Source organism: Patiria miniata, unplaced genomic scaffold, assembly GCF_015706575.1.
Source record: "Patiria miniata isolate m_02_andy unplaced genomic scaffold, ASM1570657v1 HiC_scaffold_16, whole genome shotgun sequence".
Taxonomy (NCBI): Eukaryota; Metazoa; Echinodermata; class Asteroidea; order Valvatida; family Asterinidae; genus Patiria; species Patiria miniata.
In genome coordinates, this window is record NW_024037054.1 from 14,157,044 (window position 1) to 14,229,132 (window position 72,089).

At 41.6% G+C, this 72,089-nt stretch overlaps 1 protein-coding gene and 3 long non-coding RNA genes across 4 annotated transcripts in view; 3 read left to right on the plus strand and 1 right to left on the minus strand.

The window, feature by feature from the left end:
• Positions 1-9, minus strand: part of LOC119722580 (adiponectin-like) — an 819-nt gene extending 810 nt beyond the window's left edge. The window contains exon 1 of the mRNA XM_038192761.1: positions 1-9. This exon is cut by the window's left edge and continues 193 nt beyond it. The gene's annotated coding sequence lies outside the window, so the exon portion shown is untranslated.
• A 14,416-nt stretch (positions 10-14,425) lies between these two features.
• LOC119722581 lies at positions 14,426-17,324 on the plus strand. Its single transcript, XR_005270454.1, has 3 exons — positions 14,426-14,534; positions 15,796-15,863; positions 17,287-17,324. It is a non-coding gene; the product is annotated as an uncharacterized LOC119722581 (long non-coding RNA).
• Positions 17,325-24,050: 6,726 nt separating this feature from the next.
• Positions 24,051-41,458, plus strand: LOC119723075. The gene is made up of 3 exons (XR_005270515.1): positions 24,051-24,117; positions 40,455-40,625; positions 41,287-41,458. It is a non-coding gene; the product is annotated as an uncharacterized LOC119723075 (long non-coding RNA).
• LOC119723074 lies at positions 31,215-32,057 on the plus strand. Its single transcript, XR_005270514.1, has 2 exons — positions 31,215-31,589; positions 32,019-32,057. It is a non-coding gene; the product is annotated as an uncharacterized LOC119723074 (long non-coding RNA).
• Positions 41,459-72,089: the final 30,631 nt, after the last annotated feature.

Sequence of the window (72,089 nt, forward strand, 5' to 3'; positions counted from 1 at the left end):
GGCAACCGGCCCAGTAACGGAAGCTCGGAGGTTGACGGAGTTACCCAGAAGGAGGGCGATTGAAAGAACGGTTGCCACGCAGATCTTCATTCTGTACAGAAACAAAGCATGAAACTGAAACAAATCAGGTGAGAATTTATTTTTCAATAAAATAGTTTTTAAAAACGGGAAGAGTAGAGAAAAATATTGAGGTTTGATAAACAGGAGAACTATAGTCTAAAATTCATGACAATCCGCCGTCAGATTTGAAGGGAAAAAAAACAAAAAAACATGAGATTGGAGGAATCATTGTTCAAAGAATGTTTTCTTTATTATATAACAGTGGCGTATGAGGGGTCAAGGGGCAACCCATCGAATCGATTTTCTTTTTATTTCGCCCGCCAAGAAAAGTTAGGAAAGGTCACTAAATTGCATTCCGATAGGGCGAAGCGTTCCGGAGCTGTAGTATTTTTAGGGGGGGGGGGGGGGTGGGCACACATCTTGCCCCTTCCTCGGTCCTGATAGAATCATTAAGGTGATAAACAATCACAAACGAATTACAACGTGACTCAAGAAAGAATTAGGACATTCCGATTTAAAAAATAAATAAAAGAAGACAAATTCCAAAGAATCTGATTACACAGCAACTAAATATTGGTGTGATCAATATTTGTTTTCATCTTAGTTACCTTTTTTGACAAACTGATGTACGTCCATAAAAAAATGTGTTTCCGCTATTAGTTGGAGGCACTCTGATGATTTAACGAGGAATTTGCAAAGACTGCAGGCCAAAATGTCTGGCATAGTTCTTCGGTGGGTGTTATAGGGAGGGAATATCACTCTAGGGATGTTTTCTGTTAAAATTCTGACCAAAAGGTGTATAAATATCGAGAAAAAAATACAGTCTCCCACCAAAATCACTGCTCTGTTCTGATGATTGAGTGAGGAAAATGTCAAATAACAGACACTCACCTCGATGTAACGTTCTTGAATTCTATCACGAAGGGAATCCTCAGCACTCAGCAGATTGCGAGCTGGAAATAATACCAACGAAAATGAGTCATTGAAAATCCGCTGGGAGATATCTTGGGGGCTGTTGGGGGAGGCATAGCTGAATTTCACAAGTAAAACACCCCTAGATCAAAATCTCTGTCGGGCGAAATGTGATCTGGAAATTTTTTTAAGCGGAATGCGTCCTGCATGCACCGCCCAGAACAGACCCACGCACGAGCAACAATATTCATGTCTTCTTTGAAGGATTTAATATTTTCGAATCAAACGCAGTAACTACCAAAACAAATGCCCAGATTTTCTGAGAGAAATCTGTATGCAAAAAGAATTTAAGGCCACGTAGGATCATTTGCAATTGCAATGCTGAGAGTGAAGATAAGACTGGTATCAAATACCCGGTGAAAGTATTTCGCCTGATATATCGGTTGAAAACTTTGCAGGTGTTTTTAAAATTTAAAAAAAAAATACTTAAGGTGTTATAAAGCAACGGAATCAAGTTACGAGATCCAACAAAATAATGCATACGTTTTCTCTGCTTTTTCTCAATGATAGTATCCACTGAGCTGAAACTTCAACAGTTTAGTTGCGAGCTTCTTAAGTTTTTAAGCCATTTAAGACCAACTTCCCCATAACTCTTCATCCTGAATTAGTTTGAGTGATTGCCGGAATACGCTGCGAGTACATCGCATCAGGATTTCATGTTTAAAAATTAAAATGATAAATTAAACAGGGAAAAAACGAGGCAGAAAATAAGGGGGTGGTTGATCATACCTATATGCTGTTTAGGTTAAAAAACTTTCGCAAGATTGTTTTCTTTAAACCAAAATGTTAACGCAGTATTTTTTTACCTGAACTATTACAAGTTCGTGAATTATTTTGAAGTAGTACGAATCCCGATGAATTTCAACTACTCTGAATCGCAGCAGGGAACTTGATGTTATGAGCTCTTGAAAAAAATGCATCCAAAATTTGATTCAAAACCAGTCGACTTTTTGACACTGAATTATTTGTGAATGTATAGTGTTAAATCAGACAAGATATATCGTCTTAAAAAAACTGAAGACGTTTTCGAAATAGTGTGCCGATGGGCAGACTATTAACGTGTGTTAGCAACGAAATTCAGTGAGAAGAACCAACAAAATAATCGCTTTAATTTATTTGTTTTGGTCAAATGTATAGCATCAACTAAGCTAAAAGTTCAAAAGTTAGTTGTGCTGCATCATACTTAAGATTGTGAGCAATTGATCATATGTTCCTCTAACTGGTTCAAGGTTGCTTTGACTTGTAGTTATAGGAATCACAATGAGCATACAGTTTCTGCATTTGTGGGGGAAATCGATCTCATACCAAGGAAGTAGGGGCGCAAACACTACAGCTGGACTACCGCAGTCAAGTAACAGTCATTCAATAAAGATTTATTTTCCGGATAGGAAATCAGCGCACCGGTTTGGCTCTACATGTAGTAAGCCACCATCTGTTTGTCACTTGAAATTTGTCTTGTAAAAATCTGTACCAATCACCAAAAACTTTCGAAAAATAAGCCAAAAATCAATATCGCTGTTTGTCCAAATATCCAACAGAATCTCAGTGGCATGCTGAGTGGAACCCTACATGCAAATACATGAGTGAATTCATCGAGAGCTTTTGCTTCAATCTCTTCAGGCGAACAGAAAGCCTGAGCAATTTGTACAAACACCAACTCTACACATGATTTCTACAAATTCACCCAGTTAAATAAAGCAATTTGAACTGGTCTAAAACTGTGTGCATCATATCACGATCCGGTCCGTTTGTATTTGTGCCCTCTATATTCATGACTCGTTCATCCTGCTGAATGTAACTTGATGATCAAAGCGCACTGTGAACTCTAGCGAAATGGCAAAGTTGAAAGGGTACTGCTTGAGCAATAACACACAATAAGACAAGCATGTTTTTGATGTCCGGATTTCCTGAAAAACGTTCTTCCGTGACCAACTTCCCCATAACTGTTGATCCTGAATTACTGATTGTCGGGAAACAATGTGAGTACATCGCATGTTTTCAAATCAAAGTGATAAAATTAAAATGGCAAAATGAGGAAGAAAATAAGGGGTGGTTGATCATACTGATTTTATGGGTGAGGTTATTTATAAAGGATGGAGCTTTCACAATATGTCTTCTTTAAACAAAAGAAAAACACTTATTTAAAGTATTAATAGTGCGTGAATTTGTTGAAGCATTAATCACAATCAGTTGAAACTATTCTGAAATCAGCAGAGAACTTGATGTTTTTTTTAAACTCTTCTAAAAACTGCAATCAGATATGACTAGAAAAAGTCCTACCTGGTAGCCTTTGTTTTGACAATACAACTTTCCGTGAATGTACAGTGTGCTATCCATTATAGTGACAAGATTTCAACTTTATCAAAATCTAAACCAGTCAGTATGTGAACAATAATTTAGTTTTAAGCGTGCGAAATTAAAATATATCAAGAAATATATTACTTTCTTCCTTTCTTTCTTGTTTTTTTCCCGGACAATAATTATCTGCGACTTTTCTTCTGAACCGTACAGAACATGGTATAAACTTGAAACTTTGAATGAACATCAAGACTCCGAGGTGTACCTTTTTTATACTCTGACGTCATAATGACGTCATCAGGTATTTAATTACAAGCAATTTCACTGCAAAACCTCATAAACAAAATGAACAATCATGTTCACACTTTGAAATCTGATTGACTATAGATTGATAAACATTTTTGATATTCGAAGGTAAAGTCGTCTGACCTTTCCTTCCGGGGTTACTGGTAGGTCAAATTTAGGTGAATTTAAAATGCAAAAAGAAGTTGCAGAAAGACGAAACCTGATATGAGCATGAACCTTAGTGTGAAGATGTGGATAGTTTAGTGACGTCGTCATGACGTCATCATACATCAAATTACAATCATTTCAGGTCAAAATTTAACAAAATAGTTTGACAGGCGCGGATCCAGAGGGTGGGGAGGGGGCCGACCCCCCCCCCCCAGCCCCCGCTGTGAAACATGCACACAAAATATTACCCGTTCGCCTGTCACAACATTTCTATATATTTTTTTAGGAGCCTCCCCTGCAAAAAATTCCAGGATCCGCCCCTGTTTGAGCAATGTCTGTTGTCCTAATAAACCTGAGTGTTCAGTGTTTTGTGAAGCGGCAGATTGTGCCTTGGGCGATAGGCTACAGGACTACAGGGTCATCATCTTTGGATGGAATTTTTGTTCCAAAAGGTCATCGGATTATACCGCAAAAATTGAACAGACAATGAAAGATGATGAAATAAGCTGTAATTTGATTGGGTGTCTCAAACACCTAGGAGAGTTGTGAGTATTTGTCCTGATCTTTACAAGTGGGGGGTATTTATCACTGAGGTCCATGGCAGTTTATTTGCTGGTCTGCAGCCATAAATATTCTTTGAATTACCATAAACGTCTTTGCGACAATTCAGCATTGTGACGTCATCGAACGGAAGCAAGTTATAATAGGGAGAATTTGAAACTGAATCGCATGTTGATTCAAAGACCACGAACAGCATTTTGCTAGTGCATTTATTTAATTTTTTTATGGAATTTTTTTTGGGGGGCTAGACAAAATTTGGGGGGCAAGCCCCCCCCCCCCCCCCCCCCGTAGAACCGCGCCTGGACTGTGTTCATAGCAGCGATTGGCCAAAATGTGAGGCACAGTTGTACAGTGAGTGTAGATTTGCACACTTCTTTTGTTCGAATGACGTTTTCTGTTTATAACTGTGACCAAAAACTTTTTACATGTAAATGAACAGAAAAAAAGATACAGTTTCCCACCAAATCACCGCTTTATTACGATGCTTGAATAAAGGAAATGTCAAACAGACACTCACCTAAGCACAGCTCTTGAATTCTATCGCGAAAGCACTTCTCAACACTCGAGCGGATTGCTGGCTGAAAACAAATACCAACAAAATATGAGTCATTAAAAATCCTCCAGGAGATAACTTGGGGGATGGTGGGGAGGCATAACTGAATTTCAAATAAATTATATAATTGCCGGGAAAAAATACCTATACCGATTTAATGACAGAAACTTTGCGATGCTCAAAGTGAAGAGACCGGTATCACATATACACTGTGAATTGTTCAGCCTGATATATCATCTGAAAAAAAATGAAGATGTTTTCGACTTAGTGCCAGTGGGCAGACTATGAACGTGTGCTACAATCCTGGCCAAATCTCGCTGGGCCCCCAACTCCCCGGCCCCCGTTCAGTGTTGTCGCTCATTGCGCGGTGTGTGCTCCATCAGCTGGAGAGAACAACATTGACCGGGGGAGCGGGGGAGTGGGTGACCGTGGCAGGCTCAGGAAGTGTCCCAACCATTTTGGCCGGGATTGTAGCAACGATATCAAGTGACAAGAACTAAAAAAAAATAATCCCTTTAATTGATCTGTTTTTGTCAAATGTATAGCATCAACTAAGCTTAAAGTTCAAAAAGTGAGTTGTACTGCATCATACCTAAGATTGTGAGCAATTGATCCTATGTTCCTCTAACTGGTTCAAGGTTGCTTGAACTTGTAGTTATAGGAATCACAATAGCATACAGTTTCTGCATTAGTGACGGAAATCGATCTCATACCAAGGAAGTAGGCGCAAACATTACAGCTGGACTACCGCAGTCAAGTTACAGTCGTTACATAAAGATTTATTTTCCGGATGGGAAATCAGCGCACCGGTTTGGCTCTAATAAGCCACCATCTGTTTGCCAACTAAAACGTGACTCTAAACATTTGGGATTTGTGAAAATCTGTACCAATAACGCAACCAAAAACACTCACCGAGCACAATCTTGTTCTTGCAATCAGTTCTCTCTCTGGTTGTCGTCCGAAGGAGCTAGGTTACGAGCTGTGAGGGGAGAAGCGGCCCGCATCTGCCTTAAATCTTGGAATCGATTTCCTGAGCAGTGACTGAGGGACTGTCAATCACACATCACCGACTCGCTTCATATTAATGAGACGAAAGTCATGTTAATATCGTTGAGGCTATTAAAGTCACCCATACAAACTTGTGTCACCGACACTGAAATAGCCACATCCTATTGGTTGATACTGTATTGATGTCGGTGACAAATCCAAAACACGTGATTTGTGATTGACACGCAAAACTACATCCCGGCACTTGTGGTCACCGCTAGTCACCGAGTAACTGTGATTGGTGGATAGAATAATGACGTACACCGGCCGTGATTTACTCGGTGATCAGTTTGCGCTGTACGAATAACTCTATGGTTTGAGTCTCAGGGTAGTAGAAGTATATGTTCCGTGTGTTTTTTGTTTTGTATGTAGTCACCATCAAATTGATTCAGTACATGAAAATCAATTATGTGTAATGGGCAATTAAGGTTACACACATTGTTAAAATGGGCTTCATTTTAGAACAAACCAACATAGAACTATAGCACACTATAAATTGTCCAGCTATTGTCTAGTTATTGTGTAAGGTCTAATGTTGAGTTATGACTTTTTTATTTAACAAGGCTGGCTGACGGGGAGGGGTGGGGTCACGGCAGCAAAATCAGTAGTTGGAATAACTAAATCAGAAGTGGAGAGAAGACAACTGGTTTTAAATCGATGCTTCTCATCCGGCCTTCCCTCGATTGATTCATGAAATCTATAGAGAGAAGGGGGTGCCGGGATGGGAGCGCCCCCATAGCGCCAAATGAGGTTCAGCCCCCCCCCCCCCCCCTCCACACACATCCACACAATCAACCCCAGACAAATAGTGTACTGTACACTTGCATCTTCTCTACAATACAGAGTCAAGATTGTTTGCAAAAACAACAAGTTTTAGCAGGAAATCAGTGGTTAGGCGTAATGACCGCTTTGACAGGGACTTTGAGGAAATACACAATGCATGGGAATGAATCCACCTGGACAAAACAACATGACCTTCGGTGAACTATGCGCATCCTATCCTGTCCCTGCATATCCAGGGCACTCCAATGGTGACTGCACGCATACAATCAGATCAGTTTTGGCAGTAGTTAAAGATTACATTTTATATTTAAAAAAAAATCGTCCAATGAGGGCGCTGTTCAAACCAGACGACCATGGACACTATCGGACAATAGGTGGCGCCACGCTGCGTGGCTAAAATAAATACACAACAACCAGACATGCCAGATGGAGCAAAATTGTTGTTCACAAACATGACAAAGTGGAAGGGACTGGAGGTGATATTCGATAAGGAAATAGCCGCAGCTGTGGAGAATGAAGCGATTTTGGCAGAAGGAATCCCTCGGTTGGACTGGGGTTATCGTGATGATTCTCTTGCTAGATAGAGTGTTCGAGATAGGTCAGCAAATTATGTCGGGTGTAAGGTTCAGCGCGGCATACCGACGGCCACACTAGTGGGGCTATGTTGGGTGTAGCTTGAGAAGTTGAGTAACTCCAGCTGACATGCTCCATATTCATTCACATAACATGTGAATGAATATGGAGCATGTCAGCTGGAGTTACTCAAGCTACATGTATGTCGGGTGGGATTTGAGTGTTCAAAATCATGGTCATCATGGTCATGGTGTTTGAAGGTTCAAGTGTAGTCCGCGGACCGTAGCCTAACTTGGAGTTGGACCCTAGCCGGCATAAATGTGGCCAATTTACTGGACTACCTCCGCAATAAAGGCCACACTTCCACCATGTCCATCATGTACAAAAACATGTCGAACTTTGTCAAATTTTGATATTCACATTTAGGCCTAGTTTGTACTTTATTTTTGGTTTAGAAGTTACTCACCATGCTCACTTTTGTCATGTTTGTGCTGCCTTTTTCAGATGTCTAATTTTCGTGAAATTTCATGTTGAAATTTTGATACGCGAACATGTGCAAACGAATCTGGAAATTTCACGAAAAAGAGACATCTGAAAAAGGCAGCACTTTCTGATTAGGCTATAAAGAGGGTGAGTAGGCTTCTAAAGCAAAAATAAACTACAAATTAAGTCTAAATGTGCAAATCAAAATTTGACAAAGTTTGACATGTTTTTGGGAAAGATTTTCATATAGGCCCTACGAAGTTCATTCAACACCCTGTGAACAAACCCTATGAGATTGGACTGAAAAATTCTAAGTGTTTTCTAAGAAAATGCTTGTATAATTTTCTCACTGCTCAAATTGACTTTGATGACATGAAATTGCTATCTGGGGGCTTGTTAGTCAATACAGAGGAAAATTAGTGAACTTCGTATATTGAATGGACCCAACTTATCGCCTTTGTAACATTCGGACATCATCCAAGCTAATCCCCGTATATGCCGAGCAACACAATTTTGTCTTTTGACCCAAAAACCCAACATTGCCCAACAAAAACATCAGATTTCAGTGGGTAACCCTCAAAACGGCCTCCAAATTACTAGATACGCCACCTGAGGTTCAAGTAGACATCAATAATTAAGATGGTTGTACTGAAGTTTACTTACAATCTGGATGAAAAGTGAAATTTCCCATTCAATCCCGAGAGCTCCCCTTGCGATCGTGAACACGTTCATTTTCAGACTCATGTTAATGTTTGAACGATGCGATGTGGTCTTCATGCCCAGCGTACATTGTACATTCGATGTCCCCATATCCCGAGTGCGATTCCGTTACCGAGCGCAATGCATCGATTATGATAATGAGTAGTCTGGATCTCGTTTGTAAACACAAGTACATTTCAAACGATAATAGAGAGTCGGGAACTAGGACAGCTTTTATGGGCGGAAACCAGTTCAAGCTAGTTCCCGATTGTCTTTTACCATTTGAAATCCACTTGTGTTCACAAGCGAGATCCAGTCTACTCATTATCATAATCGATACTTCGCGCTCGGTAACGGAATCGCACTCAGGATATGAGGACCATTGAATGTACGCTGGGCATGAAGACTACATCACGTCGTTCAAACATTAACACGAGTCGGAAATTTAACGTGTTCATGATCGCGAGGGGAGCTCTCAGAATTGAACGGGAAATTTCACTTTTCTTCCGGATCGTAAATAAACTTCAGTACAACCATCTTAATCATCGATGTCTATTTGTACCTCAGGTGGCCTATCTAGTAATTGGGAGGCCATTTTGAGGGTGAAATCTGAATGTTAAAAAGACGATAAGTTGGGTCCAAGCATGGTCCAAGTTACTCGGACTACTGTAAGTGTAGTGTAGTCCGAAAATTTGGGACTCTCAATACTGTGTATGAGAGTCCTAAAACTTATGGTATTGAAAACATGCAAAGCAAGAAAATAGACTGGCACCTGAAACAACCAGTCCAACACAGCTTCAGTACTGCATCAATCAACCATGCCAAAAGAATTTAAGAAACGTGTGGCATGAAGCGAGAACTAGTCTCAATTTACTACACATTTCTCCGTAGTCAAGCCACCAGACTATTGACACCGAATGAAGAGGTCATGTCTTTTCAAATAGTTGGACCATATGGTCATGATGGTTGGACATGTACCAGTCTAGTATTTAGTCCCATTTTGAAATCACTTGACTTCCCTCTCATGTGCAAAACATTGAAGAAAAATCTCCTTTGAAAATTGAACTGAGTCTCCAAACTTGGTTGGTGAAATACTGAGGACATTTTCTTTGCCCGTTTTGTTTTGCATGTTTCAGAGCACTCCAGAGCCCTGTCTGCTGTAAGTGTAACTTAGCCCTAGTCCTAGCCCAGGTTGGACTCTGTTGTGTACATGCAACGGAGTCCAGGGTATGAATCTCTCCTGCCATAGCGAAAAAAGTTTTAACACATTTAGTATTAGTAAATATTGCTTGACATTATTTATGCTGATTGAATTCTTCTCATTGTCTTTGGGTAATGTATTTTTTTTTTCATTAGAAAATTGACGTGGCAGGACACACAGTGGATGATTTGGTGAACAAGACAATAGAATACCTTCAGCCCAATCCAGGTAAGAACCAAAATTGAAACATCATTGACGCTAACCTTCCCAAATCCTCCAAAATCCTATTTGCAAAATGTAGGCTTTTGCAGGATTGAGGCTATATGGCAAAAATGTGTGCCTGATTTATGAGGATGCACTGTGTCAAGGTCTTGGGCCGGATCTTGTGTTGTTCCCTGAGCTCAGGGAACCAGACTAGCTGGCTTGCATCCATTCACGGATGTGTAACCGCTTGCAAACAAAATGTGGACTAAATAAATTGGGTAAATTGGGGCACTATTTGGACAAATCAGTTTCTTCCAACGATGGTCGGCCGACCACTCTTTTGAAATCAATACGAAAATTCCACTTTTCTTAAAAATGACAGCACACCAGAAGCCATGATTTCACAGGATGTCTGAGACTGTCATTCACCTACAGTCAAGTAAAGTATTTCATAATAATTTGGTAGTTTTGTTTGTTGATGTTTGCAAATGTCGTATATTACCTTTAATTGTAACCTTTGGAATAATTACGTTTGGGGTGACTATAGAACACCGGTTTGAATCGGGTCTAAGTATGCACTTCAAACAAACCAAATAGAGATAGATCTTCTATTTGTTTTCTGACCCTTATCAATCGTGTTGTCTTTCCTGAACAGTCTCCAGAGCCACGAGTAAAGTCCGTGGTCAGAACAAGGGAGGAACCAAGCCTCAACAACCCGTAGGATTCCTGGGAGAAGTCATGCTGAAGAACGGCAGAGAATTAGGAGAAGATTCAACGTTTGGTGAGCAAGCTTCAAGATGTATTCTCTTTCCTTCTGTGGTAGACTGATCAAAAAGCTCGCAAAAAGGTGCTCTAATCAGTGTTGCAATCCACCAACATAGTACCATGAGTATTGTGTAATTTATGTAGTGCCCAGCACTTCAGATATGCAAGGCTAAGTAAAGAAATAAACCAGTTTCTCGTAGCTGCCCACTGCCTTTTTTGCACCCACTTTGTATTTTTTTATTTTTTTTATTTATAAATGCATGCATTTGCAATATACAGGTGAGTCAAAAAAGACAAAACTCAAATGGCAGGACCAATTTTTGAATAAAGTTTTGCCTGTAGCACTTTCCAAATCTAGGATATGAAAGCCCAATCAATGGGCTTTGTATTAACACAAGAAACATTCACATCACTCATTTGTTTTTCAAGTTACGGAATTTTGAACACAAACGCCATTTTAAAGTTCTGTCCATGGATCACAAAGAAATGTACGTGTTATTTCAGCACAACGAAAACAATTCACATGCATCCCTATGAGAATTGTTTTCGTTTTGCTGAAAGAACACTTACTTTTTTACCTAGCCCAACTGGTCTCATTTTGATGGAAACAACAGGATAATAAAATCTTTCCTGTTATAGGTATTATAAAAAGATGGATTTTGTTATGTTTTTGTTTTTGTTTGGATACAGGTACGGCGATGGTCGAGATGGAAGAATTGCTGAGGCAACTTTCTGAAGTCAAGGACGCCTTCGATCTGAACGTCAGACAGAACTTCCTGGATCCCCTGGATCATCTCAAGAACAAAGATCTGAAGGAGATCAACGTGAGTTCCATCTTACAAAATCTAACATCACCCATTATCTGGTTGATTCTGATAGAATCAGGACTGTGTTGCATAGCCACGTTCGGGGAAATTCAAGCACAAATTGGGGAAAATGGAAAAGCATAAAGCCACGTCAGAATGAAGTGGTTACGGCTAATACATTAGTTGCACCTATGGAAGCAGATGAAGCCACTTCCCATGTGGGCTAGTGTTAGTCGTAGCCATGTCATTCAGACATGGCTAATGCTCACTAACAGAAGGGTTAACCAGGGTTACTGGAAATTACATTCTCATATAGCGTAATCCGGCAAACAAAATTAGAAGCCATTTTTGAGGTCGCGCCACGACTACGTGCACACGTTCTTAAAGACGAGGCTCGCAAATGTTTTGGTCGAATGAGTCCGGAGTGCGCGATTCACGTGAGTCTAGTGCCTCCGCATTTATCCTGAGTTATCCTGTTCCCAGACAAACCAAGGCCGATGAAAACATATACCTCACCTCATGGTGGAGGAAAAAAAAGCAGACGGGAAACCGTTTTTTTTTTTACTCTGTCTAATAATGCATTTCATAGACCATGCATTTCATAGACAATCTCAGCTCCCAGGGTATACTTAGTTTTGGTGGAAACAACAGAACAATAAAATGTTGTTTTTTATAGGTATCATTAAAAAAAAAAAAAATTGTTTTGGTTATTTTTTGGATACAGCTACGGCGATGGTCGAGATGGGAGAATCACTGAGGCAACTTTCTGAAGTCAAGGGCGCCTTCGATCTAAACGTCAGACAGAACTTCCTGGATCCCCTGGATCATCTCAAGAACAAAGATCTGAAAGAGATCAACGTGAGTTCCATCTTACAGAATCTGACAGAATTTGGTTGATTTTGATAGAAGCAGGACTGTGTTGCACAGCCACCTGCGGGGAAATTCAAGCACAAATTGTGGCCCATCTGGAAAAAAATTGATAGAAGACCAGTGATCGATTACTGGTTGATTTGAGTTGTAACTTATGCCTGTGTACTTTGGGTCATTCGATAAATTTGGGGTCCACTTTTTTCCTGTCCCTGTTACATCTGACATCTGTGATTTTATCATTCTGATGCACTCCTTAATGCAGTCGTCCTCCAAGGGTGATTATGAATAGCAAACTACCTACACGACGAATACAAAATTGTTTAAAGTCACTCTTAACCCTAACTCCCTGGGAATTTTTGCGATGATGCTGCAAAATCCTCCAACTGCCTCCATGTCAAAATTGCATGCAGCCTCAATCCTGCAAAATCCTCCATTATTTCTTGAATGTGATCCGTGGAAGAATGATCACTGCCTCAATCCTACAAAATCCTCCAGCAATCACTGTCAATATTTTGAGGCAGAGCCAGTGACATCCTGGAGCAGTGCGGAGGACTTCAAGTATAATTTATGCACAGCTGAGCATAAACAAACACAAGGCCCGGCCCAAGACCTTGACACACTGCATCCTGCAAAATCAGCCACACATTTTTGCCAATTAAACAGCCTCAATCCTGCAAAATCCTCCATTTTGCAAAGAGGATTTGGGAGGATTTGGGAAGGTTAGGGTTAATGCAGTCGTCCGCCAAGAGTGATTATGTGAAGCAGACAACCTACCCAACAAATTGTTGAAGTCATTCTTAATGATACTTGAACAGCAAATGACAATGCTCAGAGATAACAGGAACTCGAAAATTGTCACACTTTGACCCATAATTTATATAAGGAGCCTTACAGCAATGTGCAAATGTCTCTTGTCAAACAGTACATTAACTTTCTTCCCAATGTTCGATTTCTACAGCACCATCGGAAGAAGTTACAGGGGCGACGTCTAGACTTTGACTACAAAAAGAAGAAGCAAGCAAAAGGTAGGCGACAGATTATCTCAACTCCATCATATCAAATCATCTTACATTACTAAAATCATAACTAAAACAAAAATAAACCATTAGACTTCCAAAGTGTTATCGTTAACCTGACACTAAATTTATCATTATTAATTGTCATAGAGTATGTCCCAAAAAAGTGTCTGTGAAAAAAAGGCTGATGTGGTTTGGGATTGGAATCATTTGCCCTTGAGCATTAAACTGAGGTCTTACCGTGATGACTGATAGCCAGGCAAATGATTCCAATCCCAATTGCAGCTCTTTTTACAACATGCAGGATTTTACACAGCTTACTTAACACAGCACTGAAATTCATTAAGGCAAGGAACTTGGTCGCAGTGTCCCAAAATGTTGTTGTGATCAATTGACAATTGTGCAGTGATGCGTGACTGAAATTAAATGAAACTCATCGGAGTTGAGGCCAAGATAGGGAGTGTTTGCACAATCAAACTTTTTCAAATTGGACTTCATGGTTTTGTAGTTATTTCAAAAATAGTCAGACGGACATTTCTTTTGGACATACTGTATAATGTGTATAATATTTGTTTGCACTAAAAGAAACTCGAAAATTGCATTTAAAATATACGAACACTGTACACACTTTCCATAACGCGCACACAGTTGTTGTTTGCTATGCTTCCGAGGATTAATTGGCTTTGTGTTTTCCTTTGTTCCCTGATCTAAACCTTTCCCCTAGACTTAGTGCACAAACCGGCGTTGGAGGACAAAAGGCACTGTCGTTCGAGTACCGTATTTTGAGTACCGAAATGTGTACTCACAGTTGAGTACTTGAAGAAGACTTTGCGGAATGAATTTTGATGAACAGTTTGAGTAAAATGCAAGCAGGTCTTTAAAAAATTAAGTCAAAGTGGCAAAATGTATAACAAGATCATTAAACCAGATTTGTCCAGGTTTTTGGCTTTTTGCAGTACTAACGTTGGTCTTTTCCAAGACCTGGACACGATTTATTTAGAGCAAATGCATTCAAATTTTCCTTCCTGATTGGTTTCCGTCTAGATTGGTGGGTTCGGTAAGATCAAGACCAACACAATCATCAAGGAGCTCTCCAAACCCTGGATGCTGGATGAGGAAGCAGCCTGGAGACCACGGAGAAGTTTCCTTGGAAGATCATCAAGGAACAAGTCACCACTCTCAAAGAGAAGGTAGAATCTCCTCCTTGCACTCAAGCACCCCCCCCCCCCCAGGGAAAACTATCAACGTTATATTTATTTTTGTGCAAGTTGGTCAGAAGTGCAGAATGTTTCACATGTTAACTAATGCATGCAAAATAGAGAAAAAAAGTTCAATGACTATCATCCCACCCTATATTTTCAGGCTATAGAAATGTCAAACCCCCCAAAACAGATTTTTATACCTACCCTACCACCCAGTTGTTATTTATATGTAATAGAAAACACCACGCTTTTTGTTCTTGGTTGGCCTTATTATTTTAATATATGTTTCAGTGTCCAATTCATTTTATAAAGCCTTTCAGAGACCTCTCAGGTTACTGGATAGCTGCATATCTAAGGAAACACGTGCTTTATGTCAAAGGGAGATAATGTTCTGTATAATTTTTGTTTGTGACCCCCCCCCCCCCCCCCCCCCACCTATGCCCCCACCTCCCACCACCCCCCAGGCTTGACCCTACTCATCCCTCACCTCATCTCCATGAAATCCAACTGGGAGAAATGCAGGCTGCGCGTCTTTGCCACCACGGGCAAAAAGGAACAAATGGACAGGGAGAAGATGAACACGGCCAACATGCTCAGCAAGTTCCGCATCAACTGCTCGGACGTGGAGGTCATCCCGGACCCGAACAAGAAGCCCAAGGAGTAGAGCCTGAGACGGTTCAAGGAGCTGTCCAAACCCTGGGTGCTGGATGAGGAAGCAGGGGAGACCACGGAGACGTTTCCTTGGAAAATCAGCAAGGAAGATGTCACTACGCTCAACAAGAAGGCAGAATCTCCTTCTTGCGCTCAAGCAACCCCCCTCCCCCCTTCCACAGAGAAAACTATAAACGAGGGTCATTTGGGCACCATTGTGCCTTATAAATGCTGGTACCAAATACACGATAACCAGCATGAGTGAACCAGTGAAGTGTCCCTCATTCCGGCTAATTCTGCTTGTTTGACTATAAAGCGCCCTCTTTTGTCCATGCATGGATACAATACACTTAAAGCTTTCCCAGTATCCACTTTACGTCCCTGGGTTTTGTGATTTTAAGTCCAGTCTTGCAACATCTGTTAATTGTGTCCAACCTTGGACATTCTGGTGGGTGATTTTTAATAATGAGATTGATCACTTTCAATCCATTTTTCGTACAACTCTCAGTTCATTTGATTTGCCAAGTGCATGGAACTCGACATTATTAAAAAATAAATAAATCACTCCATTTTTTGCATGAATTTTTTTTTCTTTCAGACCAACAGAGAGATGCAGATCCGTGAATTGCTCCTCCAACATTCCCAGGAGTCTCAGCTCATTGTCATGTAAGTACGCAAAGCCACTACTAACTCAATAGACTCAATTTCATGGTTTAAGCATACAATTCTGTGCTTATGATCCTCATTCTGTGCTTACAGCACGCTAGCACAGAAATCCTGCGCTATCCCTGTAAGCACAGAAGTAATCCTCTCTGATTGTTTAGGCTTTTTTCAAAAGCCGTAATTTCTAAGTGTCATGCAAAAATGTCTGTTGTAGTGTTGGCAATTCCCATGAAAATAATGAGTGGCTAATCTAAGGTCACTTACTTCACAATTACACAAACCTACACACTATAGCAGAAACTAGCGTGAAATCCTAAACAGGGGTGGATCTAGCTTTGGCTGGGGGGTGCGATGTCAGGTATGGGGGGTGGGTCTGGATAATGTTTTGATTATTTGCGGGGGGGGTGACCACCTATAGATCCACCACTGTAAAACCACACGCTCGCTATTTGAGAGCTGTGAAAATTACTTTTAATGTATAGAGATTGCACGATTTTAAGCCAGGTTGTTTTTATTGGGGGGGGGGGGGTCGTTAAGACATGAAAAGGGCACTCGCCAATTCATGCTGAAGGTACATGTATATAGGTTTTTTTTCACTAGTCCCCCGGCCTCCGTAAAATCAAAAAGCGGGGCGTAGGGGGACGGGGCTGGGTACCATCTTCCTATGGGGTGCTTTTCAAACCGGCGATAATGGGCACAATCGGACAATTAACCTATCACGGTGGAATTGCGTCAACGCAGCTTGTGAAATATTGTCTAAACATGATATACAAATGGACGCAGAATGCCAAAATCTGAGACAAACAAAAATTAACGTACAAAATTCCATGAGCCGTTTCGCGGATACCGCCATCTTTGAAATGGGGGGGGGGCATTACAATGAAAAGTCATCCCATCATTCTCAGCTACAGTTGCATGATGAGACGTATTTTCACTGAAATGCCTCCCCCCTCGAAAAAAATAATTCAAAGATGACGGTATCCGCGAAACGGCTTATAGAGTTGTCTAAGGGGCGTGGTTAATTCGCAAACGGCGGTAGGTCAATGGGTGGCGCTTTTCATGGCGGCACAATTGCTGACGTTTACACGAAATACCAAAAATTCTTTACAAGCCGCTGGCGAAACAAGAAACTTTCTAAACAAAACTAAAGACACTTGTGTAAAAATATAAAAGTTACTTGTGTAAAAAGGCCACTCTTTACAGAACACTCGGGGGGGGGGGGGGGGGGGGGGGGGGGGGGGGGGGTGTTAACCGCTGGTGCAAAAAATGGGGGCGGGCTGAGCAATAGATCTAACAGTGCTTGTGAACCAGTCTGACTGAGCTACTGTGGTCACCTGATCAAAAGTGGTGATCTGATTGGCCAATGTGCACTGTTGATTGACATGCAGGAAGGGTCCATTATAAACTTTTCTTTGATTTCTTGCAGGAGTCTACCTATTCCCAGGAAGCGTACTTGTTCAGCCTACATGTACATGTGCTGGCTGGAGACATTATCCAAGGATATGCTGTCAGCAGGGGACTTAATTGCATCACCTGACCAAATATGGCATCCAAATAAAAGTCAATACAAAGAAATTCACTTGAAATGATAAAGTGCCAAAGGACAATTCCAACCAGTTGAAAGACCCTCCTCACTTGAATGGAATTTGTACTTTGTTGTGATTGATTTCGTTGAGATTGTTTCTTTACCATCCAACGGGCTCACACTTTCACTGATGTTTTCAAAGTGAGTTTCTTGAATGCAATCAAGTAATACTGATTCAGAACAATAAAAGTCTTCAAATAATTTGGAGTCTTTTAATCAAGAAACACTTGTCACACTTTTACGGGCTTTAAAAACAACAGCCAACTCCACTTTTCTCATTACTGTGGGCACGATTCTGTTTCAACTGAAAGTAATTAAAATCATGTGGGTTTTTTTTCATAACGAAGCCAAGCGAAAAAAAGAGAGTATTTATCAACAGTGGTGGTGCTTTTGGTAATCCTCAGAATGAGGTTTTATGCATACTGTTTTCATAGCCAGTAAATTGTTACTTTTACATAATTTTCACATATTATAACGTTTAAAATAATGCAATCATTTAATAAAAACCAGTGTATTCTAATTGCTGTGAATAGCATTAGGATATTTCAAAAAATTGTTAATCCAAATGCCAAGCTTAAAGTCTATACGAAAATCAGGTTTAATCACTCGAGACTTTTTTCGTAACATGAAATAAAAATTGATACATACATGGGATTTACTTAATTGACATTACCTGTGCTGGGCATACAGGGAACATAAGGCGAAGAAAATAACATGTTACAGTAAACGCCCTAAAATTATCCAGGTAGGTAGCAAAATATTTTGTTTGTTTGTCTGTATGTCTTTTATACTTTGTTTGCTTTAAGATACAGTTATTGTGTTTAATTATTCTGTTTTAAATACCCAATACTACAAATAAGTTGCATTTATTTTCGGGAAAAAAAAACATTTTATTGTATATGTTGACCAAATGTTGCAATAAAAAAATGGCGGTCAGAAACATGGCCTAAAAAATCCAGATTGGTCGAGATAACACCATAAACACAATTTGTTTTAGTTGCTAACATTTCTGGAGCTGGATACATGGTGGCACTGCTTTATTGCAAACCTTTTGTTTCTAAAAAAAAATAATGATGACCCAGCTTGCTTTGAAAAAATATATTCCATCAAAATACTTCTCGATAGGTCTACAATAATGGGTACAAAAAATCGTCGTCAAAAAACTTAACGCATACTTTTCACTATATCTCAATACTCATGCATATAAAGCTAATTATTTTGTTTTGCAAAAAGTCAAAAAAACCAAATGGCAAATCCATTGAAGCATGCGCAATGCAAAAACATTAATAATAATATTTTGTGACATTGTCATAAGTTGAACATTATTTGTTTTAATTCATTGGTTATTGTTTCGGCAAATATGGAAAGCGATTTTAAAAAATCAGCAACACGATGCTCGTGTATCTTTATGTGTTGGATTGTTTTGTTTATTCGGGGTAAAGGAGGAAGCCACTGAATGAGGTGTAGTGATTGGAACCACCAACCGCCCTACCCAGCATGGTGAGATACATCGTATCTCCACGCTGCAGAACCACCACCGCGCTCCCAGACACCTGCTCATTGTGACTTGAATCATTGCTATCGCCAGTGACAACCACGTCGCCGTTCCTCCGGAGATAAACGCGCAGGTGGCTGCTGGAAGAATATTTGCACACAGAAAACATGAACACGTAGGTGCCCGGCACACCACACGTGAACGTGCCGGTCTCGAGATCGAAGCTGGTACCCGGCAGAAGCGTTTCGGTCTCCTGGAACGGCAAACGGTCGTTGCTAAGCGTATCCGAGCTGCTCGTCCTCACCACGGTGAATGCTACCCGCTGGTTGGAGTCGTCTGGTGTCTCCCCTGGCTCACCCTTTTGACCTTTGACACCAGTCAGGCCGGTTTGCCCGACTGAACCTTTAGGCCCAGTGTCACCTTGAGGGCCAATCGGCCCGATCTGACCGTGACCATCGATGCCTACATCACCCTTTAGTCCCCTCTGACCTTTGACACCCGGTGCTCCTCGTACACCCGGAGGCCCAAACGGTCCTGGCTCACCTGCATCACCCTTTGACCCTTGTAAAATTCCTACAATTGCAGCTGTTTTCTGGCAGCACGTTTGGCCCGCCTGAGACGCACCATCGCCGTCCGAGACAACCGGCCCAGTAACGGAAGCTCGGAGGTTGACGGAGTTACCCAGAAGGAGGGCGATTGAAAGAACGGTTGCCACGAAGATCTTCATTCTGTACAGAATAACAATGATTAAACTGAAACAAATCAGGTGAGAATTTCTTTTAAATAAAATAGTTAAAAAAAATAGCGACGAGTACAGAAAAAGGAAAAAATATTGTAACTTGACGTCACTTTTTTCTTTATTATATCATCTCAATGAAGGTCATTCATTGCAAAAATGATGATCAGACATGAATCTGGGACTGAGAAACATTTCCATTTTTGTTAGGAAATACTTTTCTTGATCCTCCATAAACTTTGTACACAATCGCGGAAGTGGCGTCAGGTTGCAACCGTTTTTTTCGAGAAAAATATTGATGTCAGATAAACTGCAGAGTTAGTCTAACTCATGACAATCGGATTTGAAAACAAAACAAAACATGAGATTGAAGAAATCGCTGTTCAGAGAATGTGTTCTTCGTGATAACAGTGACGTATCAGGGGGCTGGAATTGATGAAAAGCTTAATTTTTAAAATTGGTTGCCATGGCAACCCATTGAATTGTTTAATAAAGATCTCCAAATTGCATGCCGATAGGATAAAGCGCATTGGAGCTGTAGTATTTTTTGGGGGGGGGGGGGGGGGGGGGAGGCGGAGCACATTTTGCCCCTCTCCAGGTCCTTATAGAATAATTAATTAAACATCACCACACCCACCTCGATGGTTCGTTCTTGAAGATCAGGTCCAAGAAGAGATCACAAGGAGTTCAGTGAAGGCTGAAAAACATACGAAGGAACACTGATTACCTTTTATACTTTAGTAAGAAATAATATTTTATTATTCAATTTAGATAAACTCGTGAGTTTTTTTCTCATTTAATTTTGATGGCACAAATTGTTTTTATGGCACATTGTCCGGGATTTCTCACGACATTGACTGATACTTGAAATTAGTCCAATATTTCTATTGAAACGTTTATTCAAATCGCCTGCATCTTTTTTAGCACGAAAAATGCTGTCCACACGCCTTTTGTTGTTGTAAATATCCCAAAAAATCGAACGCTCTAACTGCGACCATTTGAAGAGTAAACATTGCGACTTCATGAGTAAGTTGCGAAATTGGATGGGAAAACTATATTATGATTCACTGACGTTATAAACAATCACAAACGAATAACATCGTGATCAACGAACAACAAAGAATTAGAACGGTAATTGCGGACACAATTTAGTAAATCATGAGAACATGATTAAGAATATAACATTACATGTATATACATGCTAACTAATCCGCTTAAACAATAACTAGCAATTGATGCAATCAATACTTATTTTCATTAAGTTATTTTTTTACTTTTGCGAATCTAAGGCCAAAAAAAAAAAAAATCGGTCTCTGGTCAGACCAAAGTTCCGGAATTGACGCGGCCACGCGGCTTTTTTTTTTTTTTTGCTTTTTTTTTTTTCTTCAAGCTTGGATTGTACAGACAAGGTGGGTACTATTTTGCTTTTTTGGTGTCCTCATGTACATTGGTGTCCTCCATGATTTGCCTTGGTGCAATTTCCCATTCCTTGGTGCTCTTTGGTTAAAAACACATTGAGGAGGTGCGGAAATAGAGGGCGCTGTTGGAGCTACCGCGGAACATTTTGGAAAAAAAAAAGATCGACGCGCATGATTAAAATCGACGCGCGCGCTGACCAGAGACCGACTTATTATTTTTTGGGGCCTAATTGTGAATAGATAAAACAAAATGACAATTAAACTTAGCGTGTTTCGCCATTAGTTCGAGGCACCCTGGTGAATTTGACGAGGAATCTGATTGTCTGAGAATGAAATCTAAATTGATGGTGTTGCTATACAAAAAATGGCATGTCTAGCAACGGTTTGAGTGTCTGTATTATCAACATTGCTTTAGTTTAAAGATGCAGTTCCCGTACTATCTTCGAGTTTTACCTCCACAATTTGATTTCAATTGCTATTTTTCTGAAAATATATAATATATTTACTTTTGAATTAGTAATGGAACGGAAAAAAATCCGACAAAGTTTAGTTACTGAATTATTGCTTCACAAACTTTAAATTATTGGCTGTCAGATAATAATTCGCTTCTCGCAGGGCGGGTTCAATTGTGCGCAAAAAATGAAAATTCCTTTGGCATGCAGACGCCCAAAATCGGATCAAAGTAGTTGTTTTTACCTTAATAAACAAAACACATATACACATCGACAATTCGTAAGAGAAACAAATCTATTTTGAATAGTAAGGGGTATGCAATCCTTACTTTGAATAAAGGAAATTGAATTTGAATGCACATTGGACAAATTCGATCGGGAAACCTATATTAATGATAAATTTCCTTCAAGGACGTTCTCTGTTACAGTTTTGACAACAACGTTTATCGATGCACACAAAAAGATAAAGTCTGCCATTAAATAAACGCTCAATTCTGACAGTTGTGTGAGGATATGTCAAATAGCAGATACTCACCTGAATCAGTGTAACGTTCTTGAATTCTCTCACGAAAGGAATCCTCAGCACTCGAGCAGATTGCTGGCTGAAAATAATATCAACAAAAACGAGTCATTGAAAGTCAGATGGGAGATAACTTGGGGGGTGGTGGGGGAGGCATAGCTGAATTGTATCAGTAAAACGCCGCAAAAAATCTCTGTCGGGTGAAATGTGATTTGGATTGATTATTTATTCCGGTAGGAATTCGTTCATCAACGGCCCTGACTAGACTCACGTACGGGCGGTGGTTTTTTTTTTTGAGAAACATCTATACAGAAAAAAACAAGTTAAAATTAGTTAAGATCACTTGCACATGTACAGAAAGTGTACTTCACAATAGAACTGGTTTCAAACAACCTGTAAAATTATTCCGCCTGATTAAGCGTAAAATAAAATAAGTAAAATGAAGGCTTTGCTGTTTTTAAAATAGTGTGCCGGCTGGCACACTCTTTTGCGTGTGTAAGCAACGGCATCCAGTTGTGCATACGTTTACTCTTAAATGAGACTTGTATGTTTGCATGGTAAACATGTAAAAAAGAATATAAGGTTTGCGGTAACACCATGTGAATAATTTTGAGTTGTGTGGTTCTGAGAAGAATCAGTTGTTTACAATCATATTATTCCTTTATTTCTTTGGAATTTCATTTCTAAAGTTGTATTTTAAAGATCGGACTTGGAAGTATCTTTTGTTATAAACTTAGTTTGGATTCAATGTTTAAGACTTTGTGTTTCTTAAATTTGATTGAAGAAGTGTATATTAATCGATTGTATTTTTTGTTGTTTTATTTAACAGGTTTGAAAGACATTTTGATTTTAATCTGTAACTTTCTTTGGCACTGTGTTTTTAATTGTTTCAATTCTGGGTTTCGTTAAATAGTTTTACTGTGTGTTGGTCTTGGTTAAGGTTACACTGGTTTGGCTTTTGGTCATTGCTTTAGTATCAATAAAGTTATTTTTCTTATTTTTGTTTATTGAGGAAACCTACATTTTGAGTCACTGTCCCACTTCTTGCATTTCCTCGCGTCTTTACCCTATTCGATCATTAGATTAATTAGGTTTTCTTAAGTGAGTTCCCCCAGCATTTAGTTTTATTTAGTTTAGTCGAGCGGTCCATTTTTCCCGATTACATTTCCGCAAACCTTCGAAACTGCGTTTTCTCTTTTCTCAAAAGTATAGAATGCGCTGAAATTGCAACAGGTTACTAGATATACACCCTATACTTCAGATTTTGATCAATTTTGTTGCTTTTAACAAAAAAAAACACCAAGGGCAAAAGATCCTATGTTCCTCTTAATTGTTCAACATTGCTCGAATTTGAAGTTGCAGGAGTCACAATTAAGGAGCATACATATTCTGCTTTAATTAATCGATCTCATGTCAAAAAATGTCCAAAAGACTCTCATTGCCGGAAAAAGTGTGAGTACATCGAACCAGGATTTCATGTTTGACAATTAAAATAATAAAGTAACATCGCAGCGGGGAACCTGATGTAAATCACAAGTGCGTAAAGTATTTGGAATCAGTACGAATCACGATCAATTTCAACTGTTCTGAATCACAGCAGGGAACCTGATGTACTGTACCCTTGACAAAAAAATGCAGCCAAAATGTGATCAAAACCAGTCGAACCTGAACAACCGTGTTGTTGACAATAACATATTCCAAAAATTTAGTTCGCTATCCATAGCGACAAGAATCCAAATGAGTTTGCGAAGAAGTAAAGAAAACAGTCATTATTTCGACAATTTCGTTTTGAGAGTCCAAAATGGAAGTAGTAGCGGAAATATTGTCAGACAGGAATTCCTCATTCCAAACAACAAAAACCTGATATGTTTGTGTGATCGTGTACGACCCGATCACGGTTTTGAAATGGTAAGAATTATTTTATCCCTTTCTTTCCTTTTTTTTTCTTCCTTCTTTTTTATTCCAGGCAATAATTCTGTACGATTTTTTTCCTCAACGGTACATATGGTATAAACTGGAAACCTTGAACAAACACCAACCCTGAATCCGAAGTGAGTATATAACTCTGACGTCATAATGACGCCACCAGGTATCAAATTACAAACGATTTCAATGCCACAAGCTTATTGACAAAAAGAACAATCATGTTTACACTTTATAATCTGATAGATGATACCTTGATAAACATTTCTGATTTTCGAAAACAAAGTCGTCTGACCTTTCCTTCCGGGGTTATCCCGGTTAAATTAAAGATTTATGCAAACAATTAACCTTTAATTAAAAACAAATCTAATTCCTTCGAAACGGATCAAGGAAAAAGGATGAACTTGAACCCTGGTCCAAAATATTAAGGAAAAAGTTGTGACGGCATCATGACGTCATCGGTTATTTCAAACGATTCATCACGGTCAAATTTACTTCGAATTATAACTTTACAAAGAAATGGGGGCGTTCCCACTTTTTGTAATGTTGTGGACATTGCCTCAGGCAAAAGCTTTTGTTCCCAGACATACCATCTGTTTGTCAAGTGTCAATCGAATGTGTCTCAGAAACTCAAAATATTCATCAGAGAGCATTTTGTTTTAGAAGGGATAATTGAGGCGACTAATCATCATGGCCAGGAGGATATTTTCATAAGGGATAATTAAGGAGACTAGCCATCACGTCTTGGAGGATATTTTTGAAGAGATAATTGAAGATACTAACCATCATTGCTTGGAAGATATTTTTAGAAGGGATAATTGAGGAGACAAACACTCATGACAAGGAGGTATTTTTGAGAAGGGATAATTGAGGAGTCTAACCATCTGGCCAGGAGGATATTTTAAGAAGGGATTATCGAGGAGACTAATCATCACGGCTAGGAGGCTATTTTTTTTAGAAAGGACAATTGAGGAGACTAACCATCATGGCTAGGAGGATATTTGAGAAGGGATAATTGAGGAAACTTATCATAACGGTTAGGAGGATATTTTTAGAAGGGATTATTTAATGAAAACCATCATGGTTCGGAGGATATTTTTAGAAGGGATAATTGAGGAGACTAATCATCACGGCTAGAAGGTTTTTTTATAGAGGGGATTATTAAAATAAAAACCATCATGGCTTGGAGGATATTTTTGTAGAAGAGATTATTGAACACACAATTTATCCATCACGGCTTGGAAGATATGTTTTAGATGTGATCATTGAGGAGACTAACCATCATGGCCTGGAGGATATTTTTTAGAAGGGCTAAATGAGGAGACTAACCATCATGACTAGGGGGATATATTTTTAAAGGGATAATTGAGGAGATTAATCATCACGGCTAGGAAGATATTTTTGAAGGGATAATGGGGGCAGACTAACTATCATTGCTTGGAGGATATTTTTTTAGAAGGGATAATTGAGGAGACTTATAATTACGGTTAGGAGGATATTTTTCAGAGGGATTAATGAATGAAAACCATCATGGCTCGGAGGATATTCTTTTGAAGGGATAATTGAGGAGACTTATCATCACGGCTAGGAAGATATTTTTGAAGGGATAATGGAGGAGACTAACTATCAATGCTTGGAGGATATTTTTTTAGAAGGGATAATTAAGGAGGCTATTCATCACGGTTAGGGGGATATTTTTCAGAGGGATTATTGAATGAAAACCATCATGGCTAGGAGGATAGTTTTTGAAGGGATAATTGAGGAGACTTGTCATCTTGACTTGGAGGATATGTTTCAGAAGAGATTATTGAACACACTATCCATCACGGCTTGCAAGATATTTTTTGAGAAGGGATAATTGAGGATACTAATCATAACGGCTAGGAGGATATTTTTAGATCGATAATTGAGGAGACTAACCATCATGGCTAGGAGGATATTTTTAGAAGGGATAACTGAGGAGACAAACCATCATGGCTAGGAGGATATTTTTAGAAGAGATTATTGAACACACAATCTATCACGGCTTGGAAGATTTTTGAGGAGACGAGGAGATTTTTGAGAAGGAATAATTGAGGAGACTTCTCATCATGGCTAGGAGGATATTTTTTATTTAGAAGGGCTTATTGAAATAAAAAACATCACGGCTTTGAGAATATTTTTCAGACGAGATTATTGAACAGACAAACCATCAATGCTTGGAGGATTTTTTTTAGATGTGATCATTGAGGAGACTAACCATCATTGCTTGGAGGATATTTGTTTTTAAAAGGGATAATTGAGGAGGCTCATCACCACGGCTTGGAGGGTTTTTTTAACGGGATAATTGAGGTGACTTATCATCACGGCTAGGAGGATATTTTAAGAAGGGATTATTGAAATGAAAACCATCATTGCTTGGAGGATATTTTTAGAAGAGATAATTGAGGAGACTAACCATCATGGCTAGGAGGATATTTTTAGAAGGGATAACTGAGGAGACAAACCATCATGGCTAGGAGGATATTTTTAGAAGAGATTATTGAACACACAATCTATCACGGCTTGGAAGATTTTTGAGGAGACGAGGAGATTTTTGAGAAGGAATAATTGAGGAGACTTCTCATCATGGCTAGGAGGATATTTTTTATTTAGAAGGGCTTATTGAAATAAAAAACATCACGGCTTTGAGAATATTTTTCAGACGAGATTATTGAACAGACAAACCATCAATGCTTGGAGGATTTTTTTTAGATGTGATCATTGAGGAGACTAACCATCATTGCTTGGAGGATATTTGTTTTTAAAAGGGATAATTGAGGAGGCTCATCACCACGGCTTGGAGGGTTTTTTTAACGGGATAATTGAGGTGACTTATCATCACGGCTAGGAGGATATTTTAAGAAGGGATTATTGAAATGAAAACCATCATTGCTTGGAGGATATTTTTAGAAGAGATAATTGAAGTGACTAACCATCATTACGGTGTCACATGAAAATCCGACTCCTATGAAAATCGGACCCCTATTTCCCTATTATTGGTTGATCCCTCGCACGTGACAGGTCACTCTCACGAAACGATCCTAAAAATAGCATAGTATCTTACTCACGCGTGCGCAGTACTACCAATGAGTCCACATTTCATGGATTCGGATATTCACGGTAGCATAAAATGGCACGACAGTAGGAGCGCAAGATGAATATGCATGACTATGACGTCACTAGAAGCTCATGAGTAATATATCACGCACGGTACTGATAGATATACATGTAGATGCACACTGTATGTGCTGCATCCCACCGATGATATCACATTTAACAAGTCCTCTTTCTACTGTCGCGCCGCCACCCTCTAGTGTCGTCCCACTAACCGATGATAGCACATTTAACAAGTCCTCTTTCTACTGTCGCGCCGCCTCCTCTAGTGTCGTCCCACTTGATGATCATCAGTTAGTGGGGCAAGAGTAGAGGGTGGCGGCGCGACAGTAGAAAGAGGACTTGTTAAATGTGATATCATCGGTAAGTGGGACGACACTAGAGGGTGGCGGCGCGACAGTAGAAAGAGGACTTGTTAAATGTGATATCATTGGTAAGTGGGACGACACTAGAGGGTGGCGGCGCGACAGTAGAATAAGGACTTGTTAAATGTGATATCATTGGTAAGTGGGACGACACTAGAGGGTGGCGGCGCGACAGTAGAAAGAGGACTTGTTAAATGTGATATCATTGGTAAGTGGGACGACACTAGAGGGTGGCGGCGCGACAGTAGAAAGAGGACTTGTTAAATGTGATATCATTGGTAAGTGGGACGGCACTAGAGGGTGGCGGCGCGACAGTAGAAAAAGGACTTGTTAAATGTTATATCATTGGTTAGTGGGACGACACTAGAGGTGGCGGCGCGACAGTAGAAAGAGTGACGTCATAGTCATGCATATTCATCACGCGCTCTACTGTCGTGCCATTTTATGTTACCGATATTCACGCTACACCGGCAGTTTCACGCATAAAAAAGTACGCCCTCTGTTGGCGAGATGGAGTTAGTGGTAATACCAAGTGACAGCCTAGCGCGATGTAAATAAACCTTACGCGCAGCGATTCCTTTGTTTCGTTGGTGGATTTAAATACCCCGCGAAAGATATAAAAATTGATTGGTTTATTAAAATGAATATGCAACAGTTACCAAATAAGGCTTTACAAACCATCAATGAAGCTATGTACGGTCGACAGTTGCCATCTAGCGTGCACAAATTATGATAATGTGTGTTTTTTTTTATGCAGCGTGTGACTTGTGACCTGGTACGATTTTAGTCCGAGTAATTTGGACCCAACTTATCGCCTTTTTTAACATTTGGACATGGTCTGGCGATAGTGGGGTCCAAGCTAATACCGCGACCTGGACAACATCATCCTGTCACTGTCCCCAAAACCAACATTTTCCAACAAAAAACATCAGATTTCACCTTCAAAACGGCCTCCAAATTACTAGATATGCCACCTGAGGTACAAGAAGACATCGATAATTAAGATAGTTGTACTGAAGTTTACTTACGATTCGGAAAAAAGTGAAATTTTCCGTTCATTTCGGAGAGCTCCCCTCGCGATCTTGAACAGGTTACATTTCTGATCGTGTTTAATGGTTGAACGACGCGATTTCTTCTACATGCCCAGCGTACATTCGATGGTCCACGTATCCCGAGTGCGATTCCGTTACCGAGCGCGCGCGATGCATCGATTATGATAATGAGTCACGTTTGTAAACACATACACTGTACATGTACATTTCGAACTGCATTTCGAACTGTAACCGCCATAAAAGCTGCGCTAGTTCCCGACTCCCTATTTTTCGTTTGAAATGCACATGTTTTTACAAACGTGATCCAGTCTACTCATTATCATAATCGATGCGTCGCGCGCGCTCGGTAACGGAATCGCACTCGGGATACGGGGACCATCGAATGTACGCTGGGCATGTAGAAGAAATCGCGTCGTTCAAACATTAAACACGATCGGAAATTTAATGTGTTCAAGATCGCGAGGGGAACTTCAGTACAACCATCTTAATTATCGATGTCTACTTGAACCTCAGGTGGCATATCTAGTAATTTGAAGGCCGTTTTGAAGGTGAAATCTGATGTTTTTTTGTTGGAAATGTTGGTTTTTGGGACAGTGACAGGATGATGTTGTCCAGGTCGCGGTATTAGCTTGGACCCCACTATCGCCAGACCATGTCCAAATGTTAAAAAAAGGCGATAAGTTGGTTCCAAGTTAATCGGACTAGTATTTATTCTGCTCAGAAGATGTAGTTTTTGTAGTTTCTCCTTGTTTTTAGCCTGCGACACAAGGATTTTGTGTACGTACGCCGCGCCATGACAGGAAGTTATTACAGTAATGTCGTACATGAAACAGTCGTAGCGTAGGCGCCTTGAGCTATCCCACAGCACGCACATTTGGACGACGCAATTACTCGTGTATGTAGAAGACTTTCATCTAAGAAATAGTTCTGCCCAGTGTGCCTTGCTAGTTGCAATTACCCAGAAAATCGTATTCGTAATAAATAATCACAATGCATTCCTTAATCCTAACAGTAACAGTCCTGAATCCTCCAATTTCATTATGATTTTTAAATTTCATGTAAATTTTAGTCAGCGTGGTCAGGATTTGCTGGCAATGGCATGCATCATGCAGGAACATGAATGATGATGGAGGAATGGAGGTCATTCTTTGCAGGCAGGAGCCTGACATTGTTCTTGAAAACTTCTTAAGGAAACTGTGTACTGTATATGTATGTTCTAAATGCGTAAACAAAGGATTTGACATATAGGCCCTATATGTAGGTTACATTGCCAGAGCCGTCAATACATTAGGCTATTTCTTTTTTGCCCTCACTTAGTCATATAATTGTACTTTTTTTGTAGAGTATTTTTTTCCAATAATTTCAAATTTGACCTGGGACTAAAATGACTTGAGACTTACCCCCTTAGTTGACATTGGACCGACTTTTATCAGGGGTTTTCCTTAACTTTTTCTTTACTGGCCGGCCGGGCCAGTAAACCAGAGTTTTCACTGGCCCGCAACCTTTTTCACTAGCCCACATGGTTTAATAGTAACTTTCAATCAAATCACCATAAGCATTTTTGATAACATTTTTGATAATAAATTATGCAATATGCCTTCGGCAATTATCTTAATCATGTACATAATATTGCATGTAGTTCCTTTTTAAGTGATGTCAATGTTTCTTTAATCGTGCTTTAACATAGAGCAAGGCTTTAATTAACAGGAATCAAATAGGGGGAGAAGTTATAATCAAAATTTATGCAGTGTCCTTCGTTCCGAACTTAAGGCTTTAGGTGTTCTATTTCCGACATGTTTTGATAAAACACGAACTAAAAAAGCGTTATCTTGAGGAAAAAGAAAACATTGCACACAGTCGTGGTATTAATGGGAGTTTACCAAGTTAGTAACTGAACTGTTTTAACTTGTTTGAAAATGAGTGAGAAGGCCAGTATTTAAAAAAAAAAACATCTCTCGCGCGCGCCATGCATTTCTAGCGAAGAATGGTGCAATCAGCGTGCCAAGCCAAGAAGCGCTGCGGGCGGGCGACCCACGAACTTACGCTGGTCACGTCAATCCATAACGTTTTCCGGAGCACGGTCCACTTTACATTCACTAGTCTACATTCAAAATAGGCCCCTCGAATCTCATATTGTCCTCATCTTTTCGGTACATTCGTTTGATAGTGTTCAAGAAATCATCCCAAGAATCCGTTCGGGCACAAGTTTTGGCAGTGAAACTGTCATGAAAGTTTTCTCCTCACCACGTTGTATGATACGAATACGATGTTAACGTACGTACGTCCGTACCGTGTGGACTGCAGACGAAGTAAATCACGTCGCTGCATGTGTGCACAATGTGTAATTGCAAATACACGTTGATTCTCCTCATGTTCGTCGTTGGGATTTCAATGCACAGCGCACTGCGAATATACATGGAGTGATACGAATTCGAACTACCGATGTTTTTATTTCGGTCGGCGTGGCAAAAGTATTCATGTGTTGTACCACCCTTAACTTTTTATTTTGATTGATTGAAAAATACTGTAGGGAAAACTTCGTTAGTTTTATTTTTCTTAAACAGTTTTTTGACTCGCCCGTCGGACTACTGAGAGGAGGGTTTTGACTCGCCCGCCGCTGTTTTCACTCGCATTTGGCGAGCGGGCGACCGCTAAGGAAAAACCCTGCTTTTATACATTTGTACCTGGGACCAAGTTGACCTGGAAGTGGAACTGAGTTGGCCATGCTGTCTCAGACGATCAGACCCGTCTGTTAGGGACCGAGTCGGTAACAGTCTTGTGGTGGTTGGGTACGGAGTTTACTCGAAACCCATGTAATGCATGCTCTTGTTCTCGTTGTGTACAAACACAAACGTCACGTTACTGTACATGAACTTGAATGTGTACTTTAATTTGCCATCTAGACCTATGGGTTGTCTCTCGGACGCTGTGGAGGAGGTTTGCCTACAGTTCTTCTTATGCGGAGTGTACGGCATTCCACCATGACACGCAGATGACGTACCCTGCCCTGACGAAGGATACCTTCAGAAAATTTGACAATTTTCATCGGTGAGCATCTTGATATTATTTTACTTAGAAATTGATCATGGCATGTATGTACATGCATGTACATACATCATGTACAAGTACATGTTTACATGTACATTGTACATGTATGTCTGTGCCTATAGAAAAAGATAAAATATGAAACTTTCTTATCTTCTACAGTTTTTAACACTCATATTCAATGCAAGAAAATCCCAGCAAAGGCACAGACAACAATCTTGAAAATAACCTGGCAATAATTTTCAACAGAGACTTTTGAGACGCTTCCTTTTACCTGTCCTTTTCATTTTTTTTACGTCACATTTAACCTAATGTGCACATGTTCAAATTGACGTCAACACCAGAAAAGGACTGGTGTATTTGCTGTCACCATGCATCTCAAAGTATCCCTTTGACTTTGTTCCATTTGTTATATTCTTGTTGTGCTTTCAGGTTTTGAAGAGTTTCCTCCTATTTCTGGATTGAAGATGGCAACGACATGCATGGCCGGGTATAATGGACGAGCATCTGATCTGTACTACCCACCCATTGCAATTGAACTCCGTATCAGTTCCTGACCATGCCATGACATGGCCATGTTCATTCAAACAGCCCAACCCCCACTCTGAACCTTTCTAAATAGTCCATGGTGTGGAGTACATGTACAAATACTTTTAGTGTGATCTGAATTGGGAGTGGTAGGTGTAGTCTGTTCGCTGCCTCCCTGTCCCAGATGCTTGAATAACATAGTTGACGTAAACATTTCATAATGAATATCTTACTGCCGGGGGGGGGGGGGGGGGGGTTGGGGGGGTTGAGAGAATTGAGATAGTTTGGGAATTTAGGAGATAACTGGAGGTAATCTTTGATCAGGACAGTTTCTGTTTTGTCCTTATTGCCATTTCAGATGGTATATATCTTGTCAATGTCACCACAAACTGACACTTGCGCACACTTGAGTATTTACAGATTCGGGATATTTTGGGTTTCACAAACTGACATCCCCCACAGTGCAACACTTTTAGAGCGCACCCATGCATTTTCGGTTTCACGAACTGACACTGATCTTAATTTTACCAATGCAATCGCTTTTAATGAAAAATTTGTACATGTATAATCGCACAAGTACACGGATATTGCCGCATCATGCTTGGGTGTCAGTTCGTGAAAACAAAAATGTACGGGGTGCGCTCTAAAAATGCCGCACTGTGGCGGATATCAGTTCGTAAAACCCAAAATATCCCGGTTCTGTAAACACGCGCGCGTACAGCGCACACACGGGTGCGAGAGTGTCGTTCGTAGTGACGATGACAATCTGTACCTGATTTCATGAAACTAATTGTAACCTACGATGCATCGTTGTATCCCTAGGATGACGCATCCTGTGATTCATTTTACAAAATATGCTGTAAGTGCGACACGTCGTAGTGTTTTCAGAGGACAAAAGGTGACTACATGTACATGTTCATGTATTTTCATGTTATGTATTTATTCAAAGAACAGTAAATAGTCGTCGAAAAGTCAACAAAGAGTCGTCGATTGTACTTGTGAAAACTTTTCAAAAATATTTAACAAAATTGACGATGTATGATGCATTCACACTGGAAAAGAACTTCACAGTGGACTGTGTTTGCATCAAATTGTGAAGCGATGTAGTGCTTTGTAAATCTGCGGGTGCAGGTCATCCAGGTACGTGTACACATACGTATGTGAAATTTTAATTAAGCGAAAATTTGAAACCTGAAATTGCCATCACCACCACTTATGAAATAGTGCAGTTGAACTGCAGTGCAAGCTCCTTTCTCCAACAAAATATTAATAATAAATAAATATAAAAAACCTTTACTGTCTTCAGGTGTGAGGGTATGCTTAAATCCATTTGCCCTTTCATAAAGTTAAATTTTTGAATCACTTTCTTGAATCAACTGCAACTACCCTACTTAATTTTTCAGACTTTTCATAGTTTTATAACTTGCCAAACCTGATTTCACTAGTTGAGTTCATGCCTGCATTACATGTGCACTTTATTTACTTGTAAAATATGGCTGTTGTGAAGTTTCACTTAATTCTGTAAATGAAACTTAAAAAAAAAAATGATATGGATTGGTTGTGAAATAAAGAATGCGTTTATTGCCAAACAAAAACCCATTTGTTATTGTTTTGTTTAAGCTATAGATCCAATTAATTGTCAGCAACTTCCCCCAGAAAATTAACAGGATAGAGTGTCTAGCTATACTGATGGCAAATTCATGCTTGGTTTTGGATTGTGCTGCTTTAATATGCTGTACAACACTCACTCACTGTACACTAAACATTTGTGAATTTCGGATTGTGTGTTTATTTTGTCCACAGTGAGTGTTTTCATCTAAAGACAAATATAGACGGTTCTTTATTTCTATGTAATCTGTTTTGCATTTTATGCATTTTTTTTTTCAATGTCTTGCGATCGTCCCGAATGCGATGGTTTTACGTACGTACACATGTACAATGTACATGTACATGTGTACACGTTGTACGGCGCTTTTGTGTACACAACACACGCGGCGCTAGGCCAGTTGGTACCCGCGCGCCAGTTTGCATGTATTAGTGGGATACTAGATCGTAAACCAGCGATGCAGCAGCCCGAATTCTCAGCGAAGCTTTGGAATTGTAGTCTGACTTTCAACGTCTATATTTTATTTTAAAATGTCGACCCGACCAAGAAAAAGTATGATTTGGCTATTTTCATAACTGAATAATGGTATCAACATAAAGATTTCTTCTGAAAAACTGCGTTTCGCTTTTATTGAAGGCTTTTAAAAGTCTTCGATATGCGAATAAATTCATCCCGCATTGCAAAAATGTTGGCGAAAATTCCCCTAAAACACACCTTAGCATATAAATTATACCCCTTTCTCATTTATTTCCTAAAGAAAACATCATATCCCGTCATTGCCTGTCATTTATGATAATAAAACATATTTTTAAAGTGTCTAATTTTGACATTATTTGAGACGAAACATCGATGTTTTTTCTGTATGCGGACGGCACCATGTTGTGTGACGTCACCGGCATCATTGGAGTTCACAAATACAGCACTAACGCATTACAGAACCTTCTTGTGTGTACGCGCTATGCATGTGGAACTGCCGTGGAGGATATTTTCTAGAAGGGATAATTGCGGAGACTCACACTCATGACAAGGAGGTATCTTTTTAGAAGGGATAATTGAGGAGACTAACCATCATGGCTAGGAGGATATTTTTGAAGAAGGGATAATTGAGGAGACTTATCATCCTGGCAAGGAGGATATGTTTTAGATGTGATAATTATTAAGGAGACTAACCATCATGGATAGGAGGATCTTTTCTAAAGGGATAATTATTGAGGCTACTAATCATCACTGCAAGGAGGATTTTTTTTTAATAGAGATTATTGAATTGAAAACCATCATGGCTTGGATGATATATTTTAGAAGGGATAATTGAGGAGACTAATCACCACGTTTAGGAGGATAATTTAGAAGGGAAAATTGAGGAGACTAAACATCTTGGCTAGGAGGATTTTTTGGAAGGGATTATTGAAATAAAAACCATTGTGGCTTGGAGGATATTGTTTTAGAAGGGATAATTAAGGAGACTAACCATCATGGCTTGGAGGATATTTGTTAAGAAGGGATTATTGAGGAAACTAACTATTATGAATGGGATAATTTTTTTAGAAGAAATTATTGAACGCACAAACCATAACGGCTTGGAAGCTATTTTTTTTTTAGAATGGATAATATTTTAGGATAGTAATCATCATGGCTTGGAGGAATTTTTTTTAGACGAGATTATTGAACAGACAAAGCATCACGGCTTGGAAGATATTTTTTAGATGTGATCATTGAGGAGGCTAACCATCATGGCTAGGAGGATATTTTTAGAAGGGATAATTGAGGAGACTATGGCTTGGAGGATATTTTTTTAGAAGGGATAATTGAGAAGCCTCACCATCATGGCCAGGATTATTTTTTTTCGTAGAGGTAATTGAATGACGTTTTTTGGTTTCTAATTTTGATCAAAAATATTAAATGCATAGGAAAAAAGGGACAGTCTCCTACCGAATCACCGCTCTATTCTGATGTTTGAATGAAGAAAATTTTAACAGACACTTACCTAAGCACAGTTCTTGAATTCTCTCGCGGAAGCACTCTTCAACACTTGAGCGGATTGCTGGCTGAAAAAAATACCAACAAAAATATGAGTCATTAAAAATCCTCTAGGAGATAACTTGGAGTCTGGTGGGGAGGCATAGCTGAATTCCACAAGTACAATACGGCCAAAAAAATGTCTGTACAGTGAAAATGTAATTTGGGTTGACTATTTATCTCAAATGCGTTCTCCAAAAATCAAATCTATCCAAGAATTCTACAAAATGCATCCAGCTATTGAACTTGTATAAAACTGTGTGCATCATCATGATCCAGTGCGTTTGTATTTGCGCCCTCTAGTCTATTCTGACCAGTGACACTTTTATCCTGCAATGCTTAAAAGTAACTTGATGAAACCGGAATGACGCACTGTGAACTATAGCAAAATGCCAGTTGAACAACAGAGTTCAAAGGCACTGAGAATATCCACAAATAATAACACAAACAAGACCGGCATTTTGAGATGTCCGGATACCTGTATACGTTCTTCCGTAACCAACTTCCGCATAACTTTTCATTCTGATTGAGTTTGAAAGATATCCGGAAATAATGTGAGTACATTGCACTAGGATTTCATGTTTGGAAATTTAAACGATAAAGTCAATAGGAAAAAAGGAGGCAAAAAATAAGAGTGTGCTTGATCATGCCAAAAATATTGGCCAGGTTATAAAGAGTCCAGGTTTTGAGAGACTTTTTTTTTAAACCGAAAATTTGAAACACCGATTTGTAGTTCCTCTGAAATATTATTTTGAATGATCAATACATCTTTGATTACTGTTCTGAATCACAGCAGGGAACTTGATGTTTTATACTTGCGAAAAACTGCGGTCAGAAAACAGTCCAACCTAACAGTCGAACCTAAATAAAAAAACCCATAAATGTGACTTCGTAGTGTATTATCCATATCGACAAGAATCCAAATGATTTTTGTTCAAGAAGTAAAGAAACCAGTAAGTATTTAAACAATTTGTTTTTGAGAGTGCACAATGGAAGTAGTAGCGGAAATATTGCCAGACAGGAATTCCTCATTTTTATTGCCTTGAAATTTGAACTCGCAAAACCGTGGTCTGCATCCGCACCAACTGTTTACATTATAAGAGCTAAAATAAAATAGCTCGATAATTTACAAAATTGTTTGAAATTAACTCTTTCAGACGGGCTTAGTGAATGTTATGCACAAACAAAGTCCGTCTGAACAAGTTAATTTCAAACACATTTGTAAATTATCGCAATACTTTATCAACTCCAAAGTGGTCGTTGGGAAAAGGCACAACTTCTGAATCGGAATTAGCGCGCTGGTTTTGCTGTTAGCAGACGTGTATTAGAGTCATAGTGAAATGAAAAAGAACAATTTGTTCATAAAAATCTTGGGTTTTTTTTTTCAGTCCTCAAGCTACCACATTTTCACAAGCACACAAAGACGGGAAAATATCAAGCCTACCACCGCGCTCGCTGTTTTGAGAATCATTGAATCAGCAACATTCAACAAAATCTGAATCCCGCATTGATTCAAACACATTGTGCAAAAACAACACATTTCTTCAGAGGAAAAATGATTGTTTCAAACACTCACCGAGCAAAATCTTGTTCTTGTAGTCAGTTCTCTCTCTGGTTGTCGTCCAAAGGTGTTGATGACCCGCGGTTGATGTGAAGGGTGGACGGCCCCACGTGTCTTAAATAGTGCCATCGATTTCCTGAGCAGTGACTAAAAACTCGGACCTGGATTGTAATTGCATGGCTCCTGTGCGCTGTCAATCACACATCACCGACTCGCTTCATATTAATGATACGAAAGCAGTGTTAATGTCGTTGAGGCTATAAAGTCACCATAAAAACTAGTCACCGCGATTGAAATGGCCGCTTCTTATTGGTGGATATTGTATGGATGTCGGTGACACATCCAAATATGGAATTTATGATTGACACACACAACCTGTCAGTCACAGACCACTCACTTGTGGTCACCGACTTGTCGTCACCAACTTGTCACCGACAAAATGTGATTGGTGGATAGACAAGTGACGTATACACCGGCCGTGATTCATTCAATGTACAGTTGGCGCTTCAGTCTATTAAATTGTGTGGATATATTCGGGATTATGAGGAATTAAATCGTACTCAAGCCAGCGGAGAAACTTGGGTTTAACTTGGGGTAGGACACCTGAGGTGCGTGTTGTTGTTTTTCAAAGGCTGCACTAAATGCAAAATAAACGTATTATTACAACTTACAGTGAATGTTTTAATTCAGGTTTTCAAAATGGGGCGGGGGAGGGCTGGGGCCGGCTTCCACAGGGGGTGGGGTATATGCCCCGTGTCCCCGTAGTTATGCCCCTGAGTAGGCTTTGCTTCTTGATTGGGACTTTGAGGACAGTTAAATAAACTTCCATGAACTTTACGCATAATATACGGCCCGTGTATAATCGTGGCCTTCTAAATGTGGAAAAGGTTTTTACACTTGAATATCTCCCAGTTCGAATAATCATTTCAAGAAATGTTAGAATGTATGACCGGTGATGATGGACCTTAAAAGCAAACGTTCACTACCTAAAGTAATGACACAGTTCCAATAAAGCATGTTAAGTGATTTAAACGAGAAAGGCTTGTATGGAACGACCAGACTTCCTACATTTGCTAGTTCGTGGCCTCCGCATAAAGCGCACGATTCACCCTGAACTAGCCCTGGTGATATCCGGACAAATCACACCAGAGTTTGCCATTCTGTATTGCGAACCACCTCGATTTATAATAATCTCTGAAGCAATGACGTAGCGACGATGGGGGTGGGGTGGGATAGTTGAACGATCACAGCCCCCCCCCCCTCTTCCCCCTCCCCTCCCCCATACCAGTGAGACCATACCATACAAGTAAATGACAAAGCCACTTGTCTGATTAGGGGCCTTTACATGGCCTTGTTCCGAAGCCGGGCACGAAGCCTATGTTTACAAAACGACCGAAAGTCATCGAAGTCATGAGACATACCGGCGTTTCTCAAACTCCGGCTTCGTTCCGTAAACCGGTTTCGGGCATGCGGCTTGGCAATAGAGCTGGATCCGGTATTGGAATGAAGCTGGGATTTGGAAAACCTCGCTTGTAGCTCACTCGACGTGTGTCAAGTTGCCGTTCAAAACGCCTCGCTGTTTCGTCCCTCGGTTAACTGCCGGCGCTTGTCAGGATGACCTTGTGGAAAGGCTACAGTTAGGCCTCTTGACCAGCAGAGGCAATCTCTTGTTCATATTTGCGGAGCCACCAACTTGGAAAGTTTGAAAAGCTGGGGTGGAGGGGGTTGGGCTTAGACGCTACCTGACTATTGAGGGCACTGTTCCAAAATGCATGTATACATACCCGCGTACTATAGCTATAGTGGTAGATAGTGGTAATGACTTGAAATAAAAGACATTCTTATTAAAAATAATACTCAAAATATTTTTGATTTTATTTCTAGAAGATAAAATGCTTTATACTTGGTGCACATAATCATGGTCTCAAGACGTATCTGCGTCGTTTGGAATGCATTGCGCAACCAATGTGTCTATGTCGTTCAGAAAATTGCACAACGAACAATGTCCAGCTTTCGTTTCAGGTAGATTGCGAAATCAGAAATCGTTGCTTTTCGTTTGATAAAACTGCGCAAGAAAAGAAGGGGAAACAAAATAATTCCTTACCATATAAGATATATGTGGTTGATATTTAAAAAACAAAATGGGTCGATGAATGTTGATCGAAGCTTCTCCTACTTTCCAAGGAATGTTTGCATAATTATTTTGGAGAAAAGTTTTTTTGTTGGCCAAATTGAATTAAAAATATGAGGCTAAGGCCAAAAAAAAAAGTCTCCGGTTTTTGGTATGCGCGCGCGTCGCCGTAGCCATGCGCGTCGGCAAAATGAAAACGTTTTTTTTTTGATGAAACATGATGTCTCAAAACCGCCAAACTCACTGGTTTGACATGAATCTTGCTGCTGCACAATTTTAACGTGTTTTTAGATTGGGTTATGGTCGAGAATAAGCTTTATGTGGCCTCTCTGGACTCCCATGTATTTGCACATAGGTTTTCTCGGGCACCATTTGCAGTCATCAGCCGACATTTGAACAAAAAAAATCAGGTAAAAAAAAAAAAAAAGCCGCGCCGCCGCACCACTTTTTGGGCAAGCTCCATACCAGAAACCGGAGACTTTTTTTTTGGCCTAACCTCTTGTATTTTTTTATTGAGGAAAAAACAAAAAATCTAAATTGCCTCAAAGTTGTTGGAAAACTTGCAAAGGGATCCCGGAATACATTCTAAGTTAATGCAACAGATATTTCTTCAGTTATCTTGTGGAAACCGAGTGTGTTTTTGCCTCGTGAAAGTTGACTCAAAATTGCCCGTTATTTTTTTTTGCGTTAAACACACCTACATTTTGTGGATGGAAATTTGTGTCCTGGACGAAAAGATAATCTCGATCGAAATCTGTAGCAAAATCGCTACATCAGCGGGAAAAAAATTCAGTGTGTGTGGAAGCATTGAGCGTCTGGCCGTACTACAGAGCTTGCGATATTACTGTACGGCCAGACGCAGTCGGGCTAGACTTTGACTTGAGTTTGCATGGACAGTCCCTAATTTTTGGGCTAGGTTCAACTAAGAATTGTTCCTTAAGTACACGCTCAGCAAATAGCAACTCACTATGGCTTTATTTATGTAAAACAAGTGCCTTTCTGTCTGTATCCTACGGCCCTTAATAGAAATTGATGACGTGCATGCCATTAGCAGCCAGTGATGCAAGACACAGAGTCAGAGGAATGCAGCATATGATGCAATTGATGGCAGTACAGATAGCAGGTTGATCTCCAATGGGCAGCAGACATGGAAAGAATGTTGCAACCTGACGCCACTTCAGCGGTACAAAGTCTATGGTGAGTCAAGAAAATTGAAGTATTTCCTAACATTGAAATTGGGAATGTTTCTTAGTCCTAGATTCATGTCTTATCATCATTTTTTCAATGACTGTCCTTCATTGAGATGATATATGAAGAAAACGGCAGTGTCAAGTCGCAAAATTGTTTTCGCAGGTTTATGCTTGTCCGGAAATTTGGGACTCTCATCAATACTGTGTTTTGCATGTTTCAGAGCACTCCATGCCAGGTCCCAGTAGTGTGGGTTTATTATAGGACTGCAGGGTATGTTGGCGACACAGATTTTATATTTCGGTTCCAAAAAGTTAACGGAGTGGGTGCGTTCCGGGCTTTCAAGAAGCTTTTGAGGAAAAAAAAACTACGTACGCTTTCTTGACTGGAAGTCGAACCAAATAGCTGACGCCTATTATTGCAACTCTTATTAGCAACTTGAGTATCATACTTGTTGAAGTTGTTGGGTCTGTTTATGAAGCTCGATGGAAGTATTTTTACTAAAACCCTGGAATATATGTTACTGTCCCTGTGGAAAACTTAGTCTGAATAAAGCAAAGATGTCAGTGAGGTTTTTTTTGTCAAAACGAAGATTCACATCGCAAGATTAAAAGTCAGTATTAAAAATAATTTCAGAATTATTTTTTTATATGATGTATTTAATCATCAGGATTCATTTGACGACTGAGCCGCCATAGCAGCAGATCACTGACAGAACAGCAGCAGTGCTACAAGGGGTCTCAGCTGTCCGATACAGCAGAGAGGAAGACAAGCTGAGACAAAGAACAAAGACAGTGACACAGGATGAGTATCTACAGTTGTGTAACAAGATGCTATTAGTGCAAGTATAGGAACAGTAGTTGACTCAGCTGGGATCCATGGAGGACATGCTCTGAATGTTTCATCATGGCAACTCATATGTCTCAGACAAGATTGTTCCAGGGGCTGATGCGTTACATTATCTTCAGTGAGGATGCTGCCGAGCTGTGGGGTTTTTTGTACGCTCCTTGCAGCTGCTGTGGCATCCAGACTATTTCCTGCAGAAATTTGATCAGCAGGTTGGTGGAGAGAGACGGGATAAGATCATTGAGAGGGTCACCCAGCTATCACAGGTGCTGAACCATGGATACTGGATTGCAGATGCTGAACCAGTTAGGATACTGGATTGCAGATGCTGAACCAGTTAGGATACTGGATTGCAGATGCTGAACCAGTTAGGATACTGGATTGCAGATGCTGAACCAGTTAGGATACTGGATTGCAGATGCTGAACCAGTTAGGATACTGGATTGCAGATGCTGAACCAGTTAGGATACTGGATTGCAGATGCTGAACTAGTTAGGATACTGGATTGCAGATCCTGGACTGGATTGGACTGGTCCTGCCTTCAATAAACATCCATGCGGTTTAGATTGTCTTGCATGTTTAGTAATTCAGAGTAATGTGGTTTGGTTACTCACTCAAATATTGTGCTCCATGTTATTCCTTTTACCAAGTTTTCAGACACTTGCTTGGAGGCAATAAACAGTCATTGAATGATGCAAGGTTGGGCATGGGTGCATCGTACCCATCGATTGAACACAGCCTCAATATCTCTCACTTGGATATAATTTTAAATTAAAGTCTGAGAACAGTTGAAAAGAGGAGTTTTCATGCTCTTTGTTGGTCCATCCCATCCTGGGTCAAAGTTAGCTGTTATTTCAGTATATTTCAGTAGTCCTATTTCCTTAGTAGGCGTCTACATACATGAAATTTAGTTGTTTTTATAACCACAGTCTGTGCAATTACTGAGACTCCACCCCCAAGAAAAGTTCTTTTTTGCTGTATATTCTAACAATACAACAATTAGTCACGTTTGCATGAGAACAACAAATTTGGCCCATATTTGGTTATGTAATATACTTAGATTGTCATTATATGTAGCCCTAGAATAAGTCAGTTCTTGTAGGGAAAACTGGTTCCCAATATCCCTGTCAGAAATGATATGTAGGCAAACAGTCTAGTGTACTCAGTAGGGAAGGGGACCTGTTTGCATGGAAAAGCTACCAAATTAAATGCTACTTGTTCTGAGGGTTGTAAATGTCCAAAAACAGAACAAAAGAGTTGTTTTCCTCTGTTTAAATAACAAATAGATAGAAAATTGGTAATTGGAAAACAATATAATTTGTTGATTTTGGACAATGAGTCATCTTAAATGCCAAAACCCAGTTACTAGTCCTTATCATTGGTTTTTTTAAAACTGTATGCATGCAGTACTGACATGCGTGAAATATTTTGGTTAAAGGGAATGTACAACATTTGTCTTTGCTGCAATTTAAAAAAATAAATGGATTTGGAGGATTATTATGTTATAGCAAATATTGTTCAACTGGCTTGTTTCACGTTTTGGGCTTGTATATGCTGGAAAACCAAGAAAACCAATCATGTTCTTGTAGTCTGGTTCCCTGAACCACTTAAGATGAAGCAGAGCAATTTGTAGACTTTTGGGAATTGTAAGGTCAGAGAATCAGTCTAGAAGGCTTACCTTTCACCATTGTGTAATCAATTGCAACGATAACGCGAAATAACTCAATATGACAAATTAGGCACTGTTTTTATAGCCATTTTTTTCCACTGCTGGTTGGCCAACCAGTGTTGGAAAAATACAATTTTTCTTGAAAATGTCAGCACACCAGGAGCCATGATTTTACAGGATGCTAAGCTTTAGACTGTCATTTCCTAACAATCCAGTGAAGTATTTCGTGAAAATTTGACCGTGTCGTTTTCTATGCTTGCAAATGATGTATCTTCCCTTAAAATTTGTTTCATTTTTGCAATAAAATGCTCTTCAACTATTTCAATAATAACACAGTCAGTGATAACTATGTGTTAAGTTTTATATAAAGTGTTAAATGCAGTTGAAAGAATTAAAATCAAAATCATTTTCAGAAAAAAATCCAAACTTGTCTCTCCTTTAATTTTCAATTTCTTGATCCCATCATGGATGGAGGATTAAATAGTATTAAAAAAAAAAAAAAAAAAAAAGAATATACCATACAATTTTATTGTTTATACATGTATTTTTGATGTATTTTATTCGGAAAACAAAACTTCATTTTTGTTTTAAAGATAAGTTCACTAAATTTATTTTTGGGGGAAAAAAGAGAAAAGAAGAAAATTAAGTAACAATCATCAACAATAATCATGGTGGGATTCGAACCTGAGTCGCCAGATTGGGAGTCCTACGCCCGTCCAGCAGACCACTAACGCGCTCAAATTGTTCTTTTTAATTATAAGTGTAAGGTAGGCTTATCACGGCTTTTCACGTGCACGCCCATGCACGCTTAGACGTAAAACACAGTCTGACAATGTATATCATTCGTTTGATTTTGGGAGTAGCTGTTCAAGTTGATCTAAATTTGATTGGAAAAGGATAAAGGGTGTCAACTGAACTAAAAGCGTGAAATTCATTGAAATAAAACTCGTATAATCCTTGGTTTCAGTACAAAACACACGTGTTCAACGGATGCAGAGAAGCCCATTTCCTTTGTTAACTTCTTTTGTTGAATCTTGCGTTAACAATAAAATGTTTCCATTGAGGCCAAAGGATTAAACGCCGCGATCTTTTTTCACGCTTGGGTGCATCTGAATGGGGAATATTGAAGCGGAAAATCACGAATTACAGCACTTTGGCAGCATTTTTATCCCACATAATGATACTTTTTGAAGAGGAAATTGCAAACTGAATAGAACTGTAGTTTCAAAATTCAAAAATTCGCCGTATTTAAAAAGTCGAGGTAATTTTTTAGGAAAAATTTCACCAAAACTTTCCTCACCCTAACGTAGGCGGCGCTATATATATTTAATTCCCGCACGTGCACCGTATTCAGAGTTGGCTAGCGCATTAGCGAGTGTGTATGGCATTGGAAGGGGATAGGGGCGGGGCTGGCTGCCTGTTTTGTATACATGTACAGCTTATAGCCCTTTTATTTAAAAAAACATGTCTCCACTTACGACTTTTAATAAATATATTTCGCTTGTTTCCCCCCCCCTCTCCCATCTCATCACTCGACAAAAAAAAATCCCGCCTCCCTCTTGCTCATGTGTATACCGGGGCCCTTTTATTAATATCCTTATACGCGTCTCTTTTGTTCCATTAAAGTTGACTTTTATTCGGATTGCATTTTTTTCACTGACTTTAATTATCTATTGTTTTAGTTGTAAACCTATTCAAATTTAATTTGTGAGATAAATTGAAATTGTGATGCTAGGATAAGATTGGGTAAACGGGTGATACACAGATCGGGCGGCGGCTATCGCGCTAACAATGCTTGAAATTCAACGACGATTTTGTGCATCAAATATACTCGGATCGTACGGGCGAACTTTTTGATGCGTCATGTACAATTTTTAATTTGACGACCGTTACTGAGATTTTCCAAAACTCGGTCTCCATTCGGCTCCGCCTGCTAACAGTGCTATTTGGTTCCGTAATTTTGAGAGATTCCAGATCAAAATAACTCAATGTTATCTTACAAAAACCATCAAACTGTATTATCATAACGGTATGATATTACGAAGCAAGTGATTTATTTAAAGATTTGATCAGAACATTGAAAGCTACAAGGAATAAAGCGATATCGGAAACGAAGCCGCGCTTTGAAAAAGGGCCGTTAATGTCGTCATGTTTATTTTTAGCCACGGAGGCTGCCTGAGGGTGCAGACCAGTAAATCGGTCAAAATCTTTGGTATTTGAGCATGCTGTGGGCCATGAACTTGAGGGTTTGTAAAAAATATGGGTGGAAACCGTGCACAGGACTGGGAGCTTGCAGTTCTGTGTAATTTTGATGTAATTTGGACCCTAAAAGCGCTCTACTTTGCAATGGAGTGTAGGCATCGTTTTTCAAAATGGCGATGGGCTTCAGGACTATTTTCAGGGGTGATCATCTTCAGATGGAAATTTCTCCTAAAAGTCATCAGTTGACCCCCCAAAAATTGAAAAGAAAATGAAAGATGATGAAATAAGCTATAATTTGATGTGTGTCTCGAACACCTTGGAGAGTTGTGAGTATTTTTCCCGAATTTTTGAAGTGGGAGCATTTACCATTGGGGTCTATGGAAGTTTATTTACTGGTCTGCTACCTATAGTTTCAAAATGGCGCCTTCAACCGTTTGTTGTCAAATGTTTGCGGAGTGTTTTTTTTTCAGGGGGCGGAACCTGGGTGGGGGGGGGGGCAGTGTTTCAAAAGGGGTCACCAATGGCGGATCCGCAACAAATGCGCCCAAAATCTGAATAGCCTTGGGCCGATGGACCGTCCTCCGATCACAACAATTTTGAGCGAACAAGGGGGGGGGGTGGTAATTTGGGGTCGGAAGGAAAAAAAACTCAATTAACGCCCGTTGGGGGCGCCCTACAGTAAGGTAGCCGCGAAAAGAGGGCTTGTTTTCAGGCCAGAAATCGCTGTCAGAGATTTTTTTTCTGGCATTTTTTTGATGAAATATGAGTCATCCATCCTTCGTCGTGCCGTACAAGTGGTTTGGAGAAATTTTTCAAAACCTCGCTTCTTTATAGTTTCAAAATGGCGCCTTCCACCGTTTGTTGTCAAATGTTTGCGGAGTGTTTTTTTTTTCAGGAGGGCGGAACCTGGGGGGGGGGGGCAGCGTTTGAAAAAGGGGTCACCAATGGCGGTTCCGCAACAAATGCGCCCAAAATCTGAATAGGGCCGATGGACCGTCCTCCGATCACAACAATTTTGAGCGAACAAGGGGGGGGGGGGTAATTTGGGGTCGGAAGGAGCAAATACTCAATTAACGCCCGTTGGGGGCGCCCTACAGTAAGGTAGCCGCAAACAGAGGGTTTGTTTTCAGGCCAGAAATCGCAGTCAAAGATTTTTTTCTCGCAATTTTTGGATGAAATATGAGTCATCCATCCTTCCTCGTGCCGTACAAGTGTTTTGGAGAATTTTTTGAAAACCTAGCTTCTTTATAGGGTGCAGACCAGTAAATCGGTCCGAAATTGCCTGCGCCGGCTAAATCACGATTTGCATGCCCTCAAAATCTTCGGTATTTGAGCATGCTGTGGGCCATGAACTTGAGGGTTTGTAAAAAATATGGGTGGAAACCGTGCACAGGACTGGGAGCTTGCAGTTCTGTGTAATTTTGATGTAATTTGGACCCTAAAAGCGCTCTACTTTGCAATGAGTGTAGGCATCGTTTTTCAAAATGGCGATGGGCTTCAGGACTATTTTCAGGGGTGATCATCTTCAGATGGAAATTTCTCCTAAAAGTCATCAGTTGACCCCCCGAAAATTGAAAAGAAAATGAAAGATGATGAAATAAGCTATAATTTGATGTGTGTCTCGAACACCTTGGAGAGTTGTGAGTATTTTTCCCGAACTTTTGAAGTGGGAGCATTTACCATTGGGGTCTATGGAAGTTTATTTACTGGTCTCCTACCTATAGTTTACAATTTAAGACGTGAGCGTCGGGAATAATTGCCAGGTCTGGGAATCAGACTAAAACCAGCCTCGCACGGCGCCCTCGTGTGGTACGAAACCCATTTTCCTTCGGATCTTTCTGCTGATGCAGCGTTCGACCTGTGGCGTTTGAGAAATAACATCGACCGGCACGGTCTTTACAAAAATTCTCTTGAATGCCGGTAGACTCTTGGGGCGCTCAATCCGCGTGAGGCGCCCCAAATTATTTAAGTTTTCAAAGGCGCTTTTGACGAGACCAGCGGGCCGCGGTTCATACGTTTTGTTGTGTGTATCCACTTTTACAAAACATTACAATGTGGACCACATTTCCCTCTTTGTGCTGTGGAATGTACAAATATCCCATTCATGTCAATTTGCAATGGCCATATGATTATTTTATGCCAATTGCAAGGAATGGTGGTGCAGCCCTGCTGATGCGACGGTCGGCTCGTTTGCATCTTTTCCAGAAGCACGTGGCAGGCGCTCTCAAATTTCTTACCCGCCGCTTCGGTGTAAATACACCACCTTTGGCTGTATCCGCGTCGGAAGGAAATCATGAAGATGTCAGAAATATTGAGAGACAAGATGGAGACGCAGGCTTCCGATCTTCAGTTTCCTCAAGCTTCACTTCACAACTCCGAAATTTCCAAAATCATGGTCTTCATGCAGTTGGGTAAATATCAACATTTTTTTTTATGGCAATGCTCTCTGACGACCGGGGAAAAAAGGTACTAGTACTAAGCATATAGTTGCAACAACCGTCACTGTGCGCCCATTCCTATGTGCTCTAGTGGGACTGACTCTATATGCATTTTTGGGTACACTCTCTCCCAACACATATAGCCTAGGCGGTATTTCAACAAGTTCAAAACCATTAAATGCCATTTTGTCTGACCCTTTTAGGGGCGGGTCATGACGCTAAAAAGTGGGGGGCTGCGCCGGCAAAAGAACGATTCCGATAATTTCACCTTTTCTTTTCTTTTCTACATTTGGCCAGCTCACCCAAAGAGCTGCTCACCCAAGTGAAAATAAAATAATTCAAGAATTTCGCCATTGCTGGGAGTTGGCCATATTTTTAAACAGTAAGGGGCAAATGGCGTAAACAAACAAAAAATCGGCTGCAACAGGCAATATTTTTTCCAATCCAATAGGCCTATAGTTGGGCAATTTCCAAAGGTTGGCATTACGGAGATTGTACATTATGAGGCCGTTGAAAGAAACAGCGTTGATGCGAAATCAAATCCCTTTTGCTATAATGGCCTGGAATTACAACATTCAAAGCATTTTGCGTCAGTTAGGGGATTTCAAATTCCTGCTCTTAATAGTGGCCGTTTCTGTGTTATCCTCTTGGTCGGAAATCCTCTCAAATATTTCCTTGTTCGTATTTTACCCAAAATAATCCGAGAGCCCATTGAGGTCTCTCACAAAGGTTTAATGGCGGCAGCGAGTAGGTGGGGTGTCCAACCTTCAAAACCGTAATTCTTTAGTGTCATACCCGTGCGTCTGGGAGGGGACACCGCCTAAATGTTTTTTTTATGTCTAAGTTCATTAGAACGATCATTCCAACACCAAACAGTCATGAATGAGTCTGCTTTTGCAGAATTTCAACTTACAAATAAAAAATCCCGTGCAAAATTCACTTAAGAACGGCAAGTTAATTGCCGATTTCTGCGCGGCTTAAAAGGTATTACGCAATGCACACCAAAGCATCGCTACCCACGTACTGCATTGCAAAACCACTGCAATGTAACATAGTGAAATATACGATATTATGCATTAATATTATGCCGGCCCAAATATTCGAGATAGTCATGATTTTGCGAATTACGCAATAATGCAACCTATCACGTTATTAAGAAATAAATGTCCGCGTTAATATGGCCCAGTTAGTCAATTCTCATGGTATTTAGATTTTTTGACGATGTATCAAAGCCTACCTGATACATGAATGGACTGTAAAGCAGACTCACTCATGGCGGAGCCTGAATTATTAAAGAGAGATACAATACGAAGAAGGCCTGAAAGCAAGCAAAAGATTTAGGATGTATGATATGGCGAACACTTTAGTATGCCGGGGATCCTAAGGGCCATTTGGATTTTCTCCCTAGTTTGATGCGAGTCCTTTTCGGCATAAAAAAGGATGATACAAAATGGCCGGGATTGATGTTTTCCCCTTTAAAAACTGCTATTGAATTGGACACACCAAAGAAGCGCTGTTCTAAACGGGCATGCTTTTCCACTCATCCGGAAAACATAGATCCCAACTAACGGAAGTCATACGCATGTTTAATTAAAGTAACAACATTTTTACAGCTGTTTATGGAGTGTTAAACTTTTCCAACCAAAGGCGCACAGTTTCTTTAAAAAGAAAGTAAAAAAAAACACCGCAATATTTCATATATTATCAGATCAATACATTCATGTGTATAATGGTTCATGTAGGGCCTATAGAGTGATTCTTGATTCAAGACATTCTTTGATTTTGACCGAAATAGACCATGGGACTGTTATGAATGTGTACTTTTAAGTGGAGGAAGGGCAAACCTATATATGTATAATTATTTGTTTATGAATTAAATGATTGATACCAAAAAAGTACTAATGAGGCCTATACATAATTATGCATAAATCGGAACCTCTACAATACCGTGAGATCAGGAAGTGGGAGTGTTTCTGGGGATTTAGAAGTTTTTGAAAAAGAATGAATAATTCACAAATAATGCGTTGTAATTCCAAAACTGTGTAACACTCTGTTATTTTACACTACATGTGTACGGTACGTGTTTATTTTTAAAATTACGGTCATGGTATTTCGCGATTCTTGGGGGCTGTTTTGCAAACTGATACGTATGCCTCAATGCTATTACGTCATTTCACACAAAAAAGAGTTAAGCCCGGGTCTATTCTAAAGATACATCCTTTCCTATGAACACAACACCAAATTAATACACAACATATATTACCATATATAGGGTACGGCTTGCCAAGAGGCAGTCAACCAGTTGGAGCTGGCTCTTTAATTGTTTAATTTTAAACAATAATTATACAGATATTCAATGTAATCGTACAAACTCCCGAATAAACCACTGGATTAAAAACCAGAGATAAAACTCAATGAGCAAAAACTCTGGAAAACCTTGTGGTTGCCAGCAAGACAAAACGTTTCGAACGTTTACATAAAGCTATTTTTAATAAAGCTGATCCATTCTCTGTTTGTTCTTAACTGACCTGAAGTCGCAAGCTAGAAGATCCCCCACGCCTTCGCCTCACACGTTCTACGTACATTCTATGCACGTCTTTCATATTCAAATTTGACACACCCTTTCCACCCTTACACGCACTACCGCCTCGCGGAATTCATTCCTCAACCGATTAGAAAAATTTTGCCTGCTATACAACCGTAACGCAGGCAAAGATAATTCATACTCTGCGCGAAAGCGAAAGCGAACGCGACTTGTGACGTCGTGGCAAGTATTCGCGCTGCGAATTCGTAAAAGTTGAACATATTTCAACTCGGGCGAATTTCGCAGCAAATGTTTTATGACGTCAAATTCGCTTCGCATTCGCTTTCGCATGAAGTATGAACCGGGCTTTACGGTTTTGCGTTATTTCGCGGTAAATAAAGCCGTTTGCAGATTTTGCACGAGTGTTTTTTATTCTTAACTTGACATTCTGCAAACGCTGACTCGTACACTACCGTTTGGTGTTGGAATGAGCGTTGTGCTCAATGTTTAAACACATAAAACAAAAAACACCTTAGAAGACGGCTAATTATTGAACTTTAACTCGTTCTTAAGCACAAAATGCACGGGAAAAGCCATTCTTAAGTTGTGGATCTTGCATTATAGTCACAAGCAGCTTATAGTGAAGGTTTCGCTCTTGCGCTCAAAAGTTTAATTAACAGTAAATAATTAGTGCTAATGAGGCCGTTCTTAAACATGAATGCACACAGGATTTCTCATCCTTAAGTTATTGGTTATTGATAAATTTTCGAAAACTATCTTTTCGCTTTGGAACCGTGCTTGTGCGCGATATTCTAATTAAAAGTCATTTTTTTTTGGGGGGGGGGGGGTCTTTAGGTGGTGCCCCCTCCGAAACGCACGGGGTGTGTCACTTAAGAGTGACGGTTTTGACGGTTGGACACCCCCACCTACTCGCTGCCACCATCAATGCTTTTGTGCGCGACATTCTAATTAATCCTCAATGGGCTCTCGGACTTTTGCCACATCAAGAGTTCCGCAAGGAGCAGTGCTCGGACCAATATACTGCTGACTTTACCTGCCGAGCAAGTTGACTTCACAAGCGAGACTATTCGCTGACGATTGCCTAGTATACCAACAAATATCACCTGACAAGGACACCTCAACTCTACAAAACAATTTCAAGTTGCTCGAATCATGGCAGAATGAATGGCTCATGAACTTTAATCCATCGAAGTGCTGTACTATCACATTTGCTTACCGGAATCCTCCAAAGAGATCCTACACCTTTTGTGGGGAGCAACTCACATCGAACACAGCTTGCTGCAGCCAAAATCCAGAAATTTCTCGGAGTCATCAGGCGGAATATGTGGAGCTGCCCAGAAGAAGTGAAATCCATGGCATACCCTATCTTTGGAGTATGCAGTGACTGTGTGGGACACACACTGAGTGTAATATACCGTAACACTAGACAGAGTCCAAAAATATGCAACAAGATTCTGCACAAAAAATTATAGTATAGGAAGAGGAACAGTCACTGGAATCCTGGAGCACATCAAGTGGGGAGACATGGAAGAGCAAAGGAAGATACAAAGGCTATCAGTGCTCTACAAAATCAGTCATGAGCTGGTTTACATCTCACGAGCAGATCACCTCAACTGCAACACAAGAAATACCAGGGGGCACCAACAAAAATCCTACAAACGACATGCAACTAAGGAAGCCTACTGGAACTCTTTCTTCCCGAGAACAATTACAGGATGGAAGAAGTTGCCAGTGTAACCTGGAAAATTGACACACTTGACTTGGGGATTCAACTCGACACAAATAATTTAATACAAGACCATAGGATCTAAGAGCAAGTCGCGAACTATTTTATTAAGAAAATGATTTTAAAATGAAACAAACTTGAGACCAAAGCAGAAAAAAACCTTTAAAACCAAAAAAAAAAAAAAATGATAAAAACTACAACCAAAACCAAAATTAACAGTAAAACCAACTTAAAACCAACTTTAAAAAACAACACAGAGCGTCAAAATAATGGACCTTAAATGCAATTTGACCGAAACCAGGTGACTATAGCAGCTCCAAAATACACTGGGCAGGCGCTCCCAAGAAAAGGGGAAAGAGAGGAAATAACTCGCCAATAAAACACAACTCTCTTCTGTGCCGCTGGTCTGCTAAGTGAGGGGCTGTGGACTTACAAGGTGGCAGAGCACATGGTCTTATTAAAGGGGATATTGTTCTAAGGGGTCATGTTACTGGGGTAAAGGGAAAAGTTAATCAGGGGTACACACTTCTATGAAAGGGTAGGGGACATCTAATAAAAAGGGGTGATTTATGCAGGGGAGCTACACCTATACTTAAACACTAAAAGCAATACAGTAAAAACTACAAGTTCAATTTGGCCCTGCCACACCAGCAAACGTCGTCAACTCTAGGACACTACTTGCATTCAAGGACAGGGCATCCAAGCACTACATGGACAACTACATGTAAGGCTATTTACTAAGGTCATTTACACATAAGGTCAGAAGTTAGTGTGATATTCCTGAGTGAATTTTACTGACTCAACCAAAACCAGAAACATGCACATTTCGTGGTTTTCAGGACGCAGTGCCCCTTTAATTTCGCCTTAGGAACTATTTTATCATCTTCCAAAACTTGTTGGAGCTAATATCGACTGTCCATCCTCAAATTAAACATGTTAATTGTTATATTTGTATACTGGCGTCTTTCGACTTTCCGATGTTGTTTTAGACATGATAATGCTCACTTTCTTCCTTGTAAACAACATGCTAATTGTAAAAAGAAATGGCCTCAAGGTGTTAACCTTCTGTATGGCCCTTTATTGGAGAAGTGATATAGGATAGTGGCCTTGAATAAGGAAGCAATGAACATTGTTAAAAATTGTTTAAACAACACCTTTTAAAAAGACCGTTTGATCGTTTTGCCTTTTGCTAGCTATAGGGTTTTCACGGGCATCCGTTCATCAATTTTCCTGTAACCCTCGGACGCTATCATGCATGGCAGGCTGATAAAGCTGATGTGGTTCAACGTCGCAGCTACTCAAGGAATTCTTCAACACTGCTGAGTCTGGTAAGTGTTTGCACTTCTTATGTTACTGAATTATTGTTTTTAATAATGTTACAGGGTGAGTAAAAAAAATGCGGAACCAAACCCCAAAACATTATATGTCATATTTTGAACAAATATGCAGCACCCAAAATAATAATGACTGGAAAGCCAATTTTACAAGGTACTGTTTGATGAAAAAAAATTACTGAAATTAGTCAATCCGTTTAGAAAATATCATCATTTACACACAATAACCCTAAAACCTGTCTCGTCCCCCCCCCATGCGATTTCAAGAATCGTCGTCGCATCTTTCTTCAAACATCACCAGCGATTAAATCTCAGTATAAACAATAAACATATTCAACAGAATCCCTTCGAAGGCCCGTCCTTTAAAAAAGTATATTTTATTAATTAAATTGTTTGCCAGGTTTGTTAATAAAGATATGCTACAGTTGGTAGCAATTGTTGATATATGTATTCTGTGTCATTTTCTTTGTTGTTCAAACAGTCAAAACACACAATGAATGGCTTTTTTGGACGAGACGGGTTTTAGGGTCATTGTGTTTAAATGGTGATGTTCTTTGAACGGATTGAGCAATTTGTATATTTTTTTAAAATAAAAAAGTAGCTTATCAAATTGGCTTTTCAGTCATTATTGTTGTCGGTGCTAATTATTCTTTTAAATATGAAATATATTTTATGGGATTTGGGTTCCGCTTTTTCTGACTCACCCTGTATAACGGCTCTTACCTCAATGTATATTCCAAGCCATACGACAATAATGGCAATAGGATGATTTGCTTTTGTTGAGATAATTTGACATATCCATATGCGTTTAGTTTGAGACATTCTGTGCACTATTTGACTGCCTGTCAGCGAACCCTGGGCCAGCTATGATATGACTTATGCTAAATCTCGAGTATGAGTCCCTTTTTAGAAAGAAATTCTCGGATTTTTGACATGGATAGGGAGCTGGATATTGTGGCTACAGTTCCCAACAAATTTAAAGTCCGCAGATCAAATACAAAGTTCAAGATAATTTGACATGCGCATCCATATTTTGGCCAAGGTTATATATGTACAATATATTCCATTTGACTGCCCATCAGTTGGTGCTCTGCCAGCTAAGATGTGACTAGCAATATCTCATTATTTAGTGCCCTTGCCATCAGTAATTATGGAATATTTTGACATGGATAGGGACCTTGCTAGTGTGACTACATTATACAACACGTTTGAATTCAGCAGATACCTGTAGACAATTAAAGATACGTATCGATGTTTCGGCCGACTATATTTCTGTGCAGTATTCTCCATTTGCCTGCCGATCAGTCTGTTGGCCCTCTGCCAGCTATGACATGAATATGGCAGTGGCGTTGTCATCAGAAATCTCGAAATATTTTGACATGGATGTGGAGCTAGGTAATGTGGCTACATTCTCCCACAAGTATGGAGTTGGCTGACCAAATATAGCTGGAGAAAATTAGGGATATGCAACTATGTTTTGGCTGAGGTTATTTCTGTGCGGTTTTGCATTTTGACTGCCTATTAGTTGGTGCTCCATCAGCTATGACATGACTTGCTATATCTCGACATTTAGTACCCTTCTTCAGAAATCTCAGAATATTTTGAAATTTGAATATGGAGCTAGTAAGAGTGGCTACATTCTTCCACAAGTTTGGAGTTGACGCAACTATGTTTTGGCCAAGTTTATTTCTTTGCGGTTTCCCATTTGACTGCCTAACTTTGGCGCTCAAACAGCAATGACGTGACTTACTATATCTCGACTTTAAGTGCCCTCTTCATCAAAAACTTCATCATCCAACTATTTTGACACGGATGGCTACATTCTCTTATAAGTTTGGAGTCAGCAGTGGTCAGTTTCGTTTTTGTGCAGTAAGTCCCATAGCGGGGCCTGTCAGTGCCAGCCGACATGGCTCTCATGTATCCTTGACATGGATGGATTTGAACAAACTATAGCTTGTTGGATAGCGGATGAATAGGCCAACAATCTGACAAATCGGCAAGGCTTCAGACTTGAAACTTTTGGAGTAAGCGTCAGATGTAGGTACATGATGCCCCCAGTTTCGTTTTTGTGCAGTAAGTCCCATAGCAAGGGCTGTCAGCGCCAGCCGACATGGCTCTCATGTGCCGCGGTCTAAAGGTACCTTAACATGGATGGATTTTGACAAACTATAGCTTGTTGGATAGCGGATGAATAGGCACACAAGCTGACAAATCGGCAAGGCTTCAGACTTGAAACTTTTGGAGTGAGCCCCAGACGTAGGTACATGATGCCCCCAGATTCGATTTTGTGCAGTAAGTGCCACAGCAAGGGCTGTCAGCGCCAGCCGACATGGCTCTCATGTGTTGCGGTCTAAAGGCCCTTAACATGGATGGATTTTGAGATACTATAGCTTTTTGGATAGCGGATGAATAGGCCAACAAGCTAACGAATCGGCAAGGCTTCAGACTTGAAACTTTTGGAGTGAGCCCCAGACGTAGGTACATAATGCCCACAGATTCGTTTTTGTGCAGTAAGTCCCATAGCAAGGGCTGTCAGCGCCAGCCGACATGGCTCTCATGTGACGCGGTCTAAAGGTACCTTAACATGAATGGATTTTAACAAACTATAGCTTGATGGATAGCGGATGAATAGGCCAACAAGCTGACAAATCGGCAAGGCTTCAGACTTGAAAAATTTGGAGTGAGCCCCAGACGTATGTACATGATGCCCCCAGATTCGTTTTTGTGCAGTAAGTCCCATAGCAAGGGCTGTCAGCGCCAGCCGACATGGCTCTCATGTGTCACGGACTAAAGGTACCTTAACATGGATGGATTTTGACAAACTATAGCTTGTTGGATAGCGGATGAATAGGCCAACAAGCTGACAAATCGGCAAGGATTCAGACTTGAAACTTTTGGAGTGAGCCCCAGACGTAGGTACATGATGCCCCCATTTCGTTTTTGTGCAGTAAGTCCCATAGCAAGGGCTGTCAGCGCAAGCCGACATGGCTCTCATGTGTAGAGTCTAAAGGTACCTTAACATAGATGGATTTTGACATACTATAGCTTTTTGGATAGCAAATGAATAGGCCAACAAGCTGACAAATCGGCAAGGCTTCAGACCTGAAGCTTTTGGAGTGAGCTCCAGAAGTAGGTACATGATGCCCCCAGTTTCGTTTTTGTGCAGTAAGTCCCATACTAAGGGCTGTTAGCGCCAGCTGACATGGCTCTCCTGTGTCTGGGACTAAAGGTACCTTAACATGGATGGATTTTGACAAACTTTAGCTTGTTGGATAGCGGATGAATAGGCCAACAAGCTGACAAATCGGCAAGGCTTCAGACTTGAAACTTTTGGAGTGAGCCCCAGACGTAGGTACATGATGCCCCCAGATTCGTTTTTGTGCAGTAAGTCCCATAGCAAGGGCTGTCAGCGCCAGCCGACATGGCTCTCATGTGTCACGGACTAAAGGTACCTTAACATGGATGGATTTTGACAAACTATAGCTTGTTGGATAGCAGATGAATAGGCCAACAAGCTGACAAATCGGCAAGGATTCAGACTTGAAACTTTTGGAGTGAGCCCCAGACGTAGGTACATGATGCCCCCAGTTTCGTTTTTGTGCAGTAAGTCCCATAGCAAGGGCTGTCAGCGCCAGCCGACATGGCTCTCATGTGTAGAGTCTAAAGGTACCTTAACATAGATGGATTTTGACATACTATAACTTTTTGGATAGCGGATGAATAGGCCAACAAGCTGACAAATCGGCAAGGCTTCAGACCTGAAGCTTTTGGAGTGAGCTCCAAAAGTAGGTACATGATGCCCCCAGTTTCGTTTTTGTGCAGTAAGTCCCATAGCAAGGGCTGTCAGCGCCAGCCGACATGGCTCTCATGTGTCTGGGTCTAAAGGTACCTTAACATGGATGAATTTTGACAAACTTTAGCTTGTTGGATAGCGGATGAATAGGCCAACAAGCTGACAAATCGGCAAGGCTTCAGACTTGAAACTTTTGGAGTGAGCCCCTGAAGTAGGTACATGATGCCCCCAGTTTCGTTGTTGTGCAGTAAGTCCCATAGCAAGGGCTGTCAGCGCCAGCCGACATGGCTCTCATGTGTCTGGGTCTAAAGGTACCTTAACATGGATGGATTTTGACAAACTTTAGCTTGTTGGATAGCGGATGAATAGGCCAACAAGCTGACAGATCGGCAAGGCTTCAGACTTGAAACTTTTGGAGTGAGCCCCATAAGTAGGTACATGATACCCCCAGTTTTGTTTTTGTGCAGTAAGTCCCATACTAGGGCTGTCAGCGCCAGCCGACATGTCTCTAATGTGTCTGGATCTAAAGGTACCTTAACAAGGATGAATTTTGACCAACTTTAGCTTGTTGGATAGCGGCTGAATAGGCCAACAAGCTGACAAATCGGCAAGGCTTCAGACTTGAAACTTTTGGAGTGAGCCCCTGAAGTAGGTACATGATGCCCCTAGTTTCGTTGTTGTGCAGTAAGTCCCATAGCAAGAGCTGTCAGCGCCAGCCGACATGGCTCTCATGTGTCTGGGTCTAAAGGTACCTTAACATGGATGGATTTTGACAAACTTTAGCTTGTTGGATAGCGGATGAATTGGCCAACAAGCTGACAAATCGGCAAGGCTTCAGACTTGAACTTTTGGAGTGAGCCCCAGAAGTAGGTACATGATGCCCCCAGTTTCGTTTTTGTGCAGTAAGTCCCATTTCAAGGGCTGTCAGCGCCAGCCGACATGGCTCTCATGTGTCTGGGTCTAAAGGTACCTTAACATGGATGAATTTTGACAAACTCTAGCTTGTTGGATAGCGGATGAATGAGCCAACAAGCTGACAAATCGGCAAGGCTTCAGACCTAAAACTTTTGGAGTGAACCCCAGAAGTAGGTACATGATGCCCCCAGATTCGTTTTTGTGCAGTAAGTCCCATAGCAAGGGCTGTCAGCGCCAGCCGACATGGCTCTCATATGTCGCGGTCTAAAGGTACCTTAACATTGATGGATTTTGACAAACTTTTCCTTGTTGGATAGCAGATGAATAGGCCAACAAGCTGACAAATCGGCAAGGATTCAGACTTGAAACTTTTGGAGTGAGCCCCAGACGTAGGTACATGATGCCCCCAGTTTCGTTTTTGTGCAGTAAGTCCCATAGCAAGGGCTGTCAGCGCCAGCCGACATGGCTCTCATGTGTAGAGTCTGAAGGTACCTTAACATAGATGGATTTTGACAAACTATAGCTTTTTGGATAGCGAATGAATAGGCCAACAAGCTGACAAATCGGCAAGGCTTCAGACTTGAAACTTTTGGAGTGAGCTCCAGAAGTAGGTACATGATGCCCCCAGTTTCGTTTTTGTGCAGTAAGTCCCATACAAGGGCTGTCAGCGCCAGCCGACATGGCTCTCATGTGTCTGGGTCTAAAGGTACCTTAACATGGATGGATTTTGACAAACTTTAGCTTGTTGGATAGCGGATGAATAGGCCAACAAGCTGACAAATCGGCAAGGCTTCAGACTTGAAACTTTTGGAGTGAGCCCCAGACGTAGGTACATGATGCCCCCAGATTCGTTTTTGTGCAGTAAGTCCCATAGCAAGGGCTGTCAGCGCCAGCCGACATGGCTCTCATGTGTCACGGTCTAAAGGTACCTTAACATGGATGGATTTTGACAAACTATAACTTGTTGGATAGCGGATGAATAGGCCAACAAGCTGACAAATCGGCAAGGCTTCAGACTTGAAACTTTTGGAGTGAGCCCCAGACGTAGGTACATGATGCCCCCAGTTTCGTTTTTGTGCAGTAAGTCCCATAGCAAGGGCTGTCAGCGCAAGCCGACATGGCTCTCATGTGTAGGTCTAAAGGTACCTTAACATAGATGGATTTTGACAAACTATAACTTTTTGGATAGCGGATGAATAGGCCAACAAGCTGACAAATCGGCAAGGCTTCAGACCTGAAACTTTTGGAGTGAGCTCCAAAAGTAGGTACATGATGCCCCCAGTTTCGTTTTTGTGCAGTAAGTCCCATAGCAAGGGCTGTCAGCGCCAGCCGACATGGCTCTCATGTGTCTGGGTCTAAAGGTACCTTAACATAGATGGATTTTGACAAACTTTAGCTTGTTGGATAGCGGATGAATAGGCCAACAAGCTGACAAATCGGCAAGGCTTCAGACTTGAAACTTTTGGAGTGAGCCCCTGAAGTAGGTACATGATGCCCCCAGATTCGTTTTTGTGCAGTAAGTCCCATAGCAAGGGCTGTCAGCGCCAGCCGACATGGCTCTCATATGTCGCGGTCTAAAGGTACCTTAACATTGATGGATTTTGACAAACTTTTCTTGTTGGATAGCAGATGAATTGGCCAACAAGCTGACAAATCGGCAAGGCTTCAGACTTGAAACTTTTGGAGTGAGCCCCAGACGTAGGTACATGATGCCCCCAGTTTCGTTTTTGTGCAGTAAGTCCCATAGCAAGGGCTGTCAGCGCAGCCGACATGGCTCTCATGTGTAGAGTCTAAAGGTACCTTAACATAGATGGATTTTGACAAACTATAGCTTTTTGGATAGCGGATGAATAGGCCAACAAGCTGACAAATCGGCAAGGCTTCAGACTTGAAACTTTTGGAGTGAGCTCCAGAAGTAGGTACATGATGCCCCCAGTTTCGTTTTTGTGCAGTAAGTCCCATAGCAAGGGCTGTCAGCGCCAGCCGACATGGCTCTCATGTGTCTGGGTCTAAAGGTACCTTAACATGGATGGATTTTGACAAACTTTAGCTTGTTGGATAGCGGATGAATAGGCCAACAAGCTGACAAATCGGCAAGGCTTCAGACTTGAAACTTTTGGAGTGAGCCCCAGACGTAGGTACATGATGCCCCCAGATTCGTTTTTGTGCAGTAAGTCCCATAGCAAGGGCTGTCAGCGCCAGCCGACATGGCTCTCATGTGTCACGGTCTAAAGGTACCTTAACATGGATGGATTTTGACAAACTATAGCTTGTTGGATAGCGGATGAATAGGCCAACAAGCTGACAAATCGGCAAGGCTTCAGACTTGAAACTTTTGGAGTGAGCCCCAGACGTAGGTACATGATGCCCCCAGTTTCGTTTTTGTGCAGTAAGTCCCATAGCAAGGGCTGTCAGCGCCAGCCGACATGGCTCTCATGTGTAGAGTCTAAAGGTACCTTAACATAGATGGATTTTGACAAACTATAACTTTTGGATAGCGGATGAATAGGCCAACAAGCTGACAAATCGGCAAGGCTTCAGACTTGAAACTTTTGGAGTGAGCTCCAAAGTAGGTACATGATGCCCCCAGTTTCGTTTTTGTGCAGTAAGTCCCATAGCAAGGGCTGTCAGCGCCAGCCGACATGGCTCTCATGTGTCTGGGTCTAAAGGTACCTTAACATAGATGAATTTTGACAAACTTTAGCTTGTTGGATAGCGGATGAATAGGCCAACAAGCTGACAAATCGGCAAGGCTTCAGACTTGAAACTTTTGGAGTGAGCCCCAGAAGTAGGTACATGATGCCCCCAGTTTCGTTTTTGTGCAGTAAGTCCCATAGCAAGGGCTGTCAGCGCCAGCCGACATGGCTCTCATGTGTCTGGGTCTAAAGGTACCTTAACATGGATGGATTTTGACAAACTTTAGCTTGTTGGATAGCGGATGAATAGGCCAACAAGCTGACAAATCGGCAAGGCTTCAGACTTGAAACTTTTGGAGTGAGCCCCAGAAGTAGGTACATGATGCCCCAGTTTCGTTTTTGTGCAGTAAGTCCCATACAAGGGCTGTCAGCGCCAGCCGACATGGCTCTCATGTGTCTGGATCTAAAGGTACCTTAACATGGATGGATTTTGACAAACTTTAGCTTGTTGGATAGCGGATGAATAGGCCAACAAGCTGACAAATCGGCAAGGCTTCAGACCTGAAACTTTTGGAGTGAGCCCCAGAAGTAGGTACATGATGCCCCAGTTTCGTTGTTGTGCAGTAAGTCCCATAGCAAGGGCTGTCAGCGCCAGCCGACATGGCTCTCATGTGTCTGGGTCTAAAGGTACCTTAACATGGATGGATTTTGACAAACTTTAGCTTGTTGGATAGCGGATGAATAGGCCAACAAGCTGACAAATCGGCAAGGCTTCAGACTTGAAACTTTTGGAGTGAGCCTCAGAAGTAGGTACATGATGCCCCCAGTTTCGTTTTTGTGCAGTAAGTCCCATACAAGGGCTGTCAGCGCCAGCCGACATGGCTCTCATGTGTCTGGGTCTAAAGGTACCTTAACATGGATGGATTTTGACAAACTTTAGCTTGTTGGATAGCGGATGAATAGGCCAACAAGCTGACAAATCGGCAAGGCTTCAGACTTGAAACTTTTGGAGTGAGCCTCAGAAGTAGGTACATGATGCCCCCAGTTTCGTTTTTGTGCAGTAAGTCCCATAGCAAGGGCTGTCAGCGCCAGCCGACATGGCTCTCATGTGTCTGGGTCTAAAGGTACCTTAACATGGATGGATTTTGACAAACTTTAGCTTGTTGGATAGCGGATGAATAGGCCAACAAGCTGACAGATCGGCAAAGCTTCAGACTTGAAACTTTTGGAGTGAGCCCCAGAAGTAGGTACATGATGCCCCCAGTTTCGTTTTTGTGCAGTAAGTCCCATAGCAAGGGCTGTCAGCGCCAGCCGACATGGCTCTCATGTGTCTGGATCTAAAGGTACCTTAACATGGATGGATTTTGACAAACTATAGCTTGTTGGATAGCGGATGAATAGGCCAACAAGCTGACAAATCGGCAAGGCTTCAGACTTGAAACTTTTGGAGTGAGCCCCAGACGTAGGTACATGATGCCCCCAGTTTCGTTTTTGTGCAGTAAGTCCCATAGCAAGGGCTGTCAGCGCCAGCCGACATGGCTCTCATGTGTAGAGTCTAAAGGTACCTTAACATAGATGGATTTTGACAAACTATAGCTTTTGGATAGCGATGAATAGGCCAACAAGCTGACAAATCGGCAAGGCTTCAGACCTGAAACTTTTGGAGTGAGCTCCAGAAGTAGGTACATGATGCCCCCAGTTTCGTTTTTGTGCAGTAAGTCCCATAGCAAGGGCTGTCAGCGCCAGCCGACATGGCTCTCATGTGTCTGGGACTAAAGGTACCTTAACATAGATGGATTTTGACAAACTTTAGCTTGTTGAATAGCGGATGAATAGGCCAACAAGCTGACAAATCGGCAAGGCTTCAGACTTGAAACTTTTGGAGTGAGCCTCAGACGTAGGTACATGATGCCCCCAGATTCGTTTTTGTGCAGTAAGTCCCATAGCAAGGGCTGTCAGCGCCAGCCGACATGGCTCTCATGTGTCACGGTCTAAAGGTACCTTAACATGGATGGATTTTGACAAACTATAACTTGTTGGATAGCGGATGAATAGGCCAACAAGCTGACAAATCGGCAAGGCTTCAGACTTGAAACTTTTGGAGTGAGCCCCAGACGTAGGTACATGATGCCCCCAGTTTCGTTTTTGTGCAGTAAGTCCCATAGCAAGGGCTGTCAGCGCCAGCCGACATGGCTCTCATGTGTAGGTCTAAAGGTACCTTAACATAGATGGATTTTGACAAACTATAACTTGTTGGATAGCGGATGAATAGGCCAACAAGCTGACAAATCGGCAAGGCTTCAGACTTGAAACTTTTGGAGTGAGCTCCAAAAGTAGGTACATGATGCCCCCAGTTTCGTTTTTGTGCAGTAAGTCCCATACAAGGGCTGTCAGCGCCAGCCGACATGGCTCTCATGTGTCTGGGTCTAAAGGTACCTTAACATAGATGGATTTTGACAAACTTTAGCTTGTTGGATAGCGGATGAATAGGCCAACAAGCTGACAAATCGGCAAGGCTTCAGACTTGAAACTTTTGGAGTGAGCCCCAGAAGTAGGTACATGATGCCCCCAGTTTCGTTTTTGTGCAGTAAGTCCCATAGCAAGGGCTGTCAGCGCCAGCCGACATGGCTCTCATGTGTCTGGGTCTAAAGGTACCTTAACATGGATGGATTTTGACAAACTTTAGCTTGTTGGATAGCGGATGAATAGGCCAACAAGCTGACAAATCGGCAAAGCTTCAGACTTGAAACTTTTGGAGTGAGCCCCAGAAGTAGGTACATGATGCCCCAGTTTCGTTTTGTGCAGTAAGTCCCATAGCAAGGGCTGTCAGCGCCAGCCGACATGGCTCTCATGTGTCTGGGTCTAAAGGTACCTTAACATGGATGGATTTTGACAAACTTTAGCTTGTTGGATAGCGGATGAATAGGCCAACAAGCTGACAAATCGGCAAGGCTTCAGACTTGAAACTTTTGGAGTGAGCCCCAGAAGTAGGTACATGATGCCCCAGTTTCGTTTTTGTGCAGTAAGTCCCATAGCAAGGGCTGTCAGCGCCAGCCGACATGGCTCTCATGTGTCTGGGTCTAAAGGTACCTTAACATGGATGGATTTTGACAAACTTTAGCTTGTTGGATAGCGGATGAATAGGCCAACAAGCTGACAAATCGGCAAGGCTTCAGACTTGAAACTTTTGGAGTGAGCCTCAGAAGTAGGTACATGATGCCCCCAGTTTCGTTTTTGTGCAGTAAGTCCCATAGCAAGGGCTGTCAGCGCCAGCCGACATGGCTCTCATGTGTCTGGGTCTAAAGGTACCTTAACATGGATGATTTTGACAAACTTTAGCTTGTTGGATAGCGGATGAATAGGCAACAAGCTGACAAATCGGCAAGGCTTCAGACTTGAAACTTTTGGAGTGAGCCCCAGAAGTAGGTACATGATGCCCCCAGATTCGTTTTTGTGCAGTAAGTCCCATAGCAAGGGCTGTCAGCGCCAGCCGACATGGCTCTCATGTGTCGCGGTCTAAAGGTACCTTAACATGGATGGATTTTGACAAACTTTCTTGTTGGATAGCGGATGAATAGGCCAACAAGCTGACAAATCGGCAAGGCTTCAGACTTGAAACTTTTGGAGTGAGCCCCAGACGTAGGTACATGATGCCCCCAGTTTCGTTTTTGTGCAGTAAGTCCCATAGCAAGGGCTGTCAGCGCCAGCCGACATGGCTCTCATGTGTCTGGGTCTAAAGGTACCTTAACATGGATGGATTTTGACAAACTTAAGCTTGTTGGATAGCGGATGAATAGGCCAACAAGCTGACAAATCGGCAAGGCTTCAGACTTGAAACTTTTGGAGTGAGCCCCAGAAGTAGGTACATGATGCCCCCAGTTTCGTTTTGTGCAGTAAGTCCCATAGCAAGGGCTGTCAGCGCCAGCCGACATGGCTCTCATGTGTCTGGGTCTAAAGGTACCTTAACATGATGGATTTTGACAAACTTTAGCTTGTTGGATAGCGGATGAAAAGGCCAACAAGCTGACAAATCGGCAAGGCTTCAGACTTGAAACTTTTGGAGTGAGTCCCAAAAGTAGGTACATGATGCCCCCAGTTTCGTTTTTGTGCAGTAAGTCCCATAGCAAGGGCTGTCAGCGCCAGCCGACATGGCTCTCATGTGTCGCGGTCTAAAGGTACCTTAACATGGATGGATTTTGACAAACTATAGCTTGTTGGATAGCGGATGAATAGGCCAACAAGCTGACAAATCGGCAAGGCTTCAGACTTGAAACTTTTGGAGTGAGCTCAAGACGTAGGTACATGATGCCCCCAGTTTCGTTTTTGTGCAGTAAGTCCCATAGCAAGGGCTGTCAGCGCCAGCCGACATGGCTCTCATGTGTCTGGGTCTAAAGGTACCTTAACATGGATGGATTTTGACAAACTTTAGCTTGTTGGATAGCGGATGAATAGGCCAACAAGCTGACAAATCGGCAAGGCTTCAGACTTGAAACTTTTGGAGTGAGCCCCAGAAGTAGGTACATGATGCCCCCAGTTTCGTTTTTGTGCAGTAAGTCCCATAGCAAGGGCTGTCAGCGCCAGCCGACATGGCTCTCATGTGTCTGGGTCTAAAGGTACCTTAACATTGATGGATTTTGACAAACTTTAGCTTGTTGGATAGCGGATGAATAGGCCAACAAGCTGACAAATCGGCAAGGCTTCAGACTTGAAACTTTTGGAGTGAGCTCCAGAAGTAGGTACATGATGCCCCCAGTTTCGTTTTTGTGCAGTAAGTCCCATAGCAAGGGCTGTCAGCGCCAGCCGACATGGCTCTCATGTGTCTGGGTCTAAAGGTACCTTAACATGGATGGATTTTGACAAACTTTAGCTTGTTGGATAGCGGATGAATAGGCCAACAAGCTGACAAATCGGCAAGGCTTCAGACTTGAAACTTTTGGAGTGAGCCTCAGAAGTAGGTACATGATGCCCCCAGTTTCGTTTTTGTGCAGTAAGTCCCATAGCAAGGGCTGTCAGCGCCAGCCGACATGGCTCTCATGTGTCTGGGTCTAAAGGTACCTTAACATGGATGGATTTTGACAAACTTTAGCTTGTTGGATAGCGGATGAATAGGCCAACAAGCTGACAAATCGGCAAGGCTTCAGACTTGAAACTTTTGGAGTGAGCCCCAGAAGTAGGTACATGATGCCCCCAGTTTCGTTTTTGTGCAGTAAGTCCCATAGCAAGGGCTGTCAGCGCCAGCCGACATGGCTCTCATGTGTCTGGGTCTAAAGGTACCTTAACATGGATGGATTTTGACAAACTTTACTTGTTGGATAGCGGATGAATAGGCCAACAAGCTGACAAATCGGCAAGGCTTCAGACTTGAAACTTTTGGAGTGAGCCCAGAAGTAGGTACATGATGCCCCCAGTTTCGTTTTTGTGCAGTAAGTCCCATAGCAAGGGCTGTCAGCGCCAGCCGACATGGCTCTCATGTGTCTGGGTCTAAAGGTACCTTAACATGGATGGATTTTGACAAACTTTAGCTTGTTGGATAGCGGATGAATAGGCCAACAAGCTGACAAATCGGCAAGGCTTCAGACTTGAAACTTTTGGAGTGAGCCCCAGAAGTAGGTACATGATGCCCCCAGTTTCGTTTTTGTGCAGTAAGTCCCATAGCAAGGGCTGTCAGCGCCAGCCGACATGGCTCTCATGTGTCTGGATCTAAAGGTACCTTAACATGGATGGATTTTGACAAACTTTAGCTTGTTGGATAGCGGATGAATAGGCCAACAAGCTGACAAATCGGCAAGGCTTCAGACTTGAAACTTTTGGAGTGAGCCCCAGAAGTAGGTACATGATGCCCCCAGTTTCGTTTTTGTGCAGTAAGTCCCATAGCAAGGGCTGTCAGCGCCAGCCGACATGGCTCTCATGTGTCTGGTCTAAAGGTACCTTAACATGGATGGATTTTGACAAACTTTAGCTTGTTGGATAGCGGATGAATAGGCCAACAAGCTGACAAATCGGCAAGGCTTCAGACTTGAAACTTTTGGAGTGAGCCCCAGAAGTAGGTACATGATGCCCCCAGTTTCGTTTTTGTGCAGTAAGTCCCATAGCAAGGGCTGTCAGCGCCAGCCGACATGGCTCTCATGTGTCTGGGTCTAAAGGTACCTTAACATGGATGGATTTTGACAAACTTTAGCTTGTTGGATAGCGGATGAATAGGCCAACAAGCTGACAAATCGGCAAGGCTTCAGACTTGAAACTTTTGGAGTGAGCCCCAGAAGTAGGTACATGATGCCCCCAGTTTCGTTTTTGTGCAGTAAGTCCCATAGCAAGGGCTGTCAGCGCCAGCCGACATGGCTCTCATGTGTCTGGGTCTAAAGGTACCTTAACATGGATGGATTTTGACAAACTATAGCTTGTTGGATAGCGGATGAATAGGCCAACAAGCTGACAAATCGGCAAGGCTTCAGACTTGAAACTTTTGGAGTGAGCCCAGAAGTAGGTACATGATGCCCCAGTTTCGTTTTTGTGCAGTAAGTCCCATAGCAAGGGCTGTCAGCGCCAGCCGACATGGCTCTCATGTGTCGGTCTAAAGGTACCTTAACATGGATGGATTTTGACAAACTATAGCTTGTTGGATAGCGGATGAATAGGCCAACAAGCTGACAAATCGGCAAGGCTTCAGACTTGAAACTTTTGGAGTGAGCTCCAGAAGTAGGTACATGATGCCCCCAGTTTCGTTTTTGTGCAGTAAGTCCCATAGCAAGGGCTGTCAGCGCCAGCCGACATGGCTCTCATGTGTCTGGGTCTAAAGGTACCTTAACATGGATGGATTTTGACAAACTTTAGCTTGTTGGATAGCGGATGAATAGGCCAACAAGCTGACAAATCGGCAAGGCTTCAGACTTGAAACTTTTGGAGTGAGCCCCAGAAGTAGGTACATGATGCCCCCAGTTTCGTTTTTGTGCAGTAAGTCCCATAGCAAGGGCTGTCAGCGCCAGCCGACATGGCTCTCATGTGTCACGGTCTAAAGGTACCTTAACATGGATGGATTTTGACAAACTATAGCTTGTTGGATAGCGGATGAATAGGCCAACAAGCTGACAAATCGGCAAGGCTTCAGACTTGAAACTTTTGGAGTGAGCCCCAGACGTAGGTACATGATGCCCCCAGTTTCGTTTTTGTGCAGTAAGTCCCATAGCAAGGGCTGTCAGCGCCAGCCGACATGGCTCTCATGTGTCGGGTCTAAAGGTACCTTAACATGGATGGATTTTGACAAACTATAGCTTGTTGGATAGCGGATGAATAGGCCAACAAGCTGACAAATCGGCAAGGCTTCAGACTTGAAACTTTTGGAGTGAGCTCCAAAGTAGGTACATGATGCCCCCAGTTTCGTTTTTGTGCAGTAAGTCCCATAGCAAGGGCTGTCAGCGCCAGCCGACATGGCTCTCATGTGTCTGGGTCTAAAGGTACCTTAACATGGATGGATTTTGACAAACTTTAGCTTGTTGGATAGCGGATGAATAGGCCAACAAGCTGACAAATCGGCAAGGCTTCAGACTTGAAACTTTTGGAGTGAGCCCCAGAAGTAGGTACATGATGCCCCCAGTTTCGTTTTTGTGCAGTAAGTCCCATAGCAAGGGCTGTCAGCGCCAGCCGACATGGCTCTCATGTGTCTGGTCTAAAGGTACCTTAACATGGATGGATTTTGACAAACTTTAGCTTGTTGGATAGCGGATGAATAGGCCAACAAGCTGACAAATCGGCAAGGCTTCAGACTTGAAACTTTTGGAGTGAGCCCCAGAAGTAGGTACATGATGCCCCCAGTTTCGTTTTTGTGCAGTAAGTCCCATAGCAAGGGCTGTCAGCGCCAGCCGACATGGCTCTCATGTGTCTGGGTCTAAAGGTACCTTAACATGGATGGATTTTGACAAACTTTAGCTTGTTGGATAGCGGATGAATAGGCCAACAAGCTGACAAATCGGCAAGGCTTCAGACTTGAAACTTTTGGAGTGAGCCCCAGAAGTAGGTACATGATGCCCCCAGTTTCGTTTTTGTGCAGTAAGTCCCATAGCAAGGGCTGTCAGCGCCAGCCGACATGGCTCTCATGTGTCTGGGTCTAAAGGTACCTTAACATGGATGGATTTTGACAAACTTTAGCTTGTTGGATAGCGGATGAATAGGCCAACAAGCTGACAAATCGGCAAGGCTTCAGACTTGAAACTTTTGGAGTGAGCCCCAGAAGTAGGTACATGATGCCCCCAGTTTCGTTTTTGTGCAGTAAGTCCCATAGCAAGGGCTGTCAGCGCCAGCCGACATGGCTCTCATGTCGCGGTCTAAAGGTACCTTAACATGGATGGATTTTGACAAACTTTAGCTTGTTGGATAGCGGATGAATAGGCCAACAAGCTGACAAATCGGCAAGGCTTCAGACTTGAAACTTTTGGAGTGAGCCCCAGAAGTAGGTACATGATGCCCCCAGTTTCGTTTTTGTGCAGTAAGTCCCATAGCAAGGGCTGTCAGCGCCAGCCGACATGGCTCTCATGTGTCTGGTCTAAAGGTACCTTAACATGGATGGATTTTGACAAACTTTAGCTTGTTGGATAGCGGATGAATAGGCCAACAAGCTGACAAATGGCAAGGCTTCAGACTTGAAACTTTTGGAGTGAGCCCCAGAAGTAGGTACATGATGCCCCCAGTTTCGTTTTTGTGCAGTAAGTCCCATAGCAAGGGCTGTCAGCGCCAGCCGACATGGCTCTCATGTGTCTGGGTCTAAAGGTACCTTAACATGATGGATTTTGACAAACTTTAGCTTGTTGGATAGCGGATGAATAGGCCAACAAGCTGACAAATCGGCAAGGCTTCAGACTTGAAACTTTTGGAGTGAGCCCCAAAGTAGGTACATGATGCCCCCAGTTTCGTTTTTGTGCAGTAAGTCCCATAGCAAGGGCTGTCAGCGCCAGCCGACATGGCTCTCATGTGTCGGGTCTAAAGGTACCTTAACATGGATGGATTTTGACAAACTATAGCTTGTTGGATAGCGGATGAATAGGCCAACAAGCTGACAAATCGGCAAGGCTTCAGACTTGAAACTTTTGGAGTGAGCCCCAGAAGTAGGTACATGATGCCCCCAGTTTCGTTTTTGTGCAGTAAGTCCCATAGCAAGGGCTGTCAGCGCCAGCCGACATGGCTCTCATGTGTCTGGTCTAAAGGTACCTTAACATGGATGGATTTTGACAAACTTTAGCTTGTTGGATAGCGGATGAATAGGCCAACAAGCTGACAAATCGGCAAGGCTTCAGACTTGAAACTTTTGGAGTGAGCCCCAGAAGTAGGTACATGATGCCCCCAGTTTCGTTTTTGTGCAGTAAGTCCCATAGCAAGGGCTGTCAGCGCCAGCCGACATGGCTCTCATGTGTCTGGGTCTAAAGGTACCTTAACATGGATGGATTTTGACAAACTTTAGCTTGTTGGATAGCGGATGAATAGGCCAACAAGCTGACAAATCGGCAAGGCTTCAGACTTGAAACTTTTGGAGTGAGCCCAGAAGTAGGTACATGATGCCCCCAGTTCGTTTTTGTGCAGTAAGTCCCATAGCAAGGGCTGTCAGCGCCAGCCGACATGGCTCTCATGTGTCTGGGTCTAAAGGTACCTTAACATGGATGGATTTTGACAAACTTTAGCTTGTTGGATAGCGGATGAATAGCCAACAAGCTGACAAATCGGCAAGGCTTCAGACTTGAAACTTTTGGAGTGAGCCCCAGAAGTAGGTACATGATGCCCCCAGTTTCGTTTTTGTGCAGTAAGTCCCATAGCAAGGGCTGTCAGCGCCAGCCGACATGGCTCTCATGTGTCTCGGTCTAAAGGTACCTTAACATGGATGGATTTTGACAAACTTTAGCTTGTTGGATAGCGGATGAATAGGCCAACAAGCTGACAAATCGGCAAGGCTTCAGACTTGAAACTTTTGGAGTGAGCCCAGAAGTAGGTACATGATGCCCCCAGTTTCGTTTTTGTGCAGTAAGTCCCATAGCAAGGGCTGTCAGCGCCAGCCGACATGGCTCTCATGTGTCTGGGTCTAAAGGTACCTTAACATGGATGGATTTTGACAAACTTAAGCTTGTTGGATAGCGGATGAATAGGCCAACAAGCTGACAAATCGGCAAGGCTTCAGACTTGAAACTTTTGGAGTGAGCCCAGAAGTAGGTACATGATGCCCCCAGTTTCGTTTTTGTGCAGTAAGTCCCATAGCAAGGGCTGTCAGCGCCAGCCGACATGGCTCTCATGTGTCTGGGTCTAAAGGTACCTTAACATGGATGGATTTTGACAAACTTTAGCTTGTTGGATAGCGGATGAATAGGCCAACAAGCTGACAAATCGGCAAGGCTTCAGACTTGAAACTTTTGGAGTGAGCCCCAGAAGTAGGTACATGATGCCCCAGTTTCGTTTTTGTGCAGTAAGTCCCATAGCAAGGGCTGTCAGCGCCAGCCGACATGGCTCTCATGTGTCGCGGTCTAAAGGTACCTTAACATGGATGGATTTTGACAAACTATAGCTTGTTGGATAGCGGATGAATAGGCCAACAAGCTGACAAATCGGCAAGGCTTCAGACTTGAAACTTTTGGAGTGAGCCCCAGACGTAGGTACATGATGCCCCCAGTTTCGTTTTTGTGCAGTAAGTCCCATAGCAAGGGCTGTCAGCGCCAGCCGACATGGCTCTCATGTGTCGGGTCTAAAGGTACCTTAACATGGATGGATTTTGACAAACTTAGCTTGTTGGATAGCGGATGAATAGGCCAACAAGCTGACAAATCGGCAAGGCTTCAGACTTGAAACTTTTGGAGTGAGCCCAGAAGTAGGTACATGATGCCCCCAGTTTCGTTTTGTGCAGTAAGTCCCATAGCAAGGGCTGTCAGCGCCAGCCGACATGGCTCTCATGTGTCTGGGTCTAAAGGTACCTTAACATGGATGGATTTTGACAAACTTTAGCTTGTTGGATAGCGGATGAATAGGCCAACAAGCTGACAAATCGGCAAGGCTTCAGACTTGAAACTTTTGGAGTGAGCCTCAGAAGTAGGTACATGATGCCCCCAGTTTCGTTTTTGTGCAGTAAGTCCCATAGCAAGGGCTGTCAGCGCCAGCCGACATGGCTCTCATGTGTCTGGGTCTAAAGGTACCTTAACATGGATGGATTTTGACAAACTTTAGCTTGTTGGATAGCGGATGAATAGGCCAACAAGCTGACAAATCGGCAAGGCTTCAGACTTGAAACTTTTGGAGTGAGCTCAGAAGTAGGTACATGATGCCCCCAGTTTCGTTTTTGTGCAGTAAGTCCCATAGCAAGGGCTGTCAGCGCCAGCCGACATGGCTCTCATGTGTCTGGGTCT